The 71,347-nt window shown below is 42.1% G+C and overlaps 2 protein-coding genes across 2 annotated transcripts; both read left to right on the top strand.

Annotated features, from left to right (window-relative positions):
• Nucleotides 1–8,779: 8,779 nt before the first annotated feature.
• LOC131815564 (myosin-2) lies at nucleotides 8,780–34,592 on the top strand. The gene is made up of 40 exons (XM_059147302.1): nucleotides 8,780–8,845; nucleotides 9,013–9,055; nucleotides 10,612–10,835; nucleotides 10,927–11,070; nucleotides 12,498–12,654; nucleotides 13,725–13,752; nucleotides 13,836–13,950; nucleotides 14,035–14,127; nucleotides 14,524–14,587; nucleotides 14,708–14,806; nucleotides 15,431–15,534; nucleotides 16,091–16,229; nucleotides 16,592–16,710; nucleotides 16,798–16,947; nucleotides 18,083–18,253; nucleotides 18,355–18,664; nucleotides 19,283–19,356; nucleotides 20,210–20,297; nucleotides 20,406–20,523; nucleotides 21,554–21,677; nucleotides 21,766–21,902; nucleotides 23,312–23,567; nucleotides 25,114–25,356; nucleotides 25,449–25,625; nucleotides 25,709–25,854; nucleotides 25,939–26,029; nucleotides 26,115–26,504; nucleotides 27,342–27,468; nucleotides 28,144–28,262; nucleotides 28,403–28,599; nucleotides 29,311–29,494; nucleotides 29,573–29,738; nucleotides 29,838–29,962; nucleotides 30,135–30,443; nucleotides 30,530–30,733; nucleotides 31,283–31,408; nucleotides 31,499–31,669; nucleotides 31,753–31,857; nucleotides 31,976–32,071; nucleotides 34,313–34,592. The coding sequence occupies exons 3-40, from the start codon at nucleotides 10,632–10,634 to the stop codon at nucleotides 34,463–34,465; spliced, it is 5,823 nt and encodes a 1,940-aa protein (XP_059003285.1). The 5' UTR covers nucleotides 8,780–8,845; nucleotides 9,013–9,055; nucleotides 10,612–10,631; the 3' UTR covers nucleotides 34,466–34,592.
• Nucleotides 34,593–37,429: 2,837 nt separating this feature from the next.
• Nucleotides 37,430–61,656, top strand: MYH1 (myosin heavy chain 1). The gene is made up of 39 exons (XM_059147303.1): nucleotides 37,430–37,538; nucleotides 39,193–39,431; nucleotides 39,523–39,666; nucleotides 39,771–39,927; nucleotides 41,034–41,061; nucleotides 41,814–41,928; nucleotides 42,013–42,105; nucleotides 42,240–42,303; nucleotides 42,975–43,073; nucleotides 43,164–43,267; nucleotides 43,418–43,556; nucleotides 43,734–43,852; nucleotides 43,943–44,092; nucleotides 44,207–44,377; nucleotides 45,142–45,451; nucleotides 45,548–45,618; nucleotides 46,752–46,839; nucleotides 46,922–47,039; nucleotides 47,338–47,461; nucleotides 47,550–47,686; nucleotides 47,779–48,034; nucleotides 50,220–50,462; nucleotides 50,556–50,732; nucleotides 51,549–51,694; nucleotides 51,774–51,864; nucleotides 51,951–52,340; nucleotides 52,939–53,065; nucleotides 54,678–54,796; nucleotides 54,940–55,136; nucleotides 56,430–56,613; nucleotides 56,888–57,053; nucleotides 57,143–57,267; nucleotides 57,683–57,991; nucleotides 58,078–58,281; nucleotides 58,592–58,717; nucleotides 58,808–58,978; nucleotides 59,245–59,349; nucleotides 59,473–59,568; nucleotides 61,395–61,656. The coding sequence occupies exons 2-39, from the start codon at nucleotides 39,228–39,230 to the stop codon at nucleotides 61,545–61,547; spliced, it is 5,820 nt and encodes a 1,939-aa protein (XP_059003286.1). The 5' UTR covers nucleotides 37,430–37,538; nucleotides 39,193–39,227; the 3' UTR covers nucleotides 61,548–61,656.
• The last annotated feature ends 9,691 nt before the right edge of the window (nucleotides 61,657–71,347 follow it).

Consider the following 71,347-nt stretch of genomic DNA (forward strand, 5'->3'; position numbering starts at 1 on the left):
AGATCATGACCTGAGCCGAAGGCAGCGGCTTAACCCACTGAGCCACCCAGGCGCCCAATACCCAACTTTTGTAGCAACATGGACGGAACTGGAAGAGATAATGCTGAGTGAAATAAGTCAAGCAGAGAGAGTCAATTCTCATATGGTTTCACTTATTTGTGGAGCATAACAAATATCATGGAGGACATGGGGAGATGGAGAGGAAAAGGGAGTTGAGGGAAATTGGAAGGGGAGGTGAACCATGAGAGACTATGGACTCTGAAAAACAATCTGAGGGTTTTGAAGGGGTGGGGGGTGGGAGGTTGGGGGAACCAGGTGGTGGGTATTAGAGAGGGCACGGATTGCATGGAGCACTGGGGGTGGTGCAAAAACAATGAATACTGTTACACTGAAAATAAATTTAAAAAAATTTTTTTTTTAATCACCTTTATTTCTTCTGGTAAATATTTTTGAGTCCTGACCATGTGTCAGGTACTGAGACAGGCCCTGGAGATACAATGGTGGGCCACACCGGTCTATACCTTGACCTCATGGAGCTCAATGTGTAATGGTATTTCTCCCATATGGTTTTCTGAATTCTGCTCCGTATCTTCTGAATCAGAATCCCTAGGGCATTTATTCTCATGCTTCTGTGTGGATCAGTATCACAGACTGCTGTGCCCTCCACCCTGAGTTTCTGATGCAGTAGGTTTGGTATGAGGTTCAACTGACATTTCTAACAAATTCCCAGGTGATGCTGATACAGCTGGTCTGGGGACCACATGGTAACAACCACTAGCCAAAGGCATAGAACCCAAGTATCTGCAGGGAATTCTGATGTGTGTCTGGTTGAAGATAAAAGTAGATTAATTTTGGATTTGTTAGTTCAGTGGAGCCTTAAAAACCAAGAAGAGAATCCATAAGGATTGATGGATTAGTTATCATCTAAGAAAGATAATAGTTGGGCTCATTTTTAACTGAACACCTACATCAAGTCTCCTTAAACTTTTTTTTAAAATTTTATTTATTTATTATCAGAGACAGAGAGAGAGCACAAGCAGGGGTAACAGGAGACAGAGGGAGGAGCAGGCTCCCCACTGAGTGAGAGGCCCTATGTGGAGCCTGATCCCAGGACCCTGGCATCACGACCTGAGCCAAAGGCAGACATTTAACTGACTGAGCCATCCAGGTGCCCCAAGATCTGCATTTCTAATAAGTTCCCAAGTGATGCTGACATGGCCTGTCCACACAGAAACTCACACAGAAAAATAGACCTCAGAGATAGCTCTATGTCGTGTTAATGCTTTCTTGCTTTGGCAGTAAGGTGAAAGTCCAAAATAGAAAGGAGAAAAAGCCCATGGCTAAATAAATATACGAAAACCTTAGAACAATAAAGCCGGACTTGTGCTAAGTCCTTTTATAATGGCAGTGTGTGTGGTCGCTCTTCAGGAGGAGGACACAGTGTGCAGTGCATCTCAAGCTTAGGTGACCACAAAATCCCTTTATCGTTAGTGGTGCTGGACTGATTGTCCAAAGGACACAATGAGGAAAGCTGGTTTATGGTGCTTCTGGAAGAACTTCCCCCGGAGGCAAATACCAGGGACCATTAAAAACAGTCTACAGGTGAAGACTTTTTTGTTTGTAAGCCTTTGCCCATAGGCCCTGAACCAACATCCCAAGATTCAACTGAGAACAGTTTCCAGAAGTTCAATTGCCTCATTTCACTTAAATTCAATTGCCACATTTCACATGATTTTCCTGAATGCCAACTTAGAATTACTGTTGAACTTAGAATTCGCTCAGGGAGAAGGGCCATTCTAATCACCAGCTGCCTCACCTAGACTCCATGGAGTCCAAGAAATGCCTAGGTAGCTGGCAGAGAGAGAGAGCACATGAGCAGAGGGAGGGCAGATGGAGGAAGGCTGTGGGCTGACTCGTGGAGCCTGATTTGGGGTTCAGTCTCACAACCCCGAGATCACGACCTGAGCCAAAACCAAGAGTCCAAGAGTCTGGCACTTAATGGACTGAGCCACCCAGGCACCCCCTGCCCAGGGCACCTTTGATTAAGCACAGGCATGCATGCTAGGCATACGCAAACAGCCCCCACACCCACATGTATGTGCACACACACAAGCTTCTGGTCCTCAGGCCATCCTTTCTTCACATAATGTTCACTTTGAAGACTGCTCTAGATTGACCAGCAAACATTTTCCCACGAGGTTATGACATATCGTGGGAGTTCAGGGTTATTTTTGTTCTTATTGCTCCAAGGGGAAAGGATACAGGCTTGAGTCTCCCACGAGGCAATCGAAAGGAGCAAACGCCTGTGTTCACCGACAGTTTATGAAAGGGACAAGGAATGATAAAATCCACTCAGACTTCTGCTACCGAGTTTTTCAGGTGGACCAGAAGAACAGGGTCTCCATGGCGTTCGGCGTTCGGTCTCCCAAAGCTTGGCCTTTGGCTGCATTCCTTTTGAAGTATGCTTTTCCAGTCTTGCCAAGTCCCAGCTGCCACACAGGACTTTGGATGACATTACCATCCTTTCCTTCAAATAAAGAAACCTTCTTCCTCGAGACCTAAAAATATCCCTCCGCCTTGGAGTGCAGCCTTGTTTTCATCAACGCCTGTGCACTGGACCAGTTGTTTGACCAGGACAAGTCAAAAGTGCAAAGAAGCAACAGCAGTTTTGAGGGAGCTGATCCATATTTGGGTCTCCTTGCAAGTCCAGATCCCAGAAATAGCAAAAATCTTTCCTTGTTCAGCCGTGAGAATTCCAAGCCCAGCCCCAACTCATGCTAGCTTTTTCTTACTTGAATTGTCTGTTTGTTGGCTTGTTTTTGAGGGTAGGGGATGATTTTTAACATGATAGAATAAACATTATTTTTGATTGAATTTTTATTCTTGCCACCAGGATAAAGAGATCAGGATTTGCTTAACTGGATGCTTTCTTTCTTTCCTAAAAATTGACTTTAAATCTCATTACAATTGAGTAAAAGAAAATTTTCTGAGACAAACATTAGATAGATTTTATTTTAAATCATGTATGTGATTATTTTAGTGCTCAGTGGTATAGCATTAATTCTAAATTCATGGCCATGTTGTTTTGTTCAGCAGCCCCAAATCTGGGGAGCTAAATATTGATTCAATCCAAGTGAAACTCTTGCGCCCAGCATTCAAGGCCCTTTGCTATCATGTGCTGTGTGTGGGCTTGGGAAGGTTGCACAGGAGCTGGTGGAAGTCATAGCTGTTTCCTGTCTCAACAGGGGTCACTGGGAGGAAGGACCATGTTCAAGGGAGAGGGTGAAAGGTTAGATGACCTGACAGTATGATTTAGTGAGGTCAGGGTAGGGAGGGATCAAGGACAGAGGAGGGGCCCAGCAGTGGATATGGGGATGGAAAACCAATCAGAGTTCAGAACAAATGGAAAATAAGGAAATTTGGTTGGGGGCGGGGTGGGATGGGTTAACGGTCCAAAAAAAAAAAAAAAAAAAAAGCAAAAAGCTCATATAATAGGTGCTCTGGTCAGCCTCGTTTGCAGTTTGGGGACAGAGTATTTTGTTCCTAATGAGTTAGTCATAGAAAGAGCTTCTGACATGTGTGGCTTCAGTCTGTCCCTCTCGACGCGTCCCTTACACAGCGGTCGACCACAGTCAGACCAGACCACTCCCACTTGCTCACACAGACTTCAGACTTCAGACTTCCCCTCTTTCCACCTCTGCAGAAAGGACAGAAAGAGCCCTTTCTGTCTCTGTTCTTTGCACCTCACCTAGAACTCCTTTCTTCCTGAACTTGCTCCTGTCAAATCCTACCCATTCCTTACAAACCATCGGGGATGTCATTTTTATGAAGTCTGATCCCTCAAAAAGATACCATCTCTTCACTAAAGAAATCCTGCGTGTTCTGTCACAGTCAGTGCAAAGGGGTGGGGGGGAGCAGAGCAGCTCCTCCATCTCCTCTCCTCAGGGGCTCTATACTTAAAATTTTCCTGCATTCAGGAATAGCTATAGTTATATTATTGGTACGTCAGTTTACCTTCTACACAATGTTGCAGGATACCTGCTTGAAGCTAGCAGGAAGCTTACTAACCTGTCTTAATGGTCAACCTAAAGGAGTCAGAGTAATTCTGGAATGAGCAACAGTCAGAGTTACATATATTAGGCATTAAAAACAGTGGGGAGTGGAGCAGAAAATCTTTACTTCAGTTCCACTGTGATTCTGCAAGACATTTCACACCCCTCTGGATCATGGTTTCTTCAAATATAAAATGAGAGGAGTTTACCTGCCCTGTCCATGTTCCAGAACTTGGAAAGAAAAAAAGTGAGCTAATGCTTAGAAGACACATACAGGCTGTAAAATGCTATGTACATAAGGACATTAGCAAAATAATGTTCATTTATCCCTTAGGTATTCAACAAACACGTATTGATGCCTACTATGTGACAAGCAGGAAGAAAATAGAGACCATACACATACTGATTATACTTCTTAATTAGATAATTAACCTGATGCAACTTGGTAAGTGAGTGCTAAGATATGCATAAGTGCATTTTTCTCCACATCTACCATTAAGAGATAAATTCTCTTGTCTTTCATTCTTTTGTTGTTCTTTTTCCAAATTTCTAGGCTCTCCCTTTATCTATATTATTTTTGTAATTAGAAAAAGCAATGGTTTAGCCTTAAGGGAGTTAGTTTTGCTTCTCCCAGATTTCACCATGAAAGCTCACCAAATTCCCTTACCTACCCAGAGATTATGTGCTCTGTGCTAGAAGAACTACGGGATAATTGGCACCAAGTGTGGTCCACACTTCCTCACTCCTAAGGGCTAAACTTGGATGCTATGTATGCAACAAGCCTTGGGATTTTTATATTTTAGTGCAACACATTCCCAGAAACTTCCTGAACAATTCCACCCGTGAGTGTTCACAGACTCAGGCTTTCCCTCTTTCTATTTCAAATCCTGACTGAATAATTAATGTATGATTTGAAAGCTCAATGCAAATACTGAGAAGAGCCATGTAATAGCTGACAAAATCTCATTCTAAACGGCTTATGGATGATCCTCATCATTTCTCTCCAAAACTTTAAATTACAAGCGCTCCTCTAGGCCCTTTTGCTAACCATTTGCCATTTTTCTTTTATTAAGCAGATTTTCAGAAAATTCTACAGATGACACTTGGAAGTAAAGATTTCTGCTGATGTGACCTTGAACATAGGGGCTGCTGGGGCAAAACTATCAAGTTCGGACCAGAAGACAAACACTACTGGAAAACATCATCAACCCCCATGGTTTTCAATAGGGGAGCTGTTCCATCTGGGATCCAATCTCTGGAAAAGAGAGGGAAATGGCCAATGGAATACTGTCTTCTTGGATTCCGACTCTTCTGAGACTTAATCTCTCATCTCTTTAATTCTGGGGTCATGGGGTCATGCTTCTTTCAGTTTCATCTGTTCTTTATTTTTTTTTTTAAGACTTTATTAGTTGAGAAAGAGAGAGCACAGAGGGAGAGGGAGAAGCAGACTCCCTGCCGAGCTGGGAACCCAATGTGGGGCTTGATCCCAGGACCCTGAGATCATGACCTGAGCCACAGGCAGATGCTTAACCGACTGAGCCACCCAGGCACTCCGATCTGGATTTTAATAAACGTAAGACATACAAATGATAGAAAAGAGAGGAGGGTATTCCGTGATGGCAGTGGGAGCTCACCTAAGAGCCTGGTGTGTGGTAACACTCTGCAAATATTTTCTGGGTAACCAAAATGATCATGAAACAAGCAATGAAGGAAACCATGTCACCACCACCAAGTTCAGAGTAAGAACAAACAAAAGATGGGGGCCATCATAACCACAATGGTTAATACCTGTTGAGTTAGTAATGGGTGCCATATACTTTTCTAAGCTTCTAAGCATGTTATTATCTTATTTATTCCTCAAAACCCTTATGGGGTATTATTTCATTATCCATTTTATAGATCTGGAAACAGAGCTTTGGAAAGTTTGAGTAAATTTCTAAGGCTACTCGGTTGGTGTGTAGTCAGAAGTCAAATCCAAGATCCAATTCCAGTTGACAGGGACAAGAATGATCAGGATAAAGAAGCCTGGGGCATCTGAAATTGTAAACCAGAATGTGGGGGATGCCTTCCATAGGTTCCTACCATTCTAGGTGTTGATAAGAATCAAACAGATGCATAAAATATGGCTCCCTCCCTGCAAAGAACTTGTACACCGTTTTTTTTTTCAAGCTATGATCCCCCTGTTCTGAAGGTGACCTTTACTGAAGGAGCCACTTCACTGGGGCTTTCTTCATTTCTCAGTTAGATTATAACCTCCTGAAGACGGGATCAGTGGCTACTCTTCCCTTTGAACTTTCTTGCCCTACACAGATCAGTACTCATTCTTCAAATTCTTCTATTACTGAATTGTCAATAGACCTGAACGTGAAAGATATCCCAAAGGGTAAGTAAGCACTGGAAAGCAGAAATTCCCTAACTCATTAGAGCAGGGGTCAAAATTTTGGTGAAGTCAAGAAAAATGACGGAAGTGAATGTATATCTTTGATTTATTCATAGAGTGTAAAAGCAGATTGTCCTGACCGACATATTCCTTAGGCCCTAGTTCTCAGGCAACATTTACCAGTCACAAATCATGAGCCAGTTGGCACAGGGAACAATGGAGGTGTATTTCTCCCCCATTGGGAATGAGGCTTCTCATTTTCTTTTTTTATATCAAGAAAGAAATATATTAGACAGCTTCTATCTGTAAATATGGTATTCACCAAAGGATTTTACCAAGTGGGGAAGCAGAATATATCATTGTGAGGTGAATGGGAAGTGATGGACATTTTGCAAAGAACACAAAATAAAAAAGAGTTAATGATGCATAAAGATAACGTGCAAGGGCAGCAGGAATGGAGTAAGAAAATATCAAAATATTGGTCTGGGCACTACAAATTGCTGCTGAGTATAAGGAAAGAGTACCACTGTTCATCTGAAAGCAGAGGTGTCCAAGCAATGTGTCTTGACATCAGAAAGTTACAGATGTTCCATGAAATGTTGATCCCTTCAGCCTAGAGGTGGCTGGATGGGCCGGGAGGGCAGAACACCGGGAGGTGGCCTCTGGCTATGAGAAGCCTACCCATGGGAACCACAAAGTGTGGCCTGGGCTGAGAGAGAGTCTGAAATTGTACCCTACAATCCCCAAAGGAGGCAAGCACAATGGTGGTGTTTGCCATGTGCTGAGTAGAACCAAGGAGGACATGGATTGTAGCAGCCAGCTGAGAGTGTGACCCAGCTACAGGCAAGAGACCCCTGGAGATGCTGTGTTCCAGGATGCCTGGGATAGGGCATGCAGCCCAGAGTACGGCCAGCCAGGGTAAGGGCACTGGAAGGCAAAGTACGTTGTCCTGGTGGAGGGAGCTCTAGACCTTACACTTTAATACAGCAAACACTTCTGTGTGTTCCTGGCTGATGTGTCCTTTGAGTGGTGACCAATTTAGCAGCATGGTGACCCCTTTAACCCACAGACTTTGGAAAACCAGAACTTCAACATCTTTGGAAATATTTGATACGGAAGAGAAAGGGTTCAAGTGGATTCAGAATTTATTCTCATTGTCCTGGAAATTTTAACATTATGTTTCTCCGTAAAGAAGAAAGGAGAGCTGGGAAAATGTCAAGATATCATTTCAGTAGCCGCAAAAAATACATATATGTGGTTTTACATTTCAATTGCCTTCTTGCACAAACTTTCCCCATGATGATAGTGTGTATATTGTATGCTATCATTTTCAAAGTTTTGATCAGGAAATGTGTGTCATAATTTCAAGTATAAAGTCACATATAATCTAGCTGAAATTTCTCCTTGAAAGTTTAAGAAAGATCTTATTTGGAAGTTTTAGAGGCACTCAGTATTTAATATTTTCCTTAATCTTATCTATCTCATCCTTATATCACACAAAGAAATGTAAAGAAATATAAAGAAATGTTCTTACCAAGCCCTTTACAGATAGACCCAAATCACATCCATCATCATTATTATAGTGTAACTACACTAATATATCACTACTTTCTGGCGGTGTTAACATGAAAAATGTTGGGAAGTAGTCCCCCAAAGCACCTTTTACTACTAGAAAATCTTCACCCTTTTCCCCCAGAGCCAAGCCACACAAGTAGGCAGACTGGAGAAATGTCCTGTATGGAGGACCAGTTTGGGCCAAAGCAAAATAGCTAAAGAGTCAGGATATTCCCCCAAATCGCAAGAATACTGGAACAAGGAGAGGTTCTTCTTTCCTTTTAAACTCTCGAAGACATGTAACCTAATTTTGCAGGGCTGGGAAGGAAAGATCAACAGGTGAAAATTCACCCCCACAAAACCAAAACAAACATTTGTGTTTTATTTCTGCCGTCGAATATGTGAAATATGAAAGGTGACGCAAGGCAAACCTGAATGGCGTGCCCAGCTAGGCCAGAAAGAATTTATGAGAGAAGCCAGTAATTCTGGCTGCCTCGCCACTGCCGTTATCCACCAGCCTGAACCTTCCTTTCAGATCATCTTCTCAAATTATCCATAGGAGATTTATTCACATACTCAATAAGAAAAATATTTCTAATTATATCCAGCCATTCTTAAGATGAATGAGAATTATGCAGGGGTGCAAGGCTGCCAAGACTTTTTCTGCCAAACAATTCCTTTTGACTTGAGAAAGAACGGGCAGCTGCATTGTTTCCATAGCTATCCATATAAAAGAGCCCTTGGAATGAGGCTGACTCGTCCTGCTTTAAAAAGCTCCAAGGTAAGTGGGAACGGGCAACAGGCTTTCAAGAGGGACACTGACCACGCTGCCCGGCGTCAGCTCCAGCTCCTCGCTCGGGTACAGCTCCTTTAGCTACTGCACGTTTTTACAACAGTGACTTTCGTAGCCTTCTGTTGACAACAGCTAGCAAGCCGCAGATGGGATCTTGTTATGTGTGTATGTGTGTTGGGGGAGGGGGGTGCTTTCGGTTAACTAATCCAGTGCTTACCCCCTCTTTTTTATAGAACTGTCTTGTTTCCAGGCTACGTCTTCTCACTTGCTAACAAGGTAAGGTTTGGACTAAGCAGTCCCTGGAGGAGAAGGTGAGAGGTTCTGAGATGCAGCTGTGTCACTTAGCAAGCTTTGAGAAAGTGCTGGTCCCAGGAAATACCTTAATGACTGTACTTCAGGAAAGGTGCTGGAGAGAGAGGGAAGGACGCCTTGCCTTTCAGAACAATGCACTTAGAGTCATTCAGAATGCAATCAGTAACATTAACCATTTCTTGCTTAACGAGGAAATGGCTACTGGAGTACTAGTATGCCGACAGAATATCATTCTGTAGGGAAAAGAGATCTGCAATAAGATTCTCTTGCCACAGATCTCAGTTTTGATAAAAACGTATCCTGCTATTACAATTCATTAAGTAAACATGATATCCAACAAGTAGGCAAGAAGGTACCTAGGAAAAAGCCTCCTTAAGCTGCTTAAAAACCTGTAAAAGGTTCCCTTGCCCGGTGCTGACTGTTGCATGAAGTTAAAACGCTGTGAGTCTTTTGTTAGGCACATAAAGGTATTAATAGGGCCAACTACTACACCCCGCGTTTCTGGAGGGAGACACCGGTGGGTAGCAGATCAAAATGACTTTCAAGTAACTGGATCCTGTGATGATGGAGCGGCATTCTTTGCCAAATCTTTCGTTCTACTGATGCCGCTGGCAACCTGCAGATAACAGAATGGAGCAGTCCAAGTCTGCCTTCTCCAGCAGGAAATTTGGAAGGACAAAGGGAGCCCTTCAATGCAGAAGAATTAGGATAATATCATACTGCATGTCGACTAAACATCGATAAAATAAATTTAAAATAAAAATAATAATATGAGATAACATTTGCTATGGCTTTTATCCTCAGTTAACTTAACTGATTATTTGGATGATAATATGCCAATTATAAGAGATAATAAGCAAAGAAATTCTGTTAGGCAAACACTGATAAACACACAACCCGAGAAGAGGTAAACAAAATTATCATCCCCAAAACGCCTGACCTTGGGCACTTCTGGCTGAGTATCTAAAGGAGGAAATGAAGTTCTCTTGCAATCTAGGACAAGAAATGGAATTTTCTCTCATTACAATAAATGGCACTTTCCATCGAGATGGGAGCCTGCACTATTTGAAACTGCTTTTTCAGTCATCACGTAACTTTGTTCCCAAAGTAGCCATCCAGGATCTCACAGGCTCGGAATTAAGAAAGGCAGATGCTGTAATCCCTCTTCTAGGAGAGAGGCACCATTTTTCAAAAAGATCAAGGGATCAATGGTCACCAGCTCCTCAGCAGCACGCGGAGACCACGCCCAGCTCCCGGAGGAGGATGCTAGTCTTGGATGTTGAAAGAAAATAGTGTGTGCCAAGTCTTGAGCACAGGGCTGGTTATAGAGCAACCCTCAATGCGATTGAGGCTTGGGATTAAGTTTGTTTCAGTAATGACAGCATGGTGAACAGGAGGTCTGCCTGGGGGAGATTTCCAGATAGGGCAGTTTCCATGAATTATCCCCACCAGTATATAGAGATATACTGATACACATGACAGTCCAGAATCTCTAACGTGAAATGCTTTGTCTCCATTAGGACCTCTGAGTTCAGCAGCCATGAGTTCAGACCAGGAAATGGCCATTTTCGGGGAGGCGGCTCCGTACCTCCGGAAGTCTGAAAAGGAGCGCATTGAGGCCCAGAATAGGCCCTTTGATGCCAAGACATCTGTCTTTGTGGTGGATCCCAAGGAATCCTTTGTGAAAGGGACCATCCAGAGCAGAGAAGGAGGGAAAGTGACGGTGAAGACCGAAGGTGGAGCGGTGAGTGGAGCCTCTGGAGCTGGCCCCGTTCTGTCAGTTCTTGTGTTTGGTCTCTCGACTCACCTGAGCCGTTATCTTCCCCGTTTTCCAGACTGTGACAGTGAAAGATGATCAAGTCTACCCCATGAACCCTCCCAAGTACGACAAGATCGAGGACATGGCCATGATGACCCACCTGCACGAGCCCGCTGTGCTGTACAACCTCAAAGAGCGTTATGCAGCCTGGATGATCTACGTGAGTGCCTCCCCTGCCCAAGTGGTTTTTATCGCCATGACCTTGGACCTGCCAGCCCACTATTTCCACTGTCATATAAATGGATCGAAAGCAGTGACCCATTTTTCTTTCACTAGTGCTATAACTAGTCATCGCACATGTTAACTAGCTAGCACATCAGTTAGTTAATGAGTTATAAGGTTCACTAGTGCTGTTATAAGGCATAACACAAGAGCCAGTACTTGATCCTTTGTCTTCCCCTCCAAAGCTGGGCAAGGCCATTGTCCATGTGGAGTGGGTTGGCCACACGTCCCCTGAGCAAACACGGGAGCAGCTACTGTTTATACCTCAGCAACCCCCCCACCCTGTTCTAGTTGTAGAATCATCCAGGGGGAAATGACACACTTGCACTTTAATGCATAAAAATGTTTTTAAAGACCAAATTTTGCTCATTTTCAGAAAGCTTCCAAAAGGACAGCAATTTGTATCTGTGTGTTATGGTCCCCTTTACACGAAGGCCACCCCCTGGAGGAAGCCCCCCATCTTCCCCAGGCAGAGTGGGGTGTCCTAGTCCTATGGTCTCTGCCCCAGACCCAGCTTTGATGGTCCATCCCTTCACACGTCTTCCCCCAGCACAGACCGTAGACTGGGAGCTTCCCAAGGAATGTACCTCACCCTTCATTCCAGGTGCCCTGCAGGGGTCTGGCACATAATACACAATTGAACGTACTACATCGCGTTGACATTTTTGTGTAGTTCAGCCAGTGCTTATGCTCAGCCAGACAACACCCACCCAGGTGCCCCTGGTGATTAGGGTTAGCATCCGTTCTGACTGGTCCATGCCCGTTTTACCCCAGTTGTTTAAGATTCTGAAAAGTTCCCTGTTTAATCATGATGTATTTACATCATTTTGGGTTCTGTGTCTTTATAGCTTAATAGTATTCTGCAAATGTCACCCCGGGATTGCTGGATCCTTGATTACATGCCTGCATCATACTGTCTTAGGATCGCCACAGTTCCCCTAACAAACTCCTTATCATTGGGCACTTCAGTTGTGTCCAAACTTCTGTTTTCATGCATCTGAATGATCTTAATGCTGCAAAAGAAATACACACATATCTCCTAAAACACAGTAAAAATGTCTAACCCTACACATTAAAAAAAAAAACACACACACACACACAACTCAAAAACAAAAAAACCTTTGGAGCTCCTATTATCCAAAAACCATTATGCTAAGTCCCAAGAGGAACAATAAAAAGTCAAAACTGTGAGCCCTTCCCTCAAGGATTTTGCTATCTCACTGTTGAAAGTTCCAACTAATTTTCATGCCAATGCCTTCAGGAAATGTAGGGTACTTCCTTAAAGTGCTCCTTTGAGTCAGAATTCATTTAACAAGTGAATTGCATACCTGACGGGGAAAAGCTCTTTCTCATTCCCTTGGGTAGACCTACTCGGGCCTCTTCTGCGTCACCGTGAACCCCTACAAGTGGCTGCCGGTGTACAACCCCGAGGTGGTAGCCGCCTACCGAGGCAAGAAGCGCCAGGAGGCCCCGCCCCACATCTTCTCCATCTCTGACAACGCCTATCAGTTCATGCTGACGGGTGAGTTAAATGCTTTGTGTGTGCATAATCTTTTTGGAACCACAGGAGAGACAGACACTAACAGTCTCGAGATGCTCTTTGAGACCCTTGGTTGGGCTGGTGTATTGGTGAGGGAGATGGTCCAGGAAGGAGGGGGTGTAAAAGATGATTTGCAATCCTTACCATCACACAATTGCTCATGGTCTCTTCGACTTCTAAAAGGCAACAGGGGGTGGCCATAGTGAGAGAATTTGTTTTTGAATGACTCAGAAACTAGAAAAGCTTGAGCAAAAATGACAAACATTGTTTATGTGTGTGCACACACGCAATCACACGTACAAACTGTGCTCCCTTTGCCAAGAGCCGAAAACCGGAAGAGTACAATCTGCCCCTGTCTTATCCTCAATATCAGAAACTGTGACCAACGAATGCCCTCTCTATTAGGGAGGGCATAAATGCTCCTGTCCTGAGCCAGCCTCCATGCGCTCCAGATTTTAAGGTGTATTTGTTATTAAAACAGCTTTGCCATAAATCTTCTCCCTGGAAGACTACCTCAGCCAGCCTACTCTTAGCTAGTTGGGGAAAGGACTTAGAGAACTCGTCTTTGAAGAGAGTAAAACAAACCTTTCCCTCACACTATGACTAAAGCCGTGATTACTTCCAAAGCTACCACCTGTATTGTATTTACCCCATCCCGCATATTAAAATGCTTACTTCTCATGACTTCTTACACCTACAGTAAACACTCACTATTCACTGCTAGAGTTGTCATCTAAACCCAAGAGAAGGCTCAGTCCACTTCTCATATGTCCTTAGTGACAGAATATTACAAAAAAAAAAAAAAAGGTCCGGTGTTTTGTTGCAGTGTTCTGTTTAAACAGATGCACGTGCGCTTAAGTCAGGAGTGGGTTGTGGGGAAGTACTGGGGTACATGGAAGGGGCACTGGAAAAGCCTTAGGGATTGCAAAGGCCAGTCTGAAAAAGGCCAGTCCATTTTACTTTACTCACTGTTTACACAAATACAAAACAACAACAACAAAAATAACAAACACACACCCCAGTATTAAATGGCTATGATTTCTCTCTTGTAGACCGAGAGAATCAGTCAATCCTGATCACGTAAGTAAATTTTATGCTTTCTTCTCACGGCTGTGATGGTTGCCAGGTTTGGAACTTCATCTCACTTAGTTTTTGTTTGACAGCGGAGAATCTGGTGCGGGGAAGACGGTGAACACCAAGCGTGTCATCCAGTACTTTGCAACAATTGCAGTCACTGGGGAGAAGAAGAAGGAGGAACCTACCTCTGGCAAAATGCAGGTGGGTCTGCGGCCAGACTCTAGACTCTCAGGGCTCTTGGGAAGTCTGGAGCCCCGGAGGTAAGGACTGCTCTTGCCTTTGCAGGGGACCCTTGAAGATCAAATCATCAGTGCCAACCCCCTACTGGAGGCCTTTGGCAATGCCAAGACCGTGAGGAATGACAACTCCTCTCGCTTTGTAAGTTGCAGACACAAGTATGGAGCCTGTTCACTGGTCACAGTGTATGGGGTGTTTGTGAATATGTTCTTTGAATCTTTTTTGTTCACATTATACTGCATCGGTCTTCTCCTTTCCCTCTGAGCATGTAATAACATGGATCCGAGTCCCATCTAAAAAGATTTGTGACCCTATATCTGAGTTCTTTCTCATCTGTCATTACCTACAATTATTTATAATATGAAAATCAAAGATAAAATTCTTTTACCTAAAGAAACAGGATATACCTTTCCTGCCTCATACAATTAGTCTCTGGATTGATTTAATATCAACCAATTAGCATTCTAAGTATATTGAGTTTCCCAAAGATTTGATATGATTTGAAAACAAAGTAGTAATATTAGTTTTCCTTTCAAGGGTAAATTCATCAGAATCCACTTTGGTACCACAGGGAAGCTGGCTTCTGCTGATATTGAAACATGTGAGTGCTTGGATCTCCTTTATAGTCATTTCTGCTTCTTATAACCTACAAAGTCAACCCAAAGTAAAATGTGCATCCCACGTGAATTTTTGTATTGCCCTGTTGGTTATTTCCTTCCAGATCTGCTAGAGAAGTCTAGAGTTACTTTCCAGCTTAAGGCTGAAAGGAGCTATCATATTTTTTATCAGATCACATCGAATAAGAAACCAGAACTAATTGGTAAGAAATGTCATAATCCCTTTCTAGAATGATTGCACCAGCTCCTCTCCATGCATGGTCCAGCCTAATATTCCATGACTGAATTTTGTCAGGTCTATCACCTTGATTTCAAAAGTAGTTTTGTGAGTTTATTGTGATTATAGAAATGAAAAGCAAAAATGTAACACCTTCAAATCCTATCACTATGAAATAACCACTGTGAACACTTTGGTGAATATTATTGTACTCATTTTCTGAACATATAGATACTCAGACATACAGTAACTGGAATCCTACATCAGTGTTCTTCTGTGATGTACTTTTTTCATCAGGCAATACCGTATCATGGGTTTTTTCCATGTCACCAATTATAGCTCCACATTATTATTTCTAATGGTTGCATCATGTTATATTCTAGAGATAAGCATAACTTATTTAGCCATACCTTTCAAAGGATATTTAGGTGGTTTCCAATTCTGGATTTTTAATAGTCCGCAATGTGCTGATCATTCTTACAGATATAACTTCTCCCAGTATGTGATAATCTTCTTTAGCTTCATAGACTGTCTTAGACTTTGTCTAGATATCTCTTGTTTTAATGAAGGGGATCATTCTGCTTACCTTTTCTCTGTTCTATGTACTTAGAAATGCTTCTGATCACCACCAACCCATATGACTACCCATTTGTCAGTCAAGGGGAGATCAGTGTGGCTAGCATTGATGATCAAGAAGAACTGATGGCCACAGATGTAAGTGCAACACAAGAAACTCAGAATGATGATGTTGGGTTAGAGCAATGGTCCCTCCGATAAATATTCAGTTTCTAGTAGAAATAGCAAAAGAGGGTTCAAAGATGTGCATGGATGTGCCACCTGAAGTCAGCCAAAAAGATAAAAATGTGCCCCCACAACACGTGACTTTTAAAGGTCTATCATTTCTGAATTTATCTAAACCACATTTTTTGGGGGGGTAATCTACATGAATGAGATCCATACCACTTCTCAAAAACAATAAGTTCCTTAAGTTTACTGTCTTGTTCTCTATCTTGTTTCCTTCTTCAATCTGCTAGGGTTTGCAGATATAGGGTCTGCACCTATAATTCTAAAGCTCAGTGCTGGCCTTTGGTTGATCAACTCCCACTAGCCTTTGGTTAATCAACAGCCCTCTCTAAAGTGTTCCTCGCACCCCCATCAGCAATGATAATTTCCTCAGTTTGACCAATATGTCAAGAATCAGAATGTGAACGATGCATAGTAAGCATGTGGATCATAAACCTAACAGTTATTCTCTTGGTTATATTGGCAGAGCGCTATTGATATTCTGGGCTTCACTAATGACGAGAAAGTCTCCATCTACAAGCTCACAGGGTCTGTGATGCATTACGGGAACTTGAAGTTCAAGCAGAAGCAGCGGGAAGAACAGGCTGAGCCAGATGGCACTGAAGGTAACCAACTAAGTCATCCCCGATTTTTTGTTTTCAAAAACACATTCTTAACTTGTTACCTTGAGTTTTTCAAGGAAGACAAAGTCATTTTTAAAAATTGAGTTTTAAAGTATACCCAGATAATATAGTATGTGAAGCATTGTGTTAGGTAGATGTTTTCTATCATCTATGAAGTTCCTTAGGGCACACTACCCATAATAAAATTCTTGAACTTAGTGAAAAAGAAATGGGTAAGAATGCTCAAAGAGATATTCTGAAAATACTGCACAAAATGTCTGTAGCTTAAAAACATTTTTTTTTTTTTTGAGAAAATGGGTTTCTCTGGGCCATAATAACATTGTTTTATCCTTTCTTCCTTTCAGTTGCTGACAAGGCGGCCTATCTCCAGGGTCTGAACTCTGCTGACCTGCTCAAAGCCCTCTGCTACCCCAGGGTCAAGGTCGGCAACGAGTACGTCACCAAAGGCCAGACTGTAGAGCAGGTAGGTGCATAATTCAAATTCACCAACGGAATCAAGCATTTTTACAGTCCTCTGATAACCTCAAGAGATATATTTTTGTTTTTCAAGGTGACCAATGCTGTGGGTGCTCTGGCCAAAGCCATCTATGAGAAGATGTTCCTGTGGATGGTCACCCGTATCAACCAGCAGCTGGACACCAAGCAGCCCAGGCAGTACTTCATCGGGGTGTTGGACATCGCCGGCTTTGAGATCTTTGATGTGAGTTGGTAGCTGGTTGGTAAGGGGAATTTGCAGTACGGCAACAGAAATATCAATAAGAAGAAATCTGTGAATATTATAACCCTCTCTCACTACTCCAAAAAGCTATGCTGAACCTTAGAAGGGAATGATGGGAGTAACTACTAAGCATTTACCGCAGTAGCAGTCCCCCTTCTATGAGAGACCATGCACTTGATGAGCACTCTGAGTTGCTATGGGACCCAAAGAGGGTTAGGAGCTAGCTCGGTGTCAGGGGGAGGAGGGAGCCCTAAAACTCCCACAGCGCCAAATGTAGTTAACATAAAAATGTCAAAGTAATCCTGTGAAACATTTAACATGTTCTGAATATATGGTGGGGGAAGTCATTGAAAAACACTTACACAAGACAAGAAGAACAGAGAAAAAAGAGTAGTAATTAATAAAGTCAGCATTTATTCTCATTAATGGGATATTGTAAGATAAAAATCCCTATTTGATGAAATATAGTTTTCCTGCTTACAGTTTTAGGAAATTTATCTCTTTCTAATTATAAAAGCAAAAGTCAGACATTGTAGAAAATACGCCAAATCAAGGGGAAGGGTCCCCTATTAACACCACTATTTGTATCAAGCTAATGTTAACGTTTTGGCGTCTGGGTTTTTTTGTTTTTGTGTTTGTTTTTTTAACATTAGTGTGTTATCGCACTGTATATGATAGCTGGTATCTTGATTTTGTTTTAATTTCCAATGAAGAAGAACAAGAGTGTCAATTATTGTCCACTTGCAAAGCAGACACTCGTGATTTCCATACAAGAGAGACCCCTCACAGCCAACTCCAAACAGGTTGCCCATTAGCTCTTAATTGTGTCAATGGAAAATGGAGAAGATAATGGAATAAACATGAAATGATGAAGTGGGAACTCAGAAAAATCCTTGAGTGAGCTTAAGCCGGTGCAGGGCAAGAGCTTTAATGTGATCTAGGATTCTGTAGTAAAATGGCACCAGAGAAAACAGTAGATTTCATAGTGCTCCCCTGCACCATGATTTTGATATCTGTAATCTAAAGGCTATTCGACATATATTTTTAAATTAAGAAGGCCTACATTTAAAAATGCTCAACTTGCTCAAAACAAAAGCGAACACATGTATTTATTTAGTTCAACAGCCTGGAGCAGCTGTGCATCAACTTCACCAACGAGAAGCTGCAACAGTTCTTCAACCACCACATGTTCGTGCTGGAGCAGGAGGAGTACAAGAAGGAGGGCATCGAGTGGACCTTCATCGACTTCGGGATGGACCTGGCTGCCTGCATCGAGCTCATCGAGAAGGTCTCCTGAACTGTCCACTCAGTAACGTCTTCTCCTAAACTCCCTGACTCATCTTACAGCTCATATTTACCCTATATGCATTTTGTTTTGCTTTAATGCAGCCCATGGGCATCTTCTCCATCCTGGAAGAGGAATGCATGTTCCCCAAAGCCACAGACACCTCCTTCAAGAACAAGCTGTATGAACAGCATCTTGGAAAGTCAGCCAACTTCCAGAAGCCCAAGGTTGTCAAAGGCAAGGCTGAGGCTCACTTCTCACTGATCCACTATGCCGGCACCGTGGACTACAACATCACTGGCTGGCTGGACAAGAACAAGGACCCCCTGAATGAGACCGTGGTTGGGCTGTACCAGAAGTCTTCGGTGAAAACTCTAGCTTTCCTCTTCTCTGGGGCTCAAACTGCTGAAGCAGGTAACATTCAAGAAACCTATCACTTTCTCTAGGTATTCCAAAAAGTGCTGTTAGTTTGAGGCTGATCTCAGAACCCTGCCAGAAGGATTGCAGAGCCAGATCCATTGTTCTTCCAAGTTTTGACTAAGTAGGCTGCGTTACAATCATACATTTGTGTCTCACTTACTGCAAAGGGTTAGAGAGGAACTGTTATGATCTCAACCAATGAAAAGCCTCAGCTTCTATGATTCTCTCCTACTTCTTCCTCCACATCTGCTGGATATTGAGTATCTGGGGATATTTAAGAAAATGGAATGACAACCTTCTACCTATCTAGACTAGCTTCTATTGATGGTTTTTGAAGTTATTTTGTCTCCACATGTCCTAACGTTGAGGATCCATTTTTATATGGTGAAGTGAATGCCCTTTACTTCATCTTCTAATGGAAGAAAAAAATCAAAAACAGTGAATACAAGCTTAGTTGACAGCTAAGTGTCATTTGGGCTCCAGTGGAGAGGCCGGTAGTGTCCAAAAACTGCTCCATCAGATGCGTGCAGAAATTGGCAATAAACAAGCAAGAAATAGCCCTGTCAGTTCAAAACCACACTTGAATGACACCTTTTCTTATTTGCTTTCCAGAGGCGAGTGGTGGTGCCAAGAAAGGTGGCAAGAAGAAGGGCTCTTCTTTCCAGACCGTGTCTGCCCTTTTCAGAGTAAGGAAGAAACTGTTTTTGACACTCCCCACTTACTTTAGGAATTTGTTTTTAAAACCACAGAGTTCTTTCCACAAGTCACTGAGGAAAAGACTGATACTGATTAATGATATCTGTTAATCTAGTTTTGGGTTATAATTATCTAGTTTTGGATTATAATAATTACTCAGAAATTATTAGCTCATCTTTCATGCCAAGGAACACAATGCCACATATTTTATAGGAAATTTTGTAAAACTGAATATTCTCCCATTCATAGTCTAGCTGAGTCATAAGACTAAGCAATGAATGACATGGTACTCAGAGAGATTAAATTAACAGTAAGGCTAATGAAAATCTAGCAGTTAGCCTATAGGAAATTTAATAGAATATTCTTGTCCTTAATCTGGTCAGTCCTCAATTATAGCTGGTAAGATTGTTCCCCTTTAGATAACATTTATGCCCTAAGAGTTAACTGGGTTGGAAAGGGGAGCTATGTTTATGAGAAAAAGCAGTGTGGTGCAGGTTCACATGTCCTCCCTGGAGAACCCTGGAGCCGGGTAGAAGAGAGTGCGGCCATCTTGTATAAGAAAGCAATGGCCTTGTAAGTGTATGAGGGAAGCCATGGACCAGGGAGGAAGTAAGGCCTGTGTCAAGCTGCTTCCCGTGTGTAACTCCTGCCAACTCAAGGGGAGAAAGAGGTAAAGAGGAGAAACCTACATCTCTGGAGAAGGATAGCAAGCTATTACTTTACATGGAAATGATCCATACCAGTCATTCAACTCAGCCATAAACATTAAACTTAATAGACCTCGCCAAATGCCCACAACCATGGTGCAAGTTAGAGATAACGGGCTTTTTCCTGACCTCACAGGAGAACTTGAACAAACTGATGACAAACCTCAGGAGTACCCATCCTCATTTTGTGCGCTGTATCATCCCCAATGAAACAAAGACTCCTGGTAAGAAGCTCTAGAGTGAAGGCATGAAGCAGGACTGCCACATCTCCTTTAAAAACAACAACAACAACAACGACAACTCTGCAGTGTAATCCATATGTATACTTTCAGGGGCCATGGAGCATGAACTTGTCCTGCACCAGCTGCGGTGTAACGGGGTGCTGGAAGGGATCCGCATCTGCAGGAAGGGGTTCCCAAGCAGGATTCTTTACGCAGACTTCAAACAGAGGTCAGACTCTCGGAATTATGGTACATCTTGAAGTTTAGTATAAATATATTTATTGCAAACAAAATAATTTGGTGAAGAAAATATGCCTCTATTCGTCTTTAATTTGCCACAAAAAAAGAGTAAAAAAATCATAAGCCTCAAAACACCATTAAAATATAAATATACCACCTATTTTGTACTCCAGACTTTTCGTGGGCTTTATTGAGCTCCTGGGACAGCTTGTAGAAAAACACATTAACCTCAGTAATTAGGAGAACTACCATTTTTTTCATGTATAACATGTAAGTACTATCAATACCTCCTCTTATAGATGAATAAACTGAGGCTCATGAGATTAAACTATCTGTCCAAAGTCACATGGGTGCTGGTAGGTAGGCTAGGAAACTCAGAGTCATTTTCTGTTACTTTCTTTCTCCCTGGTTTCCCAGGGTTTCCAGAACCATCACAATACAAGCTCCTAAGCAATTCTTTCTCCTCCCTAGACAAGCCCATCTTGGGAATCAAATAAGAGGCAAAGGGGCAAGAGGCTGGTGGCAGCTCCAGGGAGCTGCCCCCTCCTAAGGCTGGGCCTGGTGGAGTGGGCAGAGAACTTCAGTGTACAAAACCCAAAGCTCCATTACACATTTATTGGGGTGATCAGGACAGTTTCTCCTACCTGAACTGGACCTTTCTACCCAATTCCTCACTAAAAATTTTCGTTTTGGGACTCAGGATCATAAAAATCAAATGAATCTAGCCAGGAAAACATGTTACATTTCATCGGTCATCCTCGCCTAGATGCGAACAAGATCATAGGATCCTTTCCTGAGAACAAGTTCTGATGACACAGAAGGGAAAGTCTGCAACTGTGCAGGAGGGTGGAATGGAATGAAAACTATTGGTGCTAGCCTGACCAGCCATGTGCCTAAAGTCCTTCCTGAGAACAAAGAAGGATACTTTTCTTTAAAGCTCTGATTTTCTAGAGATCATTTAATGTTTATCTGCTATTAGTGTCATCATAAATAAACTTAAAAAAAATTTACTTAAACAGGTACAAGGTATTAAATGCAAGTGCTATCCCTGAAGGACAGTTCATTGACAGTAAGAAGGCTTCTGAGAAGCTTCTTGCATCCATCGACATTGACCACACCCAGTATAAATTTGGTCACACCAAGGTAATGGTCTCTAAAGCTTACTTGATGCTATCTGTGTCCCTATGAAGTTTCTGTATAGTGTCTGATCTGCAACTCCTTCCATGCATAGGTCTTTTTCAAAGCTGGTCTTCTGGGGCTCCTAGAGGAGATGCGAGATGAGAAGCTGGCCCAGCTGATTACAAGAACCCAAGCCAGGTGCAGAGGGTACTTGGCAAGAGTGGAGTACCAGAAGATGGTGGAGAGAAGGTATAAACATAATTTGTTTCTTTATTCCCATCTTTCTGCTCCAGAAACACATTAAATTGGCATAACCCAGATATGATAAGGCCACAAACATAAGAAGGAACGAATAAAGTGTCCTATACTGAAGTGGGGATAGAGATATACCAGAAAATTGAAGTTAAGGATCATCACCATGAAACATATTCTGACTGTCCAGGTTAAAGAAAGAGAGAGACAGCATAAAGCGTGGCCAGTTCCTATCTCACAAGAGAAAAGATACCAGTATAAAAATATACTAGTGTGAATTTAGTGGGTAGATCATTAAATTAGATACACTGAGCTGAACAGCAGATGGTATTTTCAATAGTGATTTTATACAAGATGCAGAAACAACTTCTTCCCTCTGATCAGTTCTATTATCAAGCTATTATGATGTAAAATATTAAGGGCATTTATCTGTGAAAGATTTTTTTTTTCAGTAAGTTAATACAATGTCACCAAGGTATGTGGCTTTCTGGTGATCTGATCTGATGCAGAGACAGAGTTCTAAATCTAAAGATCCAGGTGTCTCAGACTGCAGAATGCATGTGAATGGGCCCCACAGTGAGAAATGCATTTTTTATGGGCATATACACATTCATATGTTTGTGTATGTAAATATATATGTAATTTACATCGAACAAATTTTATTTCTCTATCCTGTAGTTATGTTAATATTTTCTATTGTAATCTATTTTTATTAAAAATAGTATGTCATAACCCACTATGTGTGTGTATATATATATATATACACGTGTGTGTGTGTGTGTATATATACACATATGTATGTATTTGGGCAGTTGATTGCCTATCTAGGGGGGTAATTAATCTTTTAAATAAATTAGATTTTTTTAATGTGATAATATTACAGAGTAGAATGCAAAATTCACACAACACATAAAATGCAAAACCAGTGATTCTTCACAGCAATTCTGTTTTTAATGAATCCTTTTGTTCCGTGCCCTCATCCCTCAGGGGTCTTGAAAGTGATTTCACCACTGCTCTTAGTGGTGTTCCAGAAGGAAAGCTTGAGAAGCACTGATCTACAGCAGTAGTTCTCAAAGGGTGGTCCTTAGACCTATATCACCAGCATCTCTTGCAAACTTGTTACAAATGTGAATTTTAGACTGTCTCTCAGATCTTCTGAGGGAATCTCTGGAGATAATGTTCAGGGACTAGCATTTTATCAAATCCGTCATGATCCTTAGGCATACCAAAAGTTTGAGAGGCACTGATTACAGAGTCCTTGACCATCATCCCCAAATAGAATTTCTTGCATCTGTGCTTTTGAAGATAGGAGAGGCATACGGTGGGGGCAGAACCCCTAGCTCCTGCTGCCAAGACTTCAATTTCTTTATCCACGCAATATCAAATTTTCATTAATTAAATTTCAGGGAGTCCATCTTCTGCATCCAGTACAACATCCGCGCCTTCATGAACGTCAAGCACTGGCCCTGGATGAAACTCTTCTTCAAGATCAAGCCGCTCCTCAAGAGCGCGGAGACCGAGAAGGAGATGGCCACCATGAAGGAAGAGTTTCAGAAAACCAAAGACGAGCTTGCCAAGTCAGAGGCCAAAAGGAAGGAACTGGAGGAAAAAATGGTCACTCTCTTAAAAGAGAAAAATGACCTGCAGCTCCAGGTTCAGGCTGTAAGTAGTGGGGTCATGGTGGGTGCTGCTCATCGGGATGCAAGCACTCGAACTCTGGGCACTGGTGGTGGTGCGCTGGGTAGTTAGTGTGGGGACACTCACTGGAAAGGGAAGGTCAGAGCACTCTGATGGTTCTAGTACAGTCCATATATCCCTTCATCGCCCAAACCAGGACTGGGGCAATAAGGTAGAAAGGACCACTGTCACCTGTTCTCCACTATTTCATCGAACTATAGGACCTATGATTTATTTTCCCTTTGACATCAGTCCTTGAAAATGATTTTCACACAAAACTATCCCAAATGAAATATTTAGGGGCAGATAGCATGTAGAGATTGATTTTTTTTTTTTAATCTCTGAAACTTCCTTTAACTTCTCAATATCCAGGAGTTTTAAATCATGATATGTACAGCTGACAGATATGAGTGTTCTCCATCACATTTTACAGAAATGTTGTTTGTCACTGACCTCCAAAATTCAGATTCACTCTTTCCAGTCCACGTGCACACTCAATGCCCCCATGGCATGCAGACCGCTGCCTTGGCACCCCCGATGCTCTGCCTGTTCCCAGCTCTCCCTCCATCCCGCCCACTCACTGCTCACTCCTGCACCAGTCATTTGACTGGTCATTTGAGAACTGCCTCCATAACTCTGAAATGTAATTTATAAGACTGTCTTTCATTCAGAGTGAACTAAATTAGTCTAGTATCATACTCAACACAAAATCATATATTTCTCCTGTTGATTAAAGTAAGTTTCTTCTGTCAAGTTTGGGCAATGTAATAATTCTTTCTACTAGATTACGGAAGGAAAAAGAGCAGTTTTTCTGACCCAGCCCCTTCCAATCTATCCAGAATGCTCTTCTGTTGTCCCTGGAGAATTACTTAGAATCTGTCCTATACCACTATATCCACTACATGAGCACACTGTACATTTTACTCTTACGTATTCAAAGGCTAGTATGGAGGCTCACTGGTGAATGTATTTATCAGTTTCTCGCTCATATTCTGTCCGCTCCCAACCCTCGTAATTGGAAACATAGCAGGTTGTCAGGAATTTCTTGATTACTTTATGCCTCAACTTGAATGTTGAAAAATTATAACCACCATCTTCCTCCAGTACTACAAAGAGAAGCAGTTCATTAGCAGCTGCATCCTGAATTCCCCACTGGGATGCCTTCTCTCTTCCTGCTCCATCCCCCAATGACTCGATTTCTACAAAATGAAATCCTGCCCACCTCTCAAAGTGTAGTTCAAATGTCACTTTATTCAAGAAACCACCTCTAATAGAATTTCTCTGATCTCTTCCATCACAAATGCTTTCTGAATTCATGACAGATTTGGGGAGGGGTGGGCTTTCTAATCTACTAGAAAATATACTATTCTAAAAGAACAGGACATTTTGTTTTCCCACAATGTATCCTGGATTGAACACAGGAGGTGGTTCAAAAACCTAAATCCAAAGAACCAACAGCAGAGATTGACAGTGTTATCACTGTGAAATATTTCATTCTTTCTTTCCAATTTTGATTTTTTTCCAACTCAAGGAAGCTGAAGGTTTGGCTGATGCAGAGGAAAGATGTGACCAGCTGATCAAAACCAAAATCCAGCTGGAGGCCAAGATCAAGGAGGTGACTGAGAGAGCAGAGGATGAGGAGGAGATCAACGCTGAGCTGACGGCCAAGAAAAGAAAACTGGAGGATGAGTGTTCAGAGCTCAAGAAAGATATTGACGACCTTGAGCTGACCCTGGCCAAGGTTGAAAAGGAGAAGCACGCCACAGAGAACAAGGTATGAGTTATATTCTGTTCTACTATACAGATGTTCTGCCACCCTACTAACATGCTTTAGCACAGCTACCATTTCTTTTTTAATTTTTTAAGGTGAAAAACCTCACGGAAGAGATGGCAGGTCTGGATGAAACCATCGCAAAGCTGACCAAGGAGAAGAAAGCCCTCCAAGAGGCCCACCAGCAGACTCTGGATGACCTTCAGGCAGAAGAGGACAAAGTCAACACCCTGACCAAGGCTAAAATCAAGCTAGAGCAGCAAGTGGATGACGTAAGTCTTAAGATTATCAAGAAGATTATTTTCTTCGAAAAGAAGCTAAGCATTCCTTTAGACTAAACATTATTTATATTTAGCTTGAAGGGTCCTTGGAGCAAGAAAAGAAACTTCGCATGGACCTAGAAAGAGCTAAGAGGAAACTTGAAGGTGACCTCAAGTTGGCCCAAGAATCCATAATGGACATTGAAAATGAAAAACAACAACTTGATGAAAAGCTCAAGAAGTAAGTGTGAAAGAATTGCTTATGACCTTGCCTTCAATGGGTGGATATACACTCAATTGTGTTTTTTTGCCACTTTTCAAAAAGGAAAGAGTTTGAAATGAGTAATCTGCAAAGCAAGATTGAAGACGAGCAAGCAGTTGGCATTCAGCTGCAGAAGAAGATCAAAGAGCTCCAAGTACGCTTAGATTTCTATCAGTCTGGCTCAGAGAGGCATAGTTATGACACAGAGAAGCTAAGTGTGTGCTTTTCACCACCCCCAGGCCCGCATCGAGGAGCTGGAGGAGGAAATCGAGGCAGAGCGGGCCTCCCGGGCCAAAGCAGAGAAGCAGCGCTCTGACCTCTCCCGGGAACTGGAGGAGATCAGCGAGCGCCTGGAGGAAGCCGGCGGGGCCACTTCCGCCCAGATCGAGATGAACAAGAAGCGCGAGGCCGAGTTCCAGAAGATGCGCAGGGACCTGGAGGAGGCCACCCTGCAGCACGAAGCCACGGCGGCCACCCTGAGGAAGAAGCACGCAGACAGCGTGGCCGAGCTCGGGGAGCAGATAGACAACCTGCAGAGGGTCAAGCAGAAGCTGGAGAAGGAGAAGAGCGAGATGAAGATGGAGATCGATGACCTCGCCAGTAACGTAGAAACAATCTCTAAAGCCAAGGTACCAGAATCTGGAGAATTGTTATTAGTGACAATGATCAGGGTACTTTACACACATTATGTCATTTGTTTTTTTACAATAATCTAGGAGATAAGCAAGAAAGATACTAGTATTTGTATTATTTCCACTTAACATATGAAGAAACTGAAATTCAAAGAAGTTAAGCACACTGGCCCCATCACACCAGACTAGCTTTTGAACAAAGGTCACCTGCATTCTCTCAGACTCCAGCTGGAGAACTAGGTTTCCAACATTCTCAATTAACGGATATGCCATTTCACTGCACACAAAGGCAATCATGTACATATAAACATGCTTTTATTTTTTTAAAATATTTTATCCGTTTATTTGACACAGAGAGAGAGAGATCACAAGTAGGCAGAGAGGCAGGAAGAGGGGGAGGGGGAGGTAGACTCTACTGAGCAGAGAGCCCGATGCAGGGCTCAAACCCAGGACCCCGAGATCATGACCAGAGCCGAAGGGAGAGGCTTAACCCACTGAGCCACCCAGGTGCCCCTAAACATGCTTTTAGAGAAATACACCATGTAATTCTTACAAAATCTTAAATTTTAGAACACAGGCTTTAAATTTTTTGTGGGTTAACAGGGCACAGAACTTCACAGTTAGCTCTTTAAAAATCCCAACATGTATTTTTTACTGAGGACAGCAATCAAAATACAAGGAAAACAATTCTTGTGTATCACATTATAGACAAGATAATTTGATTTTATGCCTAAAGTATTGACTTATACTTTATGTATTTATCTATATGTTTATGTATATTTTAAAATGAAATCACAGCATCTTTGTTTCCTTCTTTTGCCTTTTTGCACATAGGGGAACCTGGAGAAAATGTGCCGCACGCTGGAGGACCAAGTGAGCGAGCTGAAATCTAAGGAGGAGGAGCAGCAGAGGCTCATCAATGACCTGACAACCCAGAGGGGACGCCTGCAGACGGAATCTGGTAACTCTCCTCTTCTGCGCACTAAGAATGAAGATGATGTGGTTGAAAACAACTGATTTGGTAACGCGAGAGCCTAATAAAAACAGCTGAGGACATGTGTCCTTTACTGAAAATCTCAGACTTCCAACTTACTTGCCAGGTCTCCTGGGGACAAAGCTGGAGATAAAGACTTCGATAGGACTGGATCAAGCTCTGCTCCAGAAAAGCCTGGAGTAGTTGGCCACGCTAAGGGGACACTTGGGCTTAGGAGCCACTCTAGCCTGGGCCCAGGACTCCTGTTGCAGACCGAGTTTCTGTCTCTGTACATCAGAATGAACCAGACTCCTGAATGGGGAATGCATAACCCTGTCTCTCAGAAGTCCGATGAAACTGGGACCATGTAGAATTCAGTGTCCTGGCTCCTACAACCAGGTTTTCCACACTACCATAAACCCAGAAAGAATCAGTTACGGAGAGAACAAAAAGTATTTCAGCTGTATTTATTCATTCAGATTCATGCATGAGTTTTGCCATAAAAATCAGAAGCTTGACATTAAGCATGAAGGCGGCAATACAGAATTCAATCTTTCGAGCACTCAGGGGGCAGGGAGTCAAGAGTTAAAAGTTATTTCTACTACAGGCTAGCAAAACTCTTTCTTTACTTTAAAAAATCATGCCATTCCTTTTGTCTATCAGGTGAGTTTTCACGACAGCTAGATGAGAAAGAAGCTCTGGTGTCTCAGCTGTCGAGAGGCAAACAAGCATTCACACAACAGATAGAGGAATTAAAGAGGCAGCTGGAGGAAGAGATAAAGGTAAATGATAATATTGTCAGACTCCCTGTTTTTTGTATGACCTAACCCTACCTGGAATCCATTTACACCAACTTGCAAAGGCTTTTGAAACTCAATAGTTAAACATAGCCAGTAAAATAAAGTTGTAACTATCTCCGTAGGCCAAGAACGCCCTGGCCCATGCCCTGCAGTCCTCTCGCCACGACTGTGACCTGCTGCGGGAACAGTACGAGGAGGAGCAGGAGTCCAAGGCCGAGCTGCAGAGGGCGCTGTCCAAGGCCAACAGCGAGGTGGCCCAGTGGAGGACCAAATACGAGACGGACGCCATCCAGCGCACGGAGGAGCTGGAGGAGGCCAAGTATGTGTGCAGATGTGAGAGAATGTGCAGACAACTTTGCGTGTTGAATCATTAAGATAACGACCTTCAGTGAATTAGCCCGCAAACATTCATTAATTAGCTCCTCTTTGCCAGGCACTATCAGGCCCTGAGAATAAGTCCTGAGTAAAACAAACAGGATACCTGCCCCCCTATGCTAAAATCTACTTAAGGAAATGAGTAACAAACAAATAATTATCCAAATAGCCAGGCCTTATTGCTGTTTGTCCAGCACAGCAAGCTGATTGCTGCTTCAAGGCTCTGCATGTGCTGGTCCCTCCGTCTGGAGTACTCTCCCCACGACCTCCCTCTGGCTTGCTATGACTTTGTAGACCTTGACTCAAATGCTATCTCCTCAGAGGAGGTATCTAGAATATCTAGAATAGCTGCCCACCCCTTACCCTATTTTACTTTTCTTCACTGCATTTATATCTGCAGTACATTGTCAGGCATTTTCTCACCTGCCTACTATTTCTCTCTTGTCCTCACTTGGAAGCTTCATGAGTCAGGGCCCTTTTTGTCACCATGCTCACTGCTGTGTACCTGTCTGGTTCATAAAAAGAGCTCATCGGTATCTGTGGAATGGATGAATGGATATTTTTCATATGAAGCTTCCAGTACTTCTTACTGTGGCCATAGCTCTTAATTCTTGTTCTGGTTTGCTCCCCTCTACAAACATATATAACCTTCAAGGAAGAAGCTGGCCCAGAGGCTGCAGGCGGCCGAGGAGCACGTAGAAGCCGTGAACGCCAAATGCGCTTCTCTAGAAAAGACGAAGCAGCGGCTCCAGAATGAGGTGGAGGACCTCATGCTGGACGTGGAGAGAACCAACGCGGCCTGCGCCGCCCTGGACAAGAAGCAGAGGAACTTTGACAAGGTAACTTGTGCAGCAACCTCTGCTTGCCACTGTCTTCCTCTGTCCTTTACTACTGGTAACCCCACTGGGTTTTTTTAGATCCTGGCAGAGTGGAAACAGAAGTATGAGGAAACCCATGCCGAGCTGGAGGCCTCCCAGAAGGAGTCCCGCTCTCTCGGCACCGAGCTATTCAAGATGAAGAATGCCTACGAGGAATCCTTGGATCAGCTGGAAACTTTGAAACGAGAGAACAAAAACTTGCAGCGTGAGTCCCTTTCCCTCGCAATAATATTCATGCCTTGGGAACCAATCCCTTAGGTCCTCTGTCTGATCAAATCTCTACTTGCTTTTATCCAAACAACAGAGGAGATTTCTGACCTCACGGAGCAGATTGCAGAAGGAGGGAAACGTATCCATGAACTTGAGAAGATAAAGAAACAAGTAGAACAAGAAAAGTGTGAACTTCAGGCCGCTTTAGAAGAAGCAGAGGTATAGGTTCAATTATACATTATAAACAAATCAGGTCAGAAAAGACTCTGGCCCATCCACATAGGTTGAATTAAAAAAATAAGCAGCACAAAATTAACAGAAGGAAAGGTATGCAGAAAAACTTCTGAATGTTTCCATTCTCTGCTAATGTCACCCCCTGCTGTCATTAAAGGCATCTCTCGAACATGAAGAGGGAAAGATCCTGCGCATCCAGCTGGAGTTGAACCAAGTCAAGTCTGAGGTCGACAGGAAAATTGCTGAGAAGGATGAGGAAATCGACCAGCTGAAGAGAAACCACATCAGGGTTGTGGAGTCAATGCAGACCATGCTGGATGCAGAGATCAGGAGCAGGAATGATGCCATCAGGCTCAAGAAGAAGATGGAAGGAGACCTCAATGAGATGGAAATCCAGCTGAACCATGCCAACCGCATGGCTGCAGAGGCCCTGAGGAACTACAGGAACACCCAAGGCATCCTCAAAGTAAGTGCGTTCAAAAGATGGCCCCAAGTGGCTGGGGTGACCGCAGCCCCGAGAACGAGGTGTCCCAGTGATCGTTCATCCCACAGGACACCCAGATCCACCTGGATGACGCCCTGCGGGGCCAGGAGGACCTGAAGGAGCAGCTGGCCATGGTGGAACGCAGAGCCAACCTGCTGCAGGCCGAGATTGAGGAGCTGCGGGCCACTCTGGAGCAGACTGAGAGGAGCAGGAAAATGGCAGAACAGGAGCTCCTGGATGCCAGTGAGCGTGTCCAGCTCCTGCACACCCAGGTGGGGTTTGGCACAAAGAACTCACCTTCAGTAAATGCTTGTGTGTCCCAAACAATACAAGCTTACATGCTTTATATAACAGCCAGGTTTTATACTTCCACCAAGTTTTCACTGTATTATTGAGAGATCTTTTACTGTTTTATTTTCACATAAATTATAGATTCACTTCCTAAAATATTCTAAAGCTGCCCATATTCTCCTGTGTTTATATCTTTATTGATCCTTATCAATATTAGCATTTTTATTTTGGAGAAATGGTAATTTGAACATCTCTTATAATTCTGACCCTGTGAATAGTCTCATTGATAAATAACAGTTCTGAAATTATAGAGCTATTTGGTCTAACTGTGGACTATGTACTTGAAGATACTGAATATTCTATAACATTTCTATTTTATTTACTATATATCATAGAGTACTATATAACAAACTAATATCGAAGGGCATCAGACTTGTAAATTTTTATCTGAAATTATTTTTTTTAAAATAGCTACAAATGAGTACTTTGGTAACGCGATAAAAAAAAAATTATAATTTATTTTTAAACAGAATACCAGCCTGATCAACACCAAGAAGAAGCTGGAGACAGATATATCCCAAATGCAAGGAGAGATGGAGGACATTGTCCAGGAAGCCCGCAATGCAGAGGAGAAGGCCAAGAAGGCCATCACTGATGTGAGCAGAGGGCAATGCTATAATGGCCACATTTGAATCCTGATGTGCTAGCTCAGCTCTCTCGACTGATTTTGTTTTACTACTCATCAGGCAGCCATGATGGCTGAGGAGCTGAAGAAGGAGCAGGACACCAGCGCCCACCTGGAGCGCATGAAGAAGAACATGGAGCAGACGGTGAAGGACCTGCAGCACCGTCTGGATGAGGCTGAGCAGCTGGCCCTGAAGGGTGGGAAGAAGCAGATCCAGAAACTGGAGGCCAGGGTGGGCCTCTCAATCTCTGTCTACTTCCATTTTCTCCCAGTGTCTTATTAGTTCAAAGTTCTTAAGAGTCTACTTATTTGCAGGTGCGTGAGCTGGAAGGAGAGGTTGAGAGTGAGCAAAAGCGTAATGTGGAAGCTGTGAAAGGTCTGCGCAAACACGAAAGAAGAGTGAAGGAACTCACTTACCAGGTATGGCAATGGTTTTGATCAGCTAAGTGCTCCCCATGCATACGTGAAACACTCATACAATGAAACAATAGTCAAGTGCTTTTCAAGTGAGACCTTGTGGTTTTTCATTATCTTTCAGACGGAAGAAGATCGGAAAAATATTCTCAGACTTCAGGATTTGGTAGATAAACTTCAGGCCAAAGTGAAGTCTTACAAGAGACAAGCTGAGGAGGCTGTAAGTATCCTTAACATGGAAGGGAAGAGAGAAGTCCCTTGTTAAGAAAAACTAATGAACAAATTAGTAGATTTACCACTCTTTGTAGTAAATAAGCCATTTGCTTTTTAGAAGACTGTACTTCTTAAAAACATTTGCACATTTTTGTACTTATTGCTTATTATTTGTAATATTAATAGCTTGACTTTAAAGTAAATTTTCAGGACACAAAGAAACCTCAAAAAATTTCAAAGCAGAAATTGTGAAGGCCACATTCTCTAGCCATAGTGTGATAAAATTGTAAAGTGGTTAGAAAATATAAACACAAATTCCCAAATGGTTAAATATTAAAAAGCTAAGTTTCCTAAATAATTTTTGGGTTAAATTGGAAAGGAAAAAAACTACTGAATAATTATTAGTTATGAATAAAATTTCAAGGAAGATGCCACCTTTATAAACCTAAAGAATGTAGTCAAAGCCGTCCTTGGGGGACCATTCATTGCTTTATGAATCAAAATTTTTAAAAAACTTGACAGTCCAATGAAGAAATTAAAAATAATAGTGAAAGAAGTACTGTTAAATATAAAGGTAGGAATTGATAAATGAGAGCATTTTATTTTCTAATATAATTTTAGTAATATCTGAACATTTCTGGGGAGTAAATAAAATAAATACACTTAATCAAGGAAAAGGAGAAAAAATACAAATTCACAATAGAAATGAGAAAGGAGTGCTGGGCAGGCTCAGTCAGAAGAGCATGTGACTTTTTTTTTTTTTTTTTTAAGATTTTACCTATTTGGAAAAGAGAGAGAGAAAGCATGAGCAGGCGAAAGAGCAGAGGGAGAGGGAGTGGGAGAGGAAAAGAATCTCTAGCAGACTCCATGCTGAGTGTGGGAGCCCAGTCCCATGACCCTGAGATCATGACCTGAGCCAAAACCAAGAGTCAGACACTTAACTGACTAAGGCACCCAGGGGCCCCAGGGATGTGACTCTTGAGCTTAGTGTCATGAGTTCAAGCCCCATGTTGGGTGTAGAGATAAGAAAAGAAAGAGAAAAGAAAAGAAAGAGGAAAGGAAAGGAAAAGAAGGGAAAGGGGAGAAACCACAAGTAGAAAATAATTTTTTAATGTAAAATATAAATCTGTCAACAAAGGTGAAATCTTTGAGATTGATTATTTTTTATAGGAGGTCATGAATTACTAAGTTGGCTGAATAACTTGAGAATTACTTCTGAAAATGGACTGAGGTCCAGACAGGTCTTTCAAAATTTCAAGTAACAGATAATCCCTGAGCTATGTAAGCCATTCCAGAGCATGGGAAAAGATGGGAAGCTTTCCAAATCATTTTAAGAAGCTCATGTAACCCTCATACCAAAACGTGTCCAAGAGAGAATGGTGGGGGGGTGGGGCGCGGAGGACGGAACTAAAGGCAGTTTTGCTCACGAGTGTAATTTCAGCAAAGATAAATAACCAAGTCTCTGAAACCCTTTATTAAGGGGATTGTCATCAGTGATTGAACAGGTTAATTCCTTCAATGTAAGGATTACTTATAATTAGGGAATTTGTCAGTAGAATCATTACATCCAAAACAGGAGAAAAATGATTGTTTTGAAATGTTCCAAAATGATACACAAAATTCCAAAATTACTTTGATTTAAGAAATTCATCCTTAATATGATATAGAATATTTACTTTGAGCCCACAGTCATCTTATAGCAAGCATTAACAAAAAGAAAGATTTCAGTACTCTTGCCTTTTTTAAAAAAAGATTTTATTTATTTATTTGAGAGAGCGAGAGATCACAAGCAGGGGGCAAGGGCGGAGGGAGAAGCAGAAGCAGGGGGAAGGGCAGAGGGAGAAGCAGACTCCCCACTGAGCAGGGAGTGGGGAGTGTGGGACTTGATCCCAGGACCCTGGGATCATGACCTGAGCGGAAGGCAAACGTTTAACCAACTGAGTGCTCCCGATGCCCTGTACTCTTGCATTCTCTGCTCTTATATTTTTTCTTGCTTTACTTGTGGTACATATCATTTAATAGGTTTTTGTTCCAAAAATAAATATGCAATTATTTGTGGGACACCAAGCCCCAAATAAATTATAATGTTCACTTCAATGATAACCAAAATCCAGGAGGTGCTAAGACAAAAATGTCCCCTGTTCGGTATTTTAAGTTCTTCACGGATACCAAGTCCTTTCTCCCCTTAAGCCCAGAGTCTAAAAAGATGCACAGTATGGGTTCCTTACAATTCTATTTTTATTCTTAGGAGGAACAATCCAACACTAATCTTGCTAAATTCCGCAAGCTCCAGCATGAGCTGGAGGAGGCTGAGGAACGGGCTGATATTGCCGAGTCCCAGGTCAACAAGCTGCGGGTGAAGAGCCGGGAGGTCCACACAAAAGTCATAAGTGAAGAGTGATCATGTCCGGATGCTATGAGCTGACTGAAGAAATGCACAAAATGTGAAGTCTTTGGTCATCTCCCTCTGTAATTATTGTCCATTCTACCCTACTACAAGGAAATAAAGAGCACAGGGTATTTTGTAAACAACATCCTTAGACTGGTCTTTCTTAAAGTGGTGTCAAAGCTAGAATAATCATAAGTCTATCAAACAATTATACTCAACCTGCCACTAAGAAGCAGCATTCACTTTTAAGTCTACAGGAATACTTTACGGCTATAAAACTGTTGCCTATCAGGGAAGCCCATTCTGGAAGAAATTTGGAAGTCACCTTTTCTTTCTAACCTTTCCTTAATACCAGGATATAATAGGATCCTAGAAAGCTCCTGATCCCCCCGACATGTACTTAATTTTCCAGGTCTATGCAAAAAATGGCACTGGCTATATTCTCAAATAGGGGACTCAGACTACACTATACCATTACTTTTCCTTGATGTTATCAAGAACACAAATCCAAAGTATTATTAATAACCCATAAAGGTTTTCATCATGAATACCCATACACCATATAGTCAGAGAATGCACACCAGGTAATGGGTATGACATGAGTGAGATGTGACCTTTCTCCCTATGAAAGCTACAAGGTTGCTCTCAAGTCTGGGGCCAAGAGAATATTCTTCTATATACTATAATGTATTATCAGTAAGTTATTAGCCTATGTTTCCAGACTTGATGGCTGCCTTCATAATCATGTGAAAGGCCAAAATAAATTATCAGGAGTGTCCATAAAATACGAGTCCTGAAATAGATAATTTGAGTGTAAGTTCAACACACATAACCATCAGTATGACTGTGGTGCAAAACCCGGAACTTGTAACAATCTGAATTACTCGGAGATGTTTTCCTAGATGATCAAGATTTTCTAATCTGAATTCCACTGAGATGCATAGCCCAACGTATAACCTTCCCGGACAGCATAAAGGAAAAGCTAAGTGGTAACTACCCACCTGATGAGAAGCAAGAGTGTACGGGTTTAAATTGCACTGTGGGAGAATGACTTATATCAGACATGTGGGAGCAGCTTAGCAGGTACTTAGAATTCCCATTGTCCCAATGGCCCAAGGAAGAGTGTGGGATCACCTTTCTCCCTGCTTGGCCCATCTTTCCCTTTGTTCCACATCACTGTAAATGCTCAAGTGCCTCATAACTTGGTAGTAATAAGCAAAAAACAACATCTTATAACAAGCTTACTGCAAAGCCCATCCAGCACAGGTCAAAAGGAGATCTTGAAATGCCTATCAGATCCTACTGAGAACATTATGAACACGTCCTCTGTTCCTGAGAAGCGTTGCCCCCGTTTTTCAGATGCCTGCTAAAGAACATGGCTTGGAGTAGGGGGCAAACAACATGGATTGTAAGAAAGTAAAATGCTATACCTGTGGTCAGAAAGCGGGTTGAGAGTTGGCTAGGAAGGATCCCATCAGACGCAGGTCTCCTGGAAGACCCTTCCTGATGGCTTTAATCTACTCCAGGTAGAAGACTGGTAGCAGCAAGCATGCTGGGCTGCGTGCTAATCAGGGGCCCGGGGTCTAGGCTGCTGTGTGATTTGTGATCACTGTCTTCTATTCTTTGGATCGCAGCTGTTTTCATAGTCAAATGAGGAATATGGGTTAGACCGTCCCTTCCAGGCAGTAATATATCACGTGACCACTGCACCCAGTATCTCCAGATATCTGCTTTCCTATGGCTATCTATGTCATTAAATCGATTCAGATGTATGTATAATAATACAGGAACTGTTGCAAAACGGGATATGAAGAAAATTTAGTCTCCATCGCAGACAGACAAGGCTGACATAGAGAGACCCAAGACAAGAGATAATGAAACAAATCGTTTTTTATAAAAATTAAAAGTTAGAAAACAACATTCAGGTGTCATTGGTAAGCAAAGTGAGAAATGTATGCCACGGGCAGCTAGCTGATGGAGAAACTCTGGGTGCTGCGTATTTAGACAAGAGAAATGCCCTGTTTTCTATTATCTTCCTGCCCTGAGTTTCAAAGAGGAAACAGGATTTCACAAGAAACTTGCATTTTTTCAAAGCGGAGAGAAGCAGGACCTCTAAGCTTGGCGAGGCAAAGCAGTGGGGAGCATGCCTGAGGTGGGAGTGGTCTGATCTGACAATGAATGGTTGGGGCGGGGGGGGGGGGGGGGGGCAGTTGACCAGAGACAACACAAGCAGCTGTGTGTGGCTGCTCTTTACAAAGCAAGTTTTAAAATCACATTTCCAAGCACCCTCAACAAAGCACAGTACATTGTACCGCCCCCCGCCCACAAAACTCATGCCTTCTGGAGAGGAACGGACAATCTTTTTCTGACACTCTGGTAGAGAGCAGCAACTTCACTTCCCAGTCTAGTATCTGCAATTGTGCAGGCAGTTGAAAAGACTTCACAGGCAGGCGACCGGGCAAACCAGAACAGCGGTGGCAACAAAAGCGCAGGGACTGCGGAACGTAGCCCTTTCTGAAACACCACCTTACATTATTCCAGCCAGATCGCTTTCATGTGGCTAACCTCTCGAATTATTTATAGGAGATTGATTCATATACTTAACCAAATGTGAGAGGAAATACTTCTAATTATATCCAAACATCTTTAATATGAGGGGAATTATGCTTGGAGACCTTCATTGCCAAAAACACGTTTTGCCAAATACGTTTTAAGAAGGAGGAGGAGGCTACGTGTTTTCCATATTTGACCCTATAAAAGGACCCTCGGAATGGGCAGGACTTGTCTTTCCTCATAAAGCTGCAAGGTGAGTGTGCGTGAGGACAGGGTCTGTCTGAGGACGGCAAGCGCTCTCTGGCAGCCCAAAGCCCTGCCCCACGTCCTGGCCCCCACCACAACTGGCAGCCCTTCCAGACAGGCTCCAACTTACTCCGTAGCAATTTTAATTAGCTGTTTGAGTGTTCCCAGTCATTTCCTGATTCTCACATTAAGAACTGCGCTATTATTGGGAATGGTTAGAGTCTAACCAGAAGAAATTTGCTCTTTTTCTTACAGTTCTGACCCACTTCCAGGTTGCATTTCTAAGGTAAGGTACTGATTTTTTTCCCTCATTCTTCACAGGGTGCAAGAAATCTTCCACAGTGGTTGGAGAGTGCACAGGGGGCTATAAAATGAAAGCATTTTCATTTCATGGTTGATCATGTTTCCCTTGAAGAATTCTGAGAGGGATTTTAGAAACTTGTTCTCATTAAGTTATATCCTCTGCAATACCTGAAAATGCTTTCTTAGAATTTTGAGTTTTATATACAATTTTTTTCTATTTTTTGCATTGTAGTCTGTCTTTTAAATAACTTATGACATGCAATACATTTTGGTGTTAGTTATAGAGAAAATATAAATTTCCTATATTATAGATTTTCCTCAGCACCATATACTGTAAAAACAAAACCAAAAACCAAAAAAACAAAAACAAAACCTGAGATGCTGTCTGGATGAATTGAGTCCCTGCACCTTGAAAAAGTAGCCTCAATCCTCATGTTGTTTCACAGTCTATAAAATGGGAAAAAAAATTTAAATGCTCTGAAAAATGATTATGAGCATTTTTAGCAACACAAAGCATTTTTGTGTTATCCAAATCACCACAGTTTGGGAAAGAATATCTTTATTATTATAAAACAAATTACCTCTGATTATTATTAACAGGATTAATGAATATTAAAGTGGCAAGAGATGGAAGGATCCTGAAAAGAAAGTTTTGTGAAATTTTTATGAGAATCTCAGTAATAAGGAAAACATAATAATATTTTATAAGGTTTTTAAAAATATTAAGGACAACTGAAAAAGCCAAATTTGTCAGAAGTGTGGAAACAAGAGAAACTGATGTAAAATAGAATTTATTTTTTTAAAGATTTTATTTATTTGATAGATCACAAGTAAGCAGAGAGGAAGGCAGAGAAAGAGGGGGACCAAGCAGACAGCCCAATGTGGGCCTCGATCCCAGGACCCTGAGATCATGACCTGAGCTGAAGGCAGAGGCTTAACTCACTGAGCCACCCAGGCACCCCAGAGTTTTTGTTTTGTTTTGTTTTGTTTTGTTTTGTTTTTAACAAAACAATGTAAAGCAAAGCTCCCTACAGTTCTGCTTTCTTTGATCAGGTAGCCTTTGTAAATCTATAAGGAATCCAAATCTATAATGAAAAGATTTTCACTACATACAAATAGTTCCCGGAATTTTCACAACATAAGCCTATTGTATCTTTAATTCACAAAGCCAGCTTTGAGCCCTTCCCTGTATTCAGCATGTATCCTAAGAGTCACGAAGGATGCCTTGAAAGAGAGGTGCTCCCCGCCTACAGGGTGCTTATAATCCATCTGGAAGATAAGAGCTCTCAATGATAAGAGCCGGAGGACACCTGCCATCATCCTCGCTTTGTGCTCTGTATAAGCTAATCACAGCGCGTATATAGAAATTAACATGCATACCAAATATAACAGAGAATGCAGCTAAAATATCATATGGCAGATGAGCCAGAAACCACAGTCTCTTTGCAAATGCTCGATTACCTATCAGCTTTGGCACAGAACACGAACGCTGACATTTCATCTCCAGCCAAGCCAGGGAGGTCATACTCCACATGAAGCTAAAGCGCTCAGTTCCTCAGTGATTCAAAAATGTTTCCTTATTCTAAATGTGCAATCAAATATCTGAATTTCCAGAATATCTTTTCTTTCCCTCCCAGGCAGGGTCTTCGCGACTGGGCTGAGTTCAGCAGCCATGAGTTCAGACCAGGAAATGGCCATTTTCGGGGAGGCGGCTCCGTACCTCCGGAAGTCTGAAAAGGAGCGCATTGAGGCCCAGAATAGGCCCTTTGATGCCAAGACATCTGTCTTTGTGGTGGATCCCAAGGAATCCTTTGTGAAAGGGACCATCCAGAGCAGAGAAGGAGGGAAAGTGACGGTGAAGACCGAAGGTGGAGCGGTGAGTGGAGCCCCTGGAGCTGGCCCTGTTCTGTCAGTTCTTGTGTTTGGTCTCTCGACTCACCTGAGCCGTTATCTTCCCCGTTTTCCAGACTGTGACAGTGAAAGATGATCAAGTCTACCCCATGAACCCTCCCAAGTACGACAAGATCGAGGACATGGCCATGATGACCCACCTGCACGAGCCCGCTGTGCTGTACAACCTCAAAGAGCGTTATGCAGCCTGGATGATCTACGTGAGTTCATTCTCATGGCCTTCTGCTCAGACAGCTGGTTAACAGTTTTGAAAAAACTGAGATGATTATACTCCTTTTTTTTTTTTTCCTCATTTTTGGTGTAGACTTACTCAGGCCTCTTCTGCGTCACCGTGAACCCCTACAAGTGGCTGCCGGTGTACAATGCAGAGGTGGTGACAGCCTACAGAGGCAAGAAGCGTCAGGAGGCCCCGCCCCACATCTTCTCCATCTCTGACAATGCCTACCAGTTCATGCTGACAGGTCAGTGGCTCAAGTGTTTCTCATACAAATTATTTAACCACCTAGAGTCACACAGTGTTAAAGCTAAACAGATCTTCAGAGATAATCTAATCTAAGCCCCTGGTTGTACAGAAGAGTTAACTGAAGCACAGAGAGGTACATGCTGTCAGAGCTGGAGCTAAAACTGAGCTCTCTAGACCCCACCTCTTTGACTTTACCAGGCCACGCCTCTGCTTCTATCTTTTGAAACTTAACTTGTTTGTATTCTCCGCAGAAATACATAATTTATGGTATAGATTTAAGTAACAATAGTTAAGATTAACTAACTATGGAATCATATTGTCTGAATGGAAATGAAAAATCCTTCTGTGCTCAAGTTCCTTGTTGACTACCACTCTGATGCTTTCAGGAGTACTGTCACCTCTAACATCATCAGAGACCATCCCACAGAAGATAGCCTCTTGAATGAATGAATTAATGAATGAATGAATGAATTGAATGAAGATGGTGTTTGAACATGCACAGAAACATAAGTTGTTTTTTGCCCCCTTAAAAGCGTTTTTGTTCTGACTGGGGCATTCTCCTCACCTGATCTTTCTTTGCCCTGATAGCACACTTTTGACAGGACTGATCAGAGTTAGGGTTACGGCCTATGATACTTTCTCTCCCCCACCTCCCCCATTCTGTGAGTCCAACTGACTCATTTAGAAACCAAATCTCAACTTTGGCTTGATGAGCACTATTTAAACCTATTAAACTACCATCCAAATCCTTCATATATTCTGCATTTTTCACTCCTTTATGCATGAATCAGCAGAGAGTATGCTTCTGAAATCCACAGCAGACAACTACAGAGTATGTCTGGCTTTGGAAAGTACTGCTCATTCTTTTAAACCGGAAGGACACACTTAACTACGAGGGCTTAAGGAATTTCAGATATAACAACATTTTATGTTTCTCTTCAACTTAAAATGTTTAAGAATAATATATATAACTTTACAGTAATAAATTTTTAAACTCCATTCAAAATGACACAGTATTTATAGTCAATGCCCCAAGTGTTTCCCTATAGAAAGTTCTGTTTGCGTAACTGGTATGATGCTGATTGTCCACTGTCTTTCTCCTAGATCGGGAGAATCAGTCCATCTTAATCACGTATGTATTACTATTCTGGGATATATTGGTATTTTATTCGCATGGGGAGAATGCCACACTAAAACGAATTAGTTAGTGCTCGTGCTGAAGCAATGCTGTTCAGCCTGGAACAGGATACAGTTTGTGCTGTGTCGTAGGGTTTAGACTGCATCAGAATGTAAAATAACAATCGCCTAAACTTTGTCATATGCTAGTCCAGTTTTAAAAGCTGCCCAGAACTTTCTTAAGAGTAGGGGTTATAAATCCTTTCTCTGTGCATGGCCAGGACCTGGTACACGGCAGTGAATAACATATAGCCATCTGAACACTGAGCCATTTGGGATTATTCCCAGTGGCCCACTATTTAAGGCCTACTTGAGAAACATCTAGTCCTTCAAAGACTTCACTTGAGCCATGTCTTTTGTCTAAGGAAACTGAGGAACTACATTTGTTGTTTTTTATGTTTTCATTTTCCACATAGCCGTTGGGTGGCTGCCTCTTGGACCCCCAGCCCAGGTCACAGCACCTACAAACAAGACTGGCACATTTTCAAGAAATATGTGTTAGGTGAATAATGAATGAATTCCCCTACTTTTTGTCAGTGCAAAGCAACAGAAATAATATGAGCTATAGTAGGCTGAAGAGAAGAGTGGGGAGAAACTGACAAAGACATATTAAAAATGGGTGCGTAAGGTAGTAAATGCTGATGATGGAGGTTCTTTGATTTGTCACACAGCTTAATTCCTCACGTACGTTTGGTCTCTGTTTGACAGTGGAGAATCTGGTGCAGGGAAGACTGTGAACACCAAGCGTGTCATCCAGTACTTTGCAACAATTGCAGTCACTGGGGAGAAGAAGAAGGAGGAACCTACCTCTGGCAAAATGCAGGTGGGTCTGGGATCAGACTCCAGACTCTCAGGGCTCTCAGGAAGTCTGGAGCCCGGGAGATAAGGACCGCTCTTGCCTTTGCAGGGGACCCTTGAAGATCAAATCATCAGTGCCAATCCCCTACTGGAGGCCTTTGGCAATGCCAAGACTGTGAGGAATGACAACTCCTCTCGCTTTGTAAGTCTCCTGGTCACAGAGGGATCTTCTCAGCCCTTCCATGCCAGAGAAAGCATGTTTGAATTATCATTTCCATCTCATTTTTCTTGAGTGCTTCAAGTTTTGTATGTAACATCATCATTTTTATTTGCAAGGGTAAATTCATCAGGATCCACTTTGGTACCACGGGAAAACTGGCTTCTGCTGATATTGAAACATGTGAGTAACAGGACCTCCTAAACAGAATCTACGAATGACAAATGATGGTCTGGAGGAACATTTTGCAGCTCCTGCTGAGCCCAGGGCCTGTGAAACACCAGTCTGCTGCCAAACATGCCCGTAGTTAATGCCCTCCTATCCATAGCCCACAGTGTGCTTTATCCCAGTCATGAACTAATGACTCTATAAGAACTGCCAGGAGCCATGGGGCTTTCTGAGATATTCCAGCCTCAGAACAGATTTCAATTTTCTCTAAGAAAACACTAACACTAGGGTAAATGAGTTGCCTTCAAGTTGAGAATGGGTGATTTCTTCCTAGCCTGAGGCTTGATAAATGTTGCTCTCAGTGGTTCCTCTATAATAAAGTGAGAAAAGACCCTGAGGAGGGAGGGGTTCTCCAGAATCAATTATATCCCAAATGTCAATGATCTTCTGCATGAGAAATGTCTATGTCTTGGGCCAGGCATGCTTTAGTCTCTTTCTGGAGGTGGTAAGAGCACCTGTGATGGCGTTTATAGAGGCACAATATGTAGCCTATGTTGTAGAGGCACAACACTCAGCTGAAATCACAATAGGCCAGGGAGATTTTTTAGTTAATTATCCCAAATTCCAAAATCACTTCAGGAACTTTGCAATTTTTCCTCCTGACCAGTGTCTACTTTTCATTGCAGATCTTCTGGAGAAGTCTAGAGTTACTTTCCAGCTGAAGGCGGAAAGAAGCTACCACATTTTCTATCAAATCATGTCTAACAAGAAGCCAGACCTAATTGGTAAGAAGGAGCTTAAATTTATAAGGTAGAAGTTAATCACTTTATTAACAACTCCTGATGGAAAACATACCCTGAATTCTATGTACCCAGAAATGCTCCTGATCACCACCAACCCATATGACTATGCCTTCGTCAGTCAAGGGGAGATCACAGTGCCCAGCATTGATGACCAGGAAGAGCTGATGGCCACAGATGTAAGTCACATATATAGTTTTTTTTTAATCCATTATGTATGAAATGACAATAACACTCCTCTATAGGTGTGGTTAAGGATAAGTTATATATTCTCCTGAATAAATTAGTGTCTTCTGCCCTAACTTTTGTCCTCTCATCTTTCCTGGCAGAGTGCTATTGACATCCTGGGCTTCACCTCTGATGAAAGAGTCTCCATCTACAAGCTCACAGGTGCTGTGATGCATTATGGGAACATGAAGTTCAAGCAGAAGCAGCGTGAGGAGCAGGCTGAGCCAGATGGCACCGAAGGTAATACAGACAAGATCATTCCAAATTCATGTCTTCTTTATAGTTGAGCTTCTGATGAACGTATGCATATTCACCCCCATACAGATTTTCTATAGAATGGTTCACTCATCACTCTATCCCCATGAACTGTGGGACCCACAGTAGGTCACACAGGGTGCCTGAATTTTGTCTCTGCAGTTGCTGACAAGGCGGCCTATCTCCAGGGCCTGAACTCTGCTGACTTGCTCAAAGCCCTCTGCTACCCCAGGGTCAAGGTCGGCAACGAGTACGTCACCAAAGGCCAGACTGTGCAGCAGGTGAGTGTGTGACCTCAGTGAATGATACCTGTCCCAGGCCTTCACAACATGTCTTCAGTAGCACCAACAATCACTACCCTGTCCACAAAGGTGTACAACGCCGTGGGTGCTCTGGCCAAGGCCGTCTACGAGAAAATGTTCCTGTGGATGGTCACCCGCATCAACCAGCAGCTGGACACCAAGCAGCCCAGGCAGTACTTCATCGGGGTCTTGGACATCGCCGGCTTTGAGATCTTTGACGTGAGTTGTTTGAATAAATGGCCTTTGTAAGGCCCTTCCATTTTGTGTCTTCTTTGCAGAGTCCCCACTGGATTTTCCAGACTCACTCCAACTCTTGCTCTTTGTAACACCCAGTTCAACAGCCTGGAGCAGCTGTGCATCAACTTCACCAACGAGAAGCTGCAGCAGTTCTTCAACCACCACATGTTCGTGCTGGAGCAGGAGGAGTACAAGAAGGAGGGCATTGAGTGGGAGTTCATCGACTTTGGGATGGACCTGGCTGCCTGCATTGAGCTTATTGAGAAGGTTCGCTTCCTTTTTTCAGGTCACGGATTATACCATTGAGAAAAATCTTAGAAGACTTCAACTCATAAATAAAATCAGGAAAAGTCCTTCTTTTGCTAATTCTGAGGGAGATATTCTGGTAAAAGGAGAGTGAATATTTTCTCTAGCAACCAGAAATCTCCATTTCCCGATAGTTGGCAATGCAAGACCTTATATTTAAAACCACCTTTCTCTAAAAAAGCATACTATAAAGAGTATTTTTCACTCATTTTCCCTTTGTCATTCTTAGATTCAGTTTTACTGGCAACTGAAATGTGAATTTCTAATACTTAAAGCAGAGGCTCTCAAAATTCAGTTTGAGACTCATCGCAAGTGTTTAATAAAACTGCGGAATTCCCTAATCTCACCCCTGGGAAAACTCTTCGGGAAGTGTAGGATGGATCCTTAGAATATGCATTTTCACCAAGGGTTTCTGATCCAACTAGTTTGCAAGTCAAACTTGGGAGAAATGCGGCTGTGGAGCCGTGGGGCAAGACATAAACTCCAGGAGAGTATGGCGTTTGCTCCTCTCCCTCACCATCACATCCCAGAGCCAACACAGAACTTGGATCTCAATAGGCACTCAATAAATATTTGCAAATGTAACGACTTATGAACCAAGGGATGAATTTTCATTAATTGTAAGAAATTAAAGGATGAATTTACTCAAATAGGATCAAGATGTCACATATTATTTCTACAAGCAGACAAAATTGAAAGGCATTTGTTTCTTTTCATCTTTTCAGCCCATGGGTATCTTCTCCATCCTGGAAGAGGAGTGCATGTTCCCCAAGGCCACAGACACCTCCTTCAAGAACAAGCTCTATGAGCAGCACCTGGGGAAGTCCAACAACTTCCAGAAGCCCAAGCCTGCCAAAGGCAAGGTTGAGGCCCACTTCTCTCTGGTCCACTATGCCGGCACCGTGGACTACAACATTGCCGGCTGGCTGGACAAGAACAAGGACCCCCTGAACGAGACCGTGGTCGGGCTGTACCAGAAGTCTTCATTGAAGACTCTGGCTTTCCTCTTCTCTGGGGCAGCAGCTGCTGAAGCAGGTAAATTCCAACAGAAGTCATCCTTTATTTAATGTGTCAAACACACACTAAGGAAGCCTGTGCAATGATTGCTTGTGCTCTCTCTAACCACCTTAGAGTCTGGCGGTGGCAAGAAAGGTGGCAAGAAGAAGGGTTCTTCTTTCCAGACTGTGTCTGCTCTCTTCAGGGTATGAAATGCCTTTGCTATGTCTTATTAGATTCAGGGAAAGGGACATAATCTTGCAAGGATTCCAGAACCGGACATGACTCTAGAGACAAGTCAGTGGGTGGTGGTAGAGCAGTTTAGAGACTTCGGGGTTGTTTGGAAGAGACAGATCAGTATATAGGAGACAAGGTTTCAAAAGGGATGAGAGTAAATTGCACAAGTCAGCATCAGATGGTAAAATTAAATTGGGGGGCCAGGAAATAAGGTCATTGACATTTAAAAGGTTCTGCTAGAATAGGACTAGGCAAAACATGAGACTTGCTGGAGACTGTGAGAGCCTCCAAATGATGTACGTGCCTAGGTGTATACTGGCTCAGAACTGAAGTGAGTGGACTTTGAAAGCTGATGACAGAAGATCCCTGCTGGGAATTGGAGACTGATTCTAAACAAAGGAATTAAAAAACCAGATGCAATAAGAAATAGCTCTTAAAGGAAAATTTACCTTTCTTAGGACAATCCCATCTGTAATAACAAAAGCTTTAGTTATTCTGAAAAACCAGTATTTCCACAAGTTGGAAGACTTCTTCTCATACCTGGTAACATGGCTGTTGGTGTTCTGCCAATTCCCAGAGTGAGGCACTAAAAGGCCACTTTCTGTGGAATGAGCAGGAGGATATAGCTCTATAATTAGAATAAGGAGTAAGAATGTGATAGAGAAGCAGATACAATTGAAAATAGGGTAAAGAAAGAAATTAGAGATTTGGAAGAAGACACTGAATTATTTGTAAAGCTCAATCACACAGCTAGACCGGAGAGTCTGGGTAGAATGTTTCCCTACATTTAGAATATCATACTCAAGCTACAACACACACTAGGAAATTCAGCAGCAGTGACCGCTTCAATGACTAACAGAAAAGTATGTTTATCATGCACGAAAACAGGAAAAAGAAGGACATTTTGAGAATGTGGAAATTCCAACTCCTCATTTTCAAATCTGGACACATTCAGATAGTGTTTGAATTAGATATTATTGGATCCTATAACTAGATACTATTAGAGCTGAGCGAATATCACAGATATCACAATGATTATGTCTGTGAAGATAAATATACAGAAACAGTGCTTTTTCAAATCAAATATTCATAAATTCCACAGGAGAATTTGAATAAGCTGATGACCAATCTGAGGAGCACTCACCCCCACTTTGTACGCTGCATCATCCCCAATGAAACCAAGACTCCAGGTAAGACCCACCTGTTGCCTGAACAAACTCCAGGATGCTTGCCTTAGACCATGAAATGAGGCATGTGTGCTCTTCCTCTTAGGGGCCATGGAGCATGAACTTGTCCTGCACCAGCTGCGGTGTAACGGGGTGCTGGAAGGGATCCGCATCTGCAGGAAGGGGTTCCCAAGCAGGATCCTTTACGCAGACTTCAAACAGAGGTCAGACTCTCGCACTGCAAATTATCTGAAGAGGTTCTTTTAGTTTAATTGTTTCAATGGAAAAATCCTTTATACTTTCTATTATAATTGAAGAAAAGAGAAACACATTTGGCAGGCGCTGTATTGACAGGCCAAAATTTGACACCCTCTGATATACAGAGAATGAAGACATGGTTATGATTTCTTTATTTATTTATGTTTGCTGGACTATACAGAGTCTACATCATTTCTATAGTAAGGCAAGATGTCGTCTTGTTGGTGACAACAGCTCTATCATTTATTTTCTTGGCCTAAACAGATACAAGGTATTAAATGCAAGTGCTATCCCCGAAGGACAGTTCATTGACAGCAAGAAAGCTTCTGAGAAGCTTCTTGGGTCCATTGACATTGACCACACCCAATATAAATTTGGTCACACCAAGGTAATGGTCTCTAAAGCCTATCTGATGCTATTCTTGTCCCTGTGAAGTTTCTGTATAGTGTCTGATCTGCAACTCCTCCCATGCATAGGTCTTTTTCAAAGCTGGTCTTCTGGGACTCCTAGAGGAGATGCGAGATGAGAAGCTGGCCCAGCTGATTACTAGAACCCAGGCCAGGTGCAGAGGGTACTTGGCAAGAGTGGAGTACCAGAAGATGGTGGAGAGAAGGTATTAACAGAGATACTCTACAAGTACCCTTGACCCTTCTAACTCTACTTCCTGTTGGAACCTGACTTTGACCACTTCTGCTCCTATCACAGAGAGTCCATCTTCTGCATCCAGTACAATGTCCGTGCTTTCATGAACGTCAAGCACTGGCCCTGGATGAAGCTGTATTTCAAGATCAAGCCGCTCCTCAAGAGCGCAGAAACAGAAAAGGAGATGGCCAACATGAAGGAAGAGTTTGAGAAGACCAAGGAAAACCTTGCAAAGGCTGAGGCCAAAAGGAAAGAGCTGGAGGAGAAAATGGTTGCTCTCATGCAAGAGAAAAACGACCTGCAGCTCCAGGTCCAAGCTGTGAGTATCAGAGCCCATTTCTTGCAATCAGATGCTAACATTTTGGCTCAGCAGTTGCTGGAGAAAGGTTTAGATTCCACCTCACTAAGGGACTATCAATCTTTCCAAATTCACAACTCCTTAGAAGTTCTACACAATCCCAGACAGAACATTACTACCAGGCATTGTGGTAGGATCTCTTGCTGTCGAAAAGGAAAAAACAAAAGCACTTCCCTTTTCCCCCTAATGTTTTTACTAGCAAAATTTGAGCAAAAAGTGAGGTGACCTTTGCTCCATTAGACTCTCCCTACTGAAAAAAGCACATAAGACCAGGGAAAAGAAAAACAATATTTACAGAGGGAGGGAGGAGACACTGTGATGGAAATGGATCAACTTGAAACCAATATGAAACCAACTGACAAACCAATATGAAACCAACTTCTCAACTCTATCTTTAGAAACTCTCCAGTACCTGAAATAATAGAGTCATTGCAAGGATAATGGCAATACTTTCTACAGAGTGTGTCAGTTTTTAGGTAAAGCGTGAGATACTCTCGTATGGGTTGATATGGTTTGATATTCTTGTTCCAATGTCCCAATAAACATCCAGAAGATTGGGAAGAAATATTTGATCAAACACAACTGTCTAACCCACTTTTGTGATTCAGATGATTTTGACTCTTCAAAAAGTCATTTGAAAAGAAACTTTCAGTTTGCTACTAAGACCAACAACCTAAGCCCTGAGAGTGACCCAGTAGTCCTCTGAATTCAGAAGCAAATTGACACTGGTCCAGTTGGGTATTTATACTTGGAACACTCAACTGGAAAATTTAAAGAAAAATGAGCTACCTGTACATACCTAGGTTGGCATTGTGTCTTTCCCTATAGTTCATGTACAACAGGGTTTCCTAAATTGAGGAGAAAGGTTCATCACACCTTGGAGAGCCAGTTAGCTACCGTAGGGCATATCTAAGGTTAGGTCATATCTATGGTTAGCCACCATAGGGCATATCTAAGTTTGGTCTGAGCATACTCCTCTCTTTTGAGAATAGTATGACCACTTTTCAGCACCATTCTCTCAACTCTCCACATTTAATAAATACATGAGGACATTCCAACTGCTAGGGATACAACTTGAAGGAGACATGGTCCTCCTCCTACAGAGTTTCTATTCCAACCCTTATTCCTTCTCATGAGAAACATGCTCGCTACTTCTCTATGCACCACCTTCGAACATATTCAGCTCCCCTTATTTCTTCCATGTGTTCCCTGTAATTCCCAGTTACTCTGTAGGACATCTTCCCTTTAAGACACTTTCTTTGTATTACCCCTCCCTCTGGGCAATCCACTGGATACCCAATCATTTTGTTTTCATACACTAAGCTTTCTGGAAATAAATATTAAATAAAGAAAGGTGACTAATCTGAAATTATATACCAACACATTAAATGTAGGTGACATCATGTAAGGGAGGAAAAAGTTTTCCTGGACCCTCTTAATAAGGTCCCTGGGTGGGTTTGAATATTTAAAAACCAATCAACAGGAGAGAAGCATGTTGATTTTTACACGTATATGTAAGTCTTTACAAGAGACTAAAGACCCAAAGAAGTAAGCAGAGCAAGAAGCTTGTATATCCTTTAGACAAATGATAGATTTGTGAAGAACTGACAAGACAAAGGGGTTTGAGCACAGGCTAGTAAATGGTGAAGAAGTAACTAAAGAAGATAAATGTTAGTTTAACAAAGATTGTTTATGCAACCTTCTTGGCCCCCAGTTCCCATCTCTGGTGATAAGAATGTCTTGTTTCCTCCTAGTACAGGAAGGTACTTTTCACATGTTTCAGGGAAGAAGGATGAGGGGAGGAGGTCAGAATGGGCTTCCTACTTTAGCCATTTTCTCAAATGCCTTCAGTTTATGGCATACAATATGCCAAGATGCCGTATTTAGGGACAGTATGTCCTGAACCTCATCATTAGCAAATAGAAGTGTATCCTAATTTCACCAGGAGCCCTGACTTAAATTCTTTTTTAAAAAGATCTGCAGTGCCATAATAAGTGCCCAATAAATATCTCCTAGATGATGGAAAGCTTATAAAAATTAACTCAAGGGTTTAAAACACAATTTACTTATTTGGCTTCAAAATATTAAAAAAAAACGAAAATGTCCAGAGAACTAAAATCTAAAAGTGTCTATTATCCCTTTTCAGGAAGCAGATAGCTTGGCTGATGCAGAGGAAAGATGTGACCAGCTGATCAAAACCAAAATCCAGCTGGAGGCCAAGATCAAGGAGGTGACTGAGAGAGCAGAGGATGAGGAGGAGATCAACGCTGAGCTGACAGCCAAGAAGAGGAAACTGGAGGATGAGTGTTCAGAGCTCAAGAAAGACATTGACGACCTTGAGCTGACCCTGGCCAAGGTTGAAAAGGAGAAGCACGCCACAGAGAACAAGGTATGCATCATATTCTGTTCTACCATGCAGACGTTCTACCACCCTACTAACATGCTTTAGCACAGCTACCATTTCTCTTTTTAATTTTTTAAGGTGAAAAACCTCACGGAAGAGATGGCAGGTCTGGACGAAACCATCGCAAAGCTGACCAAGGAGAAGAAAGCCCTCCAAGAGGCCCACCAGCAGACCCTGGATGACCTGCAGGCAGAAGAGGACAAAGTCAACACCCTGACCAAGGCTAAAATCAAGCTTGAACAACAAGTAGATGATGTAAGCCTAACATCATGTAAAAAAATAATTTTTTTATTTAGTAATAAAATCAGCTTGAGTTTACATTCTAATGATATAATGGGTACTTTTCAAGAGCTTCCAATGAATAAGTAGCGTAGAACATTATCCCTGATTCAAGGTCTAAGATGGACACCCATGGAGTCAAAAAAATCAATAAAGAACGTTGTAGGTAACAGACAGTATGGGTAAAAAGAAATAGGGGAAAGGAAGGTTATTCTGTTTATCAGGAAAAGCTGTACAAACAAAATGGGTTTTGGTTGGGATCAAAAAGCAAATGGCCAGAAAGAAACAGAGACAGTACTCTAAGGGGCGAGCAGAGCAAGAGCAAAGTAGTAGTAAATATCTAGAAGGTTTTCTCTCACAGTGAGGAAGGGGATTCCAAATAAGGAATGAGCAAGATGCATTGAGGGTTAAATGTGATCTTATAGCGAGTAGAGAACCCACTGTAAATATGTGAGTAAGAGAGGGCCTGGAAGAAGTCATGGTTTAGAAACATTGCTGCAGTGTCTACAGGTATGGTGAAACACTAGTAACAGTGGTTTCCAGTGGGGGGATTCCGAAGGGATGGCATTTCCCTAGCAGTTTACTATAATCATATGGTAATGAGGTATGGTTCACCTTCTAAGTGATGACTCCTCAGCAAAGGGAATGGAATGGATGGAACAAATTAGTCTTATGAATAGAAAAATCAAAAATAAGCTGTGGGTTAGACAGGAGTCAAATGTTTACAAGGCCAACCCTCGATGAAAGGTGGTAACATTCCAGGAACTGTATTCATGCATTATTAACTTTTAGCTTGAAGGATCCTTGGAACAAGAAAAGAAAATCCGAATGGATCTAGAAAGAGCAAAGAGGAAACTAGAGGGAGACCTAAAATTGGCTCAAGAATCCACAATGGATGTCGAAAATGATAAGCAGCAACTCGATGAGAAACTCAAAAAGTAAGCAATGAGGACAAAATTTTCAATGGGAAATTACTATTATTATATCTGTGACTGACATAAAATGCTCCTCCAACAGGAAAGAGTTTGAAATGAGCAATCTGCAAAGCAAGATTGAAGATGAGCAGGCCCTTGGGATGCAGCTACAGAAGAAGATCAAGGAGTTACAGGTGAGTCGGACCCCCCCACTCCTTCTGTGCATTCCAGGAATCAAAACTGTCATGAGTTGGCATTCACGTTGATGTGTCACCCATAGGCCCGCATCGAGGAGCTGGAGGAGGAAATCGAGGCAGAGCGGGCCTCCCGAGCCAAAGCAGAGAAGCAACGCTCTGACCTCTCCCGGGAACTGGAGGAGATCAGCGAGCGCCTGGAGGAAGCCGGCGGGGCCACTTCCGCCCAGATCGAGATGAACAAGAAGCGCGAGGCCGAGTTCCAGAAGATGCGCAGGGACCTGGAGGAGGCCACCCTGCAGCACGAAGCCACGGCGGCCACCCTGAGGAAGAAGCACGCGGACAGCGTGGCCGAGCTCGGGGAGCAGATAGACAACCTGCAGAGGGTCAAGCAGAAGCTGGAGAAGGAGAAGAGCGAGATGAAGATGGAGATCGATGACCTCGCCAGTAACATGGAGACTGTCTCCAAAGCCAAGGTGCAATCATGGTTTAAGTCTTAAAGAGATTTCTATGAGACAGGGGTGAGTGAGAGGCTCAGGAATCCTTAGTAACTGGCAGGAGACTACATACAGACAGTGCAAGCAGGAGACAGGCAGGAGCAAGGGCACTTGGGTGTGATAGGCCAAGCGTTCAATTTTTGTTGTGAGAACAGCCACACCCAAAGAACAGTAGGGTGGGAAGTTAAGCTCTTCCAAATAAAAAAATACCATTGGACTATACATTCTGGGATTTTAAAAACACCTCACCTTGATAAGGTTTCTGTTTTTCCCCTTAAGCACAAATAAATTGCTCCTCAAAAAAATTGCCCAGAATTAAATGAAGTATCATTATTCTCCCATCAGAGACAAAACCAGTTGAGTACAGACTTGAATTCACAAAGCAGTTCACTGGTGGCATGTTTGGACTATATCACTTGTTACTCTTTCCTTAATAATCTTAGGCCTCTGTAGTGTGTGTTTGTAAAGATAGTGTATTATCACAGGGCCCACAGCCCCTGTGGAGTGCTCAAATTATGAAAAATTCCTGTGGTCCAAATGCTTGCTTGAGAAGCTTTCTACCACCTTCTGAATGCAGGGGAACCTTGAAAAGATGTGTCGCACTCTAGAAGACCAGGTGAGTGAACTTAAGACCAAGGAAGAGGAGCAGCAGCGGCTGATCAATGACCTGACGGCTCAGAGAGCGCGTCTGCAGACGGAATCAGGTGGGCCATTTATTAGTGTTGACCTTGAATGACAAATTTCCTTTGGATGCTTAATTCGCTGGAAAACTCTGCACTGACTTATTGAGATCACATATTACCCTCCTGGGAGACACCTGTCACCACCACTATGAACAAATCACTGACCACTGTCATAGATTGCTTTCTTTTTTGTTGTAATCGTGACTTTCATTAAAGAGATCCAGGCTCTTCTGTTTCTACACATTTTAAAGCACATTTGACTTTAATCAAGTTATCAAATTAAAAGTGTAGCTTCATAGTATTTATTTGCACTTTTCAAAATGCTCACACAAGTTATTTATTACTTTATTACCCTCAACAGTCTGTGTAATGTAATACACATATTAAAGATGACAGGAGATGGCAGTGATGAAGTGACTGTCCAGGAATGCTTACTCCTCTCTTCTCCCTGAAGTCTGGCCAAATGCTGCTAGCTCGCACAGTCACGCAGAGAAATTCAGTAGTACAACCCAGCCCAAGAGCCTTAAGTGATGATTGTAGAGTTTTTGACTATCCAAATTGGAGAGTCTCTGCATTTCCTCTGTCCCCTAATCAAACCATCCAACTTTACCAAATTTCCACCTCCCCAAGTGAGAGGTAATAAGATGGAAATTATTTTATGGGTCATCTGGACTACTAAAGTGATAAGCAGGTCAATGTTGAAGAACCACTTTACTCTTTCACATGCATTCAAGTATTGTTCTTTCTAGACAAAGTTCAAAGTCAGGCTTTTATTGTTGTTATACAGGTAGTTAGTAGACTTCATGAAAAAAAAAAAAAACACCTGTATTCTCAGGGCACCTGGGTGGTTCAGTCATTAAAGCATCTTCCTTAGACTTCGGTCATGGTCCCAGGGTCCTGGGATTGAGCCCCATGTCAGGCACCCGGCTCTGCAGAGAGCCTGCTTCTCCCTCTTCCTCTCCCGTTGTTTGTGTTCCCTCACTTGCTGTCTCTCTGTGTGTCAAATAAATACATAAAATCTTTTTTTTTTTTAAGTCTGTATTCTCAAAGTATCAAAATCCTCCTTGTAGACTCTTTTCTAAGTTCCTTCTTTAACTTAGTGGCATGCAAAAAAAAAGAAAGTTGTGATTCTTACTAAATATTAACATCTCTTGTTACATGCTTCTTGACCAATTTCTACTGTGATAAATAATCTTCTTTTAAAGATTTATTTATTTGACAGACAGAGAGAGCATAAGTAGGCAGAGTGCTAGATAGAGGGAGAGGGAGAAGCAGGCTCCCTGATGAGCAGAGAGCCTGATGAGCAGCTGGATCCCAGGACCCTGGAATCATGACCCGAGGCGAAGGTAGCCTTTTAACCAACTGAGCCACCCAGGCTCCCCTGTGATATATAATCTTACATATCTTTCAAAATATCTTGCGTTGCTACTAAGTATGTAATCAGCCTCCAAGCTTTCCATACTTCTCATTTTTACATAGATTTGCTCATCAGAACTGAAGTGGAGCTTGGTGGCTTGCTGTAATCTATACTCCCCAATGTATTTCAAACTCAGGTCCCTTTCCCTGCTCCAGTTTTTAATCCAGAGCTAATTTCCAAAGTGAGGTTGAGTTTTCTCCATCTTGGTCTTAACAGGTGAATATTCACGCCAGCTAGATGAAAAGGACTCCTTAGTTTCTCAGCTCTCAAGAGGCAAACAAGCATTCACACAACAGATCGAGGAACTGAAAAGGCAGCTTGAAGAAGAGATAAAAGTAAGCCCTACTTGTCATTACCCTATTTTTCAGGTTTTATTTCTCTTACTTCTATAGATTGTCTTCTGATGGCTTATAGGAGCCTAGGGACTAAATGTCACTTTAAAGATATCAAATTAGGTCTCTGATCTCTATGTTCTCAGGCCAAGAGTGCTCTGGCCCATGCCCTGCAATCAGCCCGCCACGACTGTGACCTGCTGCGGGAACAGTATGAGGAGGAGCAGGAGGGCAAGGCTGAGCTGCAAAGGGCAATGTCCAAGGCCAACAGCGAGGTGGCCCAGTGGAGGACCAAATACGAGACGGACGCCATCCAGCGCACGGAGGAGCTGGAGGAAGCCAAGTATGTCCTAGACTTAGCAGAAATGAAAATATCTCTGATAACAAAGCATATCTGCCATAAGCACTGTATGGGAAAATGTCTATTGCTCCCAAAACAAATTTGAAAAGCCAAGGAAAAAACATGCATGATCATAAGTCAAAGCAAGACAAACATTCTAGGCAGGAAGGAAAAGAAATTAAGCGAGAAGGCAGAAAAAAGAAAGCAAACAAGGCAAAAGGAACCTGAAGGACTGCTCTTAAAAAGGGGAACTTTTGACATCTTTCTAGCCACAAAGTTGTAGACAGAGTAAGTGTTAACTGTACTCCCCTGTGCCCTTCCTCCCTCTCAGCCACTAATGGGAAAATCAGTTCAAGGTGTTAGCCGTGTAAGGGAAAAAAATAACTGGGCCTCAGAACACAGCTCCTCCTTCTGAGATGTAAAAACATGGTTATTGGTAGGGGAACAAAGACATATATTGTTAAAGACTTAAAAAAAACAAGTTCTGCAATAAGAAAGGAAACACATCATTTCATAAGGGACCAAATATTCAATGCAATCAAACGGTTCAAGATTGAACTGTAAAAACAGAGAAATCTGGACAAGAAGAAACCTACTCATTCAACAGAAATTTCAGGAGAGATCTAGTTGTTTATCCTGTGACCCATGTACAACTATGTAGTTGGAATCATGGTGTCTGGATGCCTTAGAAGAGCATCTGAGTGGAGCTCACCAAACAAAATTGATATTGATTTGGAAAAGTTTATTTTTATTAAATGATTACTGTAAACCAAGAAAAATAAGGGACACAATTAGCCAAAACACAATTAGCCAAAATCAAGTATATTTGATTTGAGGTCAAATTCATTCATTTAAATTCAATTCACCCAACATTTGAGCATTTAATATGTGTGACAGCCTACAAGAAAACAAAGATGAGCAACATACACACTCTACCCTCTGGAGATGAAAATTCAGTGGAGATAAGACAAAGATAACAGTAATTCAAGGCAGATATTATTATTCTATAGAGGAGAAGTAAACCAGCCATCTTGATGGGGAAAATATTGCTTGCGCTGATAACAGACAGCCTTAAAGCAGGAGTATGAAGTACGGCAGTGTTGAAATTTATACTGTTTTGAGTATTTGGTTCATAGGAAAGTAAGAATGAGTTAACACAGAACTGGGCCTACAAAACAAGCTGGAAAACCAAAGTATTGAGCGTCTGGCTGTGGAAATCACTCTTTTGTACCTACTTTGAAACATCCAATTCTACAAATGGCCATTCACTTCTCTTGTCCTTATTTTACTTTTTAGAAAGAAGCTGGCTCAGCGTCTACAGGATGCCGAGGAGCACGTAGAAGCCGTGAACGCCAAATGCGCTTCCCTTGAGAAGACGAAGCAGCGGCTCCAGAATGAGGTGGAGGACCTCATGATTGATGTGGAGAGAACCAACGCAGCCTGTGCTGCCCTGGACAAGAAGCAGAGGAACTTTGACAAGGTAACTCATATTTTAGCCTCTGGCTCAGTATTCAACACAGGATGGAAGCCAGCCTGTTACTTTCAGTGTACATTACTCGGATCACGTGAGGGCTGTTCTCAGTAGCTCCTACTCCACAGGAGGCAGTGGAGGGGAACAATGCCTATGGTTTCTACTGTTCTCATAATGATTTGACAGTCCCAGATCACCTCAACTCTGACAAGTGCCAGAATACATGGTGCCCCCATCCCATCAACTTTATCCATTAAATTTCTGAACCATTCTTTGCCCCTAGATCCTGGCAGAATGGAAACAGAAGTATGAAGAAACTCATGCTGAACTTGAAGCTTCCCAAAAGGAGTCCCGCTCCCTTAGCACAGAGTTGTTCAAGATTAAGAATGCTTATGAAGAATCTTTAGACCATCTTGAAACCTTGAAGCGGGAAAATAAGAATTTACAACGTGAGTACATTTCACCTTTTCTGTAACAAAAGATTTGAAAAAATATTTTCCCTCACTGAATAAACTTTTATATTTTTATTCACCAACAGAGGAGATTTCTGACCTCACGGAGCAGATTGCAGAAGGAGGGAAACGTATCCATGAACTGGAGAAGATAAAGAAACAAGTGGAACAAGAGAAGTCTGAACTTCAGGCCGCTTTAGAGGAGGCAGAGGTAGAAAATTTATTGTACCTTCTAAAACAATTACAAGAGGAATTAGAGTCCATTGCATGCAAGAATTGATGAAATTCTTGAATTAAGAGGAAAAAAAAAGTAATTCTGACTCTGTGTACTCTGCATGAGGATGGAGAATCAACAATGCAAGCAAATAACGCACCTGTATGTCAGGAACTGTGCTAGACACTGAAAATAAACTAAGATGAATAAGTTAAGGTCCCTGCCCCCTGCCCTCAAGGGCATTATCTAGCTGGGGAGACAAAAATATATAAAACCAACAACTCATTATAGAAATTTCCAGAACAACAGAAAAATATGTGTTATGGCAGCACAAGAGCAAGAATGAATTCCTATTGTTAGAATACTGTAAACTCCCATTCCCTGCTAATGTCACCCCCTGCTGTCATTAAAGGCATCTCTCGAACATGAAGAGGGAAAGATCCTGCGCATCCAGCTGGAGTTGAACCAAGTCAAGTCTGAGGTCGACAGGAAAATTGCTGAGAAGGATGAGGAAATCGACCAGCTGAAGAGAAACCACATCAGGATTGTGGAGTCGATGCAGAGCACCCTGGATGCGGAGATCAGGAGCAGGAATGATGCCATCAGGCTCAAGAAGAAGATGGAGGGAGACCTCAATGAGATGGAAATCCAGCTGAACCATGCCAACCGCATGGCTGCAGAGGCCCTGAGGAACTACAGGAATACCCAAGGCATCCTCAAAGTAAGTACGTTCAAAAGATGGCCCCAAGTGGCTGGGGTGACCGCAGCCCCGAGAACGAGGTGTCCCAGTGATCGTTCATCCCACAGGACACCCAGATCCACCTGGATGACGCCCTGCGGGGCCAGGAGGACCTGAAGGAGCAGCTGGCCATGGTGGAACGCAGAGCCAACCTGCTGCAGGCCGAGATTGAGGAGCTGCGGGCCACTCTGGAGCAGACTGAGAGGAGCAGGAAAATGGCAGAACAGGAGCTCCTGGATGCCAGTGAGCGTGTCCAGCTCCTGCACACCCAGGTGAGTGTAACACAATAGTGAAAAATACAAAGGAATGAAAATTAAATTCCTGTTCATATCTTGGTATTACCTAAAAATGCATTCATAATGTTTCATGTAGGATGAAATTTAAAATACTTATATTTGTGGGTTAACAATATCTATACTGTGACATCCAGTCACATTAAAAACATAGTGTCATCTCAGATAATTCATGAAACAAGGAGGGATACTAATTACTTAATTAATTGGTTTGTGAGTTCATTAAAAATCTGGCATCTTAATTTTTCTCTCAAGTACTAAATATTTCTAAATTTGATATTTTAACCAGAACACGAGCTTGATCAACACCAAGAAGAAGCTGGAGACAGACATTTCCCAGATCCAGGGAGAGATGGAGGACATTGTCCAGGAAGCCCGCAATGCAGAGGAGAAGGCCAAGAAGGCCATCACTGATGTGAGCAGAGGGCAGCACGGTGGTGGTCAAATCTGAATCCTGATGTGCTCGTTCAGCTCTCTCAACTGGTTTTGTCTTACCACTCATCAGGCAGCCATGATGGCTGAGGAGCTGAAGAAGGAGCAGGACACCAGCGCCCACCTGGAGCGCATGAAGAAGAACCTGGAGCAGACGGTGAAGGACCTGCAGCACCGTCTGGATGAGGCTGAACAGCTGGCCCTGAAGGGCGGGAAGAAGCAGATCCAGAAACTGGAGGCCAGGGTGGGTCTTCTGATCAGCATATTTCCCACCTCATTCCAATCCAGTTCTTGATTTTGAGTACCTTATACTGCTGAATGATTGGGACATACAGAATGAATAGAAATGTTCCTTCCTGCCCAAGAGCTTTTAAGGGTACAACTAGACTAGGGCATCAAAATACACATAAAGCAGAGTAAAAGAAGCACTGCAAGTCATTTGAAGAAACAGAAATACACTGAGTGAAAGGATCACTGTAAATGTTTTTTAAAATACCTATCTTCTTGCAGGTCCGTGAACTTGAAGGAGAAGTTGAAAGTGAACAGAAGCGGAATGTTGAAACTGTCAAGAGTCTACGCAAACATGAGAGGAGAGTGAAGGAACTCACTTACCAGGTAAAGAAAATGGCCTGTCTAGGTTTTCACCCTAGTCTGCAAGGGCTCAAAAAGCTAATGTACAACAAAATGTTCATGGTATTTGCACTTTCAAGAGACCCACCCTCCAAAATATTATTTCAGACTGAGGAAGACCGCAAGAATGTGCTCAGACTCCAAGATCTGGTGGATAAACTGCAAGCGAAGGTGAAAGCTTACAAGAGACAAGCTGAGGAAGCGGTGAGTTCTGAACCCCTTGGAGTCATCATACAATCCCTCCACCCAGCCCCAGACTTCAGTATGGCCAACCCAGCTTAGTTAGGGGAATGAAAGGAGAGGAAGGAAGGATACAATGAGGAAGGATCAAAGGAAATGGGTCAACAATGTTCTGAAGAACAAGAAGAAACCAACCACTTGATGAGCCAGGGGACACTTCCAGGAAAGGAGAAGAGCAACACAATGCTCTTAAGAGGACAAGAGTCTGGTTCAAGGAGCAGAAAGAAGCACAGGGAGCAGTAGAGAACAGGTCAAGGAGCAAAAGAGGAGGCGGATCACAGGGTCTTCTAGGTCTTGGTAAGAAGTCTGGATCACATTCTAAGTACAATGGGACACTAGGAAGCCACAGGAGGGTTCTAAATTATTCAGTCATGCCCTGGTTTATACTTTTTAAAAAGAATATTCTGGATACATTGTGGAGAATAGACTGCCCAATAACATAGGTGGGTACAGGATGACATTCTAGGAAGCTTTTCAGGTAGGCTCGTGGCTTGCCTGAGGGCAGTAGTGAAGCAAATAGAGAAGAGGGAAGTGATTCAGGGTACATTCTGGAGGGAGAAACTATCGGATGTGCTAACTGGTTGCCCTGGGAGGTAACAGAAAAGAAATCAGGGGTACTTCATCAAGTTCACAGTTTGAGAAACCAGTTGGATGGTGCAACAAAGACTACAATGGGGAACTAAGGGAGGGACAGATTCACAGGGCAAGAAAGAAATAGGAATTCTGTTATGGAAACACTCTTTGAAATGCCAACATATACAGAAATGAAGGTGACAAGGGAACAGTTAAGTCTGGAGCTCAGACTGTCTTGCTCATGTTCAGACCAATGGGTTCTTGGCACTCCACCTTATCTCATTTCCCCAACCTATGATTTATTTAAAATAATAAATACAAAATTTTCTAAATATGTAAGAATGGTTATATATACCTACTCATCACAAATTAGTTCCTCTGTTCATTAGTGGTTTTCATTATTTGGCTGACCTCTAAAGTCTGGGGTGGGAAGCAGGGCATAAAGGGGGAGAGAGAGTGACTTAATGTGTGTCTCTAACCCCTACTTCTCTCATCTGTAACAGGAAGATCTGAGGTTTTATTCACACTCTACTATTTAGTAATCCTAAGTTTTATTAATTTCTGAACTTGAATGCCATATTTTGAACTGTTGTCAATAAGCCTTTTAAAAAAGAGCAATTACTAAAGACTAAACCCAAACCGACCTTCCCAAATTCACTGCTTATCTGTTCGAACATCATCAGAGACTACTGAAGAGTATTCTGGGAAACAAATTTTGTTTCATTTCTAAATTGCATTAAATGGCAATAAGTTACACTCAAATACTCAAGGGGCAATAATTAATATTCAAGGCTAATAGCTTGATATAATATAGGCTTTTTTTGAAGGTTTTGTTTTGTGTTTTAGAAGGTTTGGTTCATTCACCAAACTCTGGCAGTGGGGAGGGGGGAGAAGAGGTTGGAAACCTGACATATTTAGTAGTAGCTCTAAGATGTTTACATGTTCAAAAGGAGAAATTTTAGGAATGTTGATAGCAAATGTCACCTGTCCCCCTGCCCCTCCTTCTTATCCATGAGTTCAAGAAGCATGAGAGGAGTTAATACAAAAAAAAAAAAAAAAAAAAATTCAAGAGCTTTAGTCTAGTTTTTTTTTTTTTTTTTTTAAGGTTTACTAGAGTGAAGCATTTTTAAGTAAAAAGAAATTTGAGACCAACTGACCTAAGAAACTAGAAATTCTTAACTCTTTTCCCTCCTAAATGCATCTCCATTCATTCTCAGGAGGAACAATCCAACGTCAACCTTGCTAAATTCCGCAAGCTCCAGCACGAGCTGGAGGAGGCTGAGGAACGGGCTGACATTGCCGAGTCCCAGGTCAACAAGCTGCGGGTGAAGAGCCGGGAGGTCCACACGAAAATCATAAGTGAAGAGTAATTCAACGAAATGCTAAACAGTGACCAAGGAAATGCACAAAATGTGAACATCTTTGTCACTCTGTTTTCTACATTGTTTTTTTGCAGATAAAAAATTTATCCGCAAATAACTTGTGAGACTCTTCCCCTGCCCAGCTGTGTCAATTAATCTTTTTCTGCATCAAGAAAAGAAAGAAAGAAAGAGAGAGAAAGGAAGATTTTTGGCTTTTATCTTATGGAGCAGGATTTAGTCACCAAGAATAAAACATGATAGGAACAGGCAGGCCAATCCCTGATAGTGAATGCCACACTTGTCTCTGTGGGGAGCAGATGAGGCCTAGAGGTGGGCATGAGGCATACAGAACATAGCATATGATCAATCTCACTGGGCAAAACACCAGCTAGTTATCAGAAAAGGCTGATTTCTGTTAATGAAGTAATTTATTTTAATCTCAAGATTGAGTAAAAATAAAATAGTAATTACCTACATAAGATAAATGAAACAGTAAAACATTTGGACACTCAAAAATGCTCCAAATGCAAACTCTCCACTATAAATATATCAACTATTAAGTCAGGATTAGGATCCCTTGAGAGTGAAATACATTCTGCGGACTTTCTAGTTCTAGAGATTTTTAGTGTTTTTTTCCCTGCAATAGGTTTAAGTGGTTTTCCTGGGGGTCCTCCCTTGCTGTCACATTAGAACAGGAAACAGGAGGGAGTTAAGAATGAATACATTGGCAGTATCTATGCTTTCTCTGGAAAGTTCTGTGACTCTTACAAGGCTTTCTCCCAGTCTCGTTCACAGTAGTGGAAGGCCAATTAATTGTTTCCCGTCAGTTCCCTACTCTCATTATTTGGTCTCTGGACTGTGACACTGTGCTTTTCTACAGAACTGCAGCAAACCACCATCCTGATTATAACTGTTATCACTACTTCAGAGCAACATGGCTGAGAGTAGCCTGGGCCTCCTGCTCACCTCGTTTTTAATAGATGGGGAGTAGGTAAAATAGCGAGTATCTTGTCAGCTAGCAAGGTAACAAAGATCTTACAGAAATCATACACCTATTTCAAAAGAACAATATAAGGCTCCATGTTTTAAATGGTACTATCTGGTGGGTTAAATTATCTAGCTGCCCTCATCCAGACCTTGGCTCCTGGGGAAGATCCCAGTGGGTTGTTAGGTGCCTCCACTTGTATTCTGTGGATCCTTGGAGACAACTGTTTATTCCAATTTGACATCTGGACCTGCACTTTACACTGAAATCTTTCACTCCCTACTCACAGCACTTCCCAGGAAACTCTTCTGAGAGGTGACTTACCCTCTCGCAGGCCTTTCAGAACTTAAGTTCTGCTGTTTATCCTCTTGTAGAAAGCTCTTTTTCTCTGAGATTCATGCTCTTCTGCTATTCCCCATACCTACTGCTATCCTCCACTGACCTCCTTCATTATGATTCTGGCTCCTCTTCTCTATCCACCCAACTCTTATGACATTCCTGGGAGATGTCACTGTCCATATGGATGATGCCTCCAATATACTGACTCCAGTCCCCTGGTGCTTTCTCCCTCCCTCCACTTTGTTTATTGTCTCCCTCTGGAAAATCCCCAAACTACTCACATTCACTCACCAAGTCAAGCAACTCCTTTCTGATCTTCTGGCTTTTCTTATTTAACCATATGGGACCTCCAGTACTCTGACCTTTTATTTCTTCCATATTCATTAGTCCCTACTTCCCTCCCAAGGAAACAAAAATTCATAATCTATCTCTTTGTCTACTCTCTTCACACCACTCTAAGCTTCTTTGCCATCTCCTGTCCCCTGTCACACTTGAGTGGAAAGAAACAACTTGAACGAACCCAACATTTCACTACTCCACATTTGCAAGAAGATGGTACCACTATAAATTCCCAACCACAAGCCCCACTGGGCCTTTGGTGCTAGAGTTATGCTGTCAACTTGCTCACTCTCTCTATTTCTATTTCATATCTTTTCTGCTCTCCTCAAATCTCAATTCACTGCCTTTTGGCCCTAGAAGATCACCTCTTATCCTGCTTAAAAGAAAAACTAGATGCCACCAGATGGAAATGGCCTCCTATTCCTGATGCCAAGTCATATTTATCCTTTCAATGCAGAGGTGCTGCTCCAATTTAATTTCAGGGCCACCTCCTCAGCCCAGTTTTAAGTATCATCCCCTCCCTTCTTAGAACAGTTATACAGTGGACCCCTTTTCTCCCACTTTATCCCCAATATCTGCCACTCTACTGCATTCTTTCTTAAAATTGTCTCTTGACCCTATTTCTTTCTTCTAGTTCCTTTCTCACTTCTCTGCTTTCCTCTGCAACAAAATCTCTTGGAAGTATTGCATAAACACACTGTCTTCATCTCCTCACCTCCCATCTACTTACTCCTCAACTCACTCCAGTCTGGCTTTTGTCCCCTCCGCTCCATCTAAATGGGTCTCACTGTGATCCTCAGTGACCTCTTCATTGCTGATCAAATGGACACTTCCCAATCTTTAATCAACTTGACCTTTCAACTGCATGTTATACATCTGACCATTCTCTCTAGGTGGAAATATTCTCTTCCCTTGATTTCCAAAACTCAGACCTGCTTTGGTATTCATCACAACTGAGGCTTTCCAGGCTCTTTCTCTTTCTCCTCCGTCAGCTCACCTGCCTCTGCCTAACCATCACGTGTTTCTGTGAACTCAGTGCAATGGGGCCCACATCTCCATTGTAGGTCCCTTCTCCCCTCTGTTGACATTTTCTCCTTGGAGGATCTCGTCCACTCACTTGGTTTCATCCACAAACTATGAGCTCTAAATTTATATCCCAACTCCAGTTCTCTCCTCTGAGCTCCAAGCTTGATATTCCTACTAACAGAAATTCTAAACCCAACACGGTCAAAATTAATCCATGACTGTAGTCCCTAATCCTTAAGCTTCTCTTACATTCCTATACTGTTCCTCATCACAGTGGATGGCAACAGTGATCATTTAGTTGCTCAAGCTAAATACTCAGAAAATCAAGCCTTGAAACTGACCTGTCCTCACTCACCCATATCCAATCAGTCATCATGCTTTTTTTCTTTACTACTCCTAAATACCTTTCAAAACCATCAACTTCTCTGTCTCTTCTGTCATATCACCTACCCAAATGGCCATTGTCTACTGCCTGGACTCCCACACTCTACTCTTCCATCCTGAGTCTAACCCATTCTAATAGAATTTAAACTGCAGCCAGAGAAATCTTTCTAAAAATAATGAACTGATCATGTCACTGTCCAGCTCAAAACTACCCTCTTTGCTCTTAGCATAGAGACTAAAACCCTGAAGACGGCTCTTGCCCACCTTGAGAGATCCATCTTGTGACACTCTCTTCCTCCCTGTGTGTGTCTCAGCCTCATGACCTCCCTTCAGTTCCAGGAACGTACTGTGAGCCTTCGCACATCACAGACTTAGCACTATTACCGCCTCAGCTTCAAGGATTCTCTCACTTCTCATCTCTATACTTACACTAGCTAATTGCACTACTTTAAGAAAAAGACCTGGGCCCTCCAGAATAGGTCCAATTTTCCTGTTATATGTTCTCTTTACTTACCACTTACAAAACTGCAAATAATGTCTTTCTCCCGCATTAAAATGGAAGCTACGTGAAGTACAGGTTTGGGATCTTACTCATTCATCCTTACATCCCTCCACTTGGCATTGGGCCTTGAATAGAGTACATGCTCAATTACTACATTCTGAAGTATGAATGAATGAGTGCTTCCGAACCTCTGGATTTACTGTCTGTGTGCCCTCCAAGCCTTCCCCAACTGGCAAGTGTTTACCCACTCCTCAAGTCTTTGCTTACACATGGCTCCTTTTCATGCCTTCTTTCGGCATCAAAGCGTCTATTCTGATATGTTCTAGGACACCCTTTCCTGTATTTTAATAGCACTGTCATGTTTTCCTTGCTCCTGCTGCCTCTGACCATAGTACCCTTTCCTCTTCTTTGTGAGTCCACCCTCCTTATCCCTCAAGGGCACTGTCTCCAAGCAGCCTTCCTGAGCAGGAGGGAGAATCTCTCTAGTGCATTCACCTGTACCTTCTCCTATTCCATGATTCCTTTGTGTCTTATCTTTCCCACTCAGTTTTTGAATCACATCTTCTCTCCCTCCTCACCTTTATTGCATGCTTCCCTGTCTCTCCCCTTCAATTCCTGTATCTTGTTTTAGCTCCTCTATTCAGATATTCTATCCTGTTCATGCCTCCTGCTTGGTTAATGTGTCCTGTCTGACCTCTCCTGGTACTCAAGGAAAGTCCAGGTTTTAGACTGCTTAGTCCGTTTTACTTGTTTAAAGAAATATAGTTGTATTTATTCAAGTTTACTTCTGAACTGTCCCATCTACAAAATGTATTTAAGAAAAAAAAAACATTTTGTAATTTTTTCTCTTACTTTCAACACCTTCAAAACACATAGTGACCTTTACAGAAATGCAGAATATCCACCAAAAACCAGCACAGGAATACTAAAACATTTACTTCCATTTCCCCTACACAAGTGCTTCTTACTTCTTTATAATTACACCTCTCCTTGATATCCTGCCACTCCAAAATGTAATATATTCTCTTCCTACCTCTACTTCCAATTCTGTAGAAGATACCAACTGTTGACATGGACAGCAGCAATTTATTGGGACTTCTTTGCTAAAATAAAGGGAATTTAGCACCATACCTAAGACTTGACCAGAAAAAAAGATCTTAAAACTATGTCTTGTTGTCTTACTGGATTTCAGAAGGAGAAATAATTTTAAAAGATTTAAGGTAAATTTGTCCACTGATTTATTTTTATTAAAGTTCATCAATACAGGGGACATTAGATTCTCAAATATTAATTGTCTCCCGAGTAGTAGGGAAGGCACATGACTTCTCACACCTAAGAGGTGAAATATCAGATACCAACTCGAGGAGAAAGTAAGAATGAGCCAGACAACCACATACCAACCCCCAGGAACCAGGAAGGCCCTAAAGTATAAAATAGAATAACTAGAAAGAGCTGAATGATTCTGTCTCCCCATTATTTTCTCACGTAGACCTGCTCCTCAGGGAATCTATGTGTCTCTGAGTTAATTATAACACCTAGGAGACGCTTCTCTATTCTATTCAAGTGAAAGGTGTAGACAGCTAGAGGGGGCAGGGGATGAGTGAGCAAAGCTGCTGCCTGTGAGTAGGGACAGATTACTAATATGCTACCAAGACAGAATCTCTGAAGAACATTTTCAAGGTTCCACCTATATCTTGTAACAAAGAAAACATAAGTCTCTACATATCTCTGTCTTTTTGGCAGCATGTACTTCACACGGTTCTATGTGTCATGGGGTAGTCTGTGGCATTTCTGGTTTTCTGTGTGCTGGCTTCTGGTGGGCAAGCATTATGGCTCATCCAACAACAGGACACCATAACACCACATGCTGCCTTCATAAAAGGCAGTTTTTACAAAATGTGAGTCATTTAATAGGAGGTCTCTCATTTATTATTCTGTTAGCTGTTTACTTCTGGCATAGCTTTTACCATGTCAGTAACATCATTAGATAAACACAGAGCCTCTGAGTTGGAAGGGGTGCTGGAAGCTGTACAGCTAGGAGCTGGGTGATGGCTGCTGAGGCTGCCCTGCCTGAGCTGAGTCTTTGCTCTACCACACACACCAGCTCTATGATCCAGGGCAATTTATGCAACCAGACTGTGGCCTGATTCCTTTTCAGTATTCAGCAGTACTAACATTTTCTACTCTTTAGGTTTGCGTGAGAATAAAACAAAGCAGTGTAAATCAAATACTTAGAATATACACAAGGCTCTTGATAGGTACTCAAAATACAGACCTATTTTTCCTTCACTCACCTCCCCACAATTTTTCTTGCTTAGAATGCTGCTCATTCAGAGGTCTGCAGAGGTCATTCTTTTGCATTATTCAAGTCTCGGTTCAAAGAAGCCTATCCTGCTTGCCAACTCATATGTGGCCCCCTGACTACAATAATTACTACCTCATGACTTTAATTTTTTACTTCCCATAGCACATCATATAGAATAAGCAATATATCTTTAACTTTTTTCCTAGGAATTCATTGTCTCCACCACCCCCTTCCATCAAAATGTCAAATCCAAAAGGGCAGGGATTTCTTTTCTTAAAATCTTGTATGTCTTCCCAATAAATACAAATTAAGTGAATGAGTACCACTATATGTACTATATACTTGTGTATAGAGAAAATCACCCCCGGAAAGTAGTTTGAGGTAGTTGAGCATATAGACATCACTGACCTTGCCATGATCAAGATTTTCACAAAAATCACAATCTCAAGCATCCCATTCAGTCTCTGCACCAATAACCAAGGCATATAAGGAGAAACAGATAATCTGAACAGGCCTACAGCTATTAAAGAAACTAATCAATAATTAATAAGCTTCCAAAAAAGAAAACATCAGGTCCAGATAATTTTGTTGGTGAATTCTACCAAACATTTAAGGAGAAATAACATCAATTCTCCACAATGTCTTCAAGAAAAAAAGCACAGGGAAAATTTTTTAACTTACTCTGTGATGCCAGAATGACCCTAATATCAAAACCAGATAAAGACATTACAACAAAGGAAAACTTCAGACTAATGTCTCTTATGAACATAAAAGCAAAGTTCCCTAATAAGACACTAGCAAATCCAATGCAACCATATATATAAAGTAGTGACACGTCAACCAAGCAGGGTTTCTAATACCTCCTCTTCTTCTAGCTTGCCTGCTCTAGATATTCCATGCCTGCAATTCTTTCACATCATCAAGACCTCCTATCCATTGGCCACTACTTTTTCATTGTTCTGATATGTCCTCTCATTTTCTTCCTTGTCCAAGCTTAAATCTCATGGCCCAATATTATAATAACTCACTTGAAAGATTCTTAACTCCTCTGGCCCTGGCCCTATATTTCTCTTGCTGGACAAAGTCTCACCTGGGTTCAACTTGGCTTTTCTATGGCCACATCCATGCAACTGAACTTGCAGGAGAAAAACAGATCTGTTAAACTGGTCTAACTTTAACTGTCTGACTTGAACTCAATACTTCCAGCCAAGCCTCTCACTCTCCAAAAGGAACACTTCACACCTCCTCTTGGTACACCTGCTATGTCTCCTGCCCTCACTCTCAGCCAATGACTTCACCTCATACTTCACTGAGAAAACAGAACCAAATAGGAACTCCCTCAACTTCCCAATGTCAACTCTATCAACTAACTTGCAACTTGCCCTCACTCTGTCTTCTTTCCTAATATATGCAGTGTTCATGCTCCCCTCAGAGTCTAAATCTGCCTCTTGGCCTCTGGACTTCAGTCCCTCCTGTCTTGTCTCCCACAATAATCCCCTCCTTCTCTTGGGTCATCAATTTGTCTTAACTCTTCAGAATCCTTCTCACAAATACAAATATGCTTAGTCTTTCCCTCTTTTAACAAATCTTCCCTTGACCCCATGTCTGCCTCCAGACACTACTTCATTTATTAGCTACCCTTCCCAACAATCCTTATTTTTTCCTCTGACATTTATTATGAAACAAAACACTTGCCCCCTAGCTGTTGAATCACCCCCAGGCTTTATTCTCAAATGGCCCAGTTTTGCAGAACAGAGACTGCTATGTCCCTTTCAGAATCTATATTCCTGACCATCAAAACCAATGGGCATAGTAAGATGGTTGTTTTAAGCCATTATGTCTGGGGAATATGTTATGTTGGCAACACTAAATGGGACATGGCCCAAGCCATGGCCAAGCCAAGAGTGGTCTTGGCCAGTTTGGAGGAGTCATGACAGTAGCTGACACACAGTGGACATTTAATAAGTATGTATAGATTAGAAAAGTGAGTGAGTGATTATAACCACACTGGAATGAGAATTCTGCAGAATGTAATAAGCAACTGACTTAAAATGAATGTGCAACTTCTTTTCAAAAGTGACGACCTGCTGGCGTCCCTAAGAAATTTTTAAAAAGAAAAACAACAACCTGACTTGCCACATCCCGAGGGATTTTACTGAGTTTGTGATGCTATGCTGGGCGCCGCAGAAGGTAAGCAACAACATCTCCAAACTGGGTTCCAGCTATACTTTTTCAACTAAATTTATCTAATAAAATCATAACAACAGGGACACCTGGGTGCTCGCTGGTTAAGTGTCTGGCTCTTGATCTCGACTCTCGACGTCATGAGATCCAGCCCCACAGTGGGCTCCGCACTGAGCATGGAGCCTACTTTTAAAAAAGTTTAAAAGCATAACAACAAAAATAATCTTGTTCACCAACATTTTCTAACCACTGTCTCTTTGTAGCCCTTACTACCATTTTGACAGCCAGTGTATATTCAGGAGTAGTGTCAGCATACCCTTGTGACCGTACCTATAATTACAAAATGTCTGTTTCATCAGCCCCTCGTGACACTGTTCTAAGCATTTTATGTATATGATACATATGTACACACACGTATATGTATATATATATATATATATATGTCCATTTATATATATATGAAGTGATTATCTGTAATCTCCAATAGTAATAATCTATAATACATCCATTCCTTATAAAAGCTTTTTATACTAAAGATTACTTATATAGCCTAATTTAATTCATTCAACTCGATAAGGTAAAGGGAACATCAGATTTTTACTGAATTTATGTTTTTAGTAGATAAAGAAGTGCAAGATCACTAAAGCCTATAATATTTCCAAATCTGCAAGGATAATGGGCGGAAATGCTAGAGAGAAGCTTTTACCCAGACTGCATAAATACAGCATCCAAATCATAAAGAACCGCACAAATAAAAGAAGGCTCAGCGCTGCTTCCCTATAGGTCCTATCCAGGCAGTCCCTAGAGAAGCAGAAGTAAGGGAAACGCCCCTCCCTCATTCAGCACTGCTGCTCTCTGTCCTTGTCCAAGCTCTACAAGGTTCTCTGACCCACTCCTGGTGGTCTGTGCCAGTCTCCACCAGAACACTTATGCTCCGTTTTAGAGCTTTCAAGATCTGGACGACCAGTCAGGCTCTGCAACTGGTCAAAGCTCTGAGTTCCAGGTGTGGTCCTCACTAGCTATTGATGTGTGACTTAGCCTGTGTGTCTTGGTCTTATCCATAGTGCTTTCTTTTATCTGTCAGTTCTAAAAGTACTGCATGTGTTTGATAATATCCTGTCTCTAATTTAGATATCAGGTTCCAAAAGAAGTAAAAATAAATGAGTTGTGAAAATCTTAACATAGAGTATAATCAGACCTTTCCTCTTTCAGACTTAGAGTCCAGCCTTTTGCATAAATCACTAAGCTTCCGAGAGTCATTTCCACAGAGATGGAAAAAAATAATGTCTGCCCATTCCATAGTATTGTATCAAAAGAAGCAAAAAAGTATTAAAGATTCAATCTGTTAATATGTTAAAGAGAAAATTCTAAGTCCATAGGATGCATACAGAAAGTGATCACATTAATCAGTAATTTAAGCTGGCAGATGATAGTAAAAAATACCATATCAGGACTTGGGGACACATTTAGAGTCAACAGATTTCCCGTCATATTCATCAACAGCTGTGTAGGTGGTGAAGCCACCAAAACCCAACTGGTAAGCATCATGGGCACAGGTGATGCCCACTCATGTTCTCCACCCACAAGAGTTCTGTGGATACCACAGCCTTCCTCCCACCTTAAGTAAAAGTATGTAGTACCCACCTCATTAGAGCTACAGCTAGTCATGGGGATGTGCCCATGAACAGTGGAAACATGCATGGAGCATCACACAGCATCCTGGGGTCCCCTCAGTGAACACAAAT

This window comes from Mustela lutreola, chromosome 15 (assembly GCF_030435805.1).
Source record: "Mustela lutreola isolate mMusLut2 chromosome 15, mMusLut2.pri, whole genome shotgun sequence".
Taxonomy (NCBI): domain Eukaryota; kingdom Metazoa; phylum Chordata; class Mammalia; order Carnivora; family Mustelidae; genus Mustela; species Mustela lutreola.

Excerpts from the sequence above, each read along its gene's own strand:
- LOC131815564 (XM_059147302.1), top strand. The coding sequence starts at position 10,632 with ATGAGTTCAGACCAGGAAATGGCCATTTTCGGGGAGGCGGCTCCGTAC. Across the intron at positions 14,128-14,523 it reads ATGACAACTCCTCTCGCTTT|GGTAAATTCATCAGAATCCA; the intron begins GTAAGTTGCAGA and ends TTTCCTTTCAAG. Across the intron at positions 19,357-20,209 it reads CCGTGTCTGCCCTTTTCAGA|GAGAACTTGAACAAACTGAT; the intron begins GTAAGGAAGAAA and ends CTGACCTCACAG.
- MYH1 (XM_059147303.1), top strand. The coding sequence starts at position 39,228 with ATGAGTTCAGACCAGGAAATGGCCATTTTCGGGGAGGCGGCTCCGTAC. Across the intron at positions 52,341-52,938 it reads AGACTGTCTCCAAAGCCAAG|GGGAACCTTGAAAAGATGTG; the intron begins GTGCAATCATGG and ends TTCTGAATGCAG. Across the intron at positions 57,992-58,077 it reads ATACCCAAGGCATCCTCAAA|GACACCCAGATCCACCTGGA; the intron begins GTAAGTACGTTC and ends TTCATCCCACAG.